A 71,787-nucleotide genomic window follows, 5' to 3' on the forward strand; every position below is an offset into this window, starting at 1 on the left:
CAACCTTATTATCATGTCGGACTAAGTCCACCTGCAGGTTTAACATGACAATCTTTATGAGCTCCTCTTGAGGACATTATCAACCTAGTATCACTAGGACACGGTTTCCTTCTATAATCAACAACACACTATGAGTGATACCATTTCCCAATTTATCGGGTTTATTGATTCATCGAACTAAATCTCACCCATTGATAAATTAAAGAAATAAATATCAAACATATGTGCTTGTTATTATATTAGGATTAAGAGCACACACTTCCATAATAACTGAGGTCTTTGTTCCTTTATAAAGTCAGTATAAAAGGAACGACCTCAAATGGTCATACTCAATACACTCTGAGTGTACTAGTGTAATTATATAGTCAAGATAAACTAATACCTAATCACACTACGACCTTCTAATGGTTTGTTCCTTTCCATTCTGGTCGTGAGCTACTGTTTATAATTTATAAGGTACTGATAACATCATCTTCTGTATGTGACACCACATACTATGTTATCTACAATATAAATTAAATGAACAACTACAAACAAATGTAGATAATTAGACCAAATGTGATTCTTTATTCATAATGAATGTTTACAAAGCTTAGGCTTTCAGTATACACTCCAACAATCTCCCACTTATACTAATGACTAAGCTACCATATCTTCTACCATACATCTGATTCCCATTCCCTCCACATGCAAAAGCTTTCGTAGGAAGGGCCTTAGTGAAAGGATCTCAGGGTTATCCATTGATGCAATCTTGGCGATGACAACTTCTCCTCGCTCACAATATCTCTTATCAAGTGGTACTGCGCTATATGTTTACTTGCCTTATGGGCTCGTGGTTCCTTCGAGTTTGCAATTGATCAGCTGTTATCACAATAAATTGTGATGATTTTGGGCAAACCAGAATCACATCTAAGTCCATTAGAAAGTTCCCGAGCCATATCGCTTCTTTAGCGCCTCGAGGTGCTACATACTCACTTCCATGGTTGAGTCGAAACGCATTTCGCTAACACTCCTCCATGAAATGGCTCCACCTCCTAAAGTAAACACATAGCCCGATGTAGACTTCATCGTTATCCCTATCGATTGGAAATCAACCAGTAACCCACGTGAGCAAATCATCCGCTTGGTAAACTAGCATATAATCCCTAGTCCTTCTCGGGTACTTTAATATATGCTTACCGCAGTCCAATGTCCTTGTCGAGGTTACCTCGATATTCACGACCATGACCTACCAAGAAATGGATATCGTGTCTCGCATATGCATTGCATACATTAGGCTTCCTACAGTTAAGCATAAGGAATCGCTTTCATGTCCTCTATCTCTTTGATGTCTTTGGAGACATCTCTTTAGATAGAGCTACTCCATGTCCAAAAGGTAAGAAACCTTTCGAGTCTTGCATGCTAAAACGAGCAAGGATTGTATCTATATATGAAGCTTGGGATAGACACAACATTCTTTTCTTGATCCCTTATAACTTTGATCCAAAGAATGTGTGCACATTCTCCTAAGTCCTTCATATCAAATTGTTTGGACAACCATACCCTTACGTCCGATAATACCTTGACATTGTTGCCAATTAACAAAATATCATCTACGATAGTACAAGAAATACCACCACGCTTTCATCACTTCTTATATACACAAGACTCATCCGGACTTTGAATAAATCCATATGACTGGATTACTTCATTAAACCGGATGTTCCAAGACTTGAAGTGCTTCAGTCCATAAATGGACCGATTGAGCTTGCATACTAGATGCTCTTTGCCTTTTCAATAAATCCTTCCGGTTGCTTCATATGGATGTTCTCTCAAGACTTCCATTAAGGAAAGTCGCTTGACATCCATTTGCCAAATCTCATAATCCATATGAAGGAATGGATAAGAGTATCCTGATAGACTTAAGCATGGCTACCGTGAAAAGGTTTCCTCATAATCGATTCTCTTTCTGAGTGTATCCTTTCGCAACAAGCCTAGCTTTGAAGGTTTCTACCTTCCGTCCGTCCTTTTTCCTTTGTAAATCCACTTGCATCCAACGGCTTTTACACCATCGGGTGGTTCTAGCCCGGACCTTATTAGAGTACATGGACTCTATTTCTAATTCATTGCCTTTTGCCAAGATCTGCATCTATATCTTGGAGTGCTTCATCATATGATCGGGGATCAGGTTCATGTTTACCCGGATCAAGTCCAAGACTCTCCCAAAACATGAATCTTTCAGTTGCATTACAACCCTCCCACTACGACGAGGCAATGTCTGTGTGGTTGTGTATCATGTGACACGTGTTGCAGTCTCTTGTGGTACTTCATCTTGTCTTGTTGGTAGACATGTCCTCTAAGTTCTTCTAAAACAACTTTACTACCGGGCTTGTGATCCATTATATAGTCTTCTTCTAAAAGCTGGGCATTGGTGCTAACAATGACCTTCCGATCTTTAGGACTATAAAATAAACCACCTTTCGTCCTTTGGGATATCCTACAAACACGCGAACTTCAGACAGATTCTAACTTATCAGATTCGGTTTCAGACATGTGCCGGGACTACCCATATCCGAATATGTCTTAGACGGTTTTCGCCCATTCCACAATTCTATGGGAGTAAGAAACCGATTTAGAAGGTACTAAGTTCGGAACAACTATTTCCAAAGCATATCCCCAAAACGAATTTGGTAATTCGAATAACTCATCATTGATCTAACCATCTCCATAAGAGTCCTATTCCTTCGCTCGCTACACCATTCTGGGGTGTTCCAGTGCGATAATTGGGATTGAATCCCTCCGATAAATAATTCCTAAACTCTCCTAAGAGGTATTCGCCACCACGATCTAACCGTAGTGTCTTGATACTTTTACCTAGTCGCTTCTCCACATCACCCTTGTATTCTTTGAACTTATCAAAGCACTTGGACTTCATGACGCATTAGGTAAATGTATCCATATCTTGAATAATCGTCCATGAAAGAGACAAAATATTCAAAACCTCCTCTTGCCGGCAGACATAGGACCACACAAATCTGAGTGAACCAACTCTAACACTTCTTTGGCTCTATACCCTTGGCCTTGAACGGCCTCTTGGTCATTTTACCTTCTAAGCAAGATTCACAAGTTGGAAAATTTTCCAACTCTAATGAACTTAAAAGTCCATCGGCTATAAGCCTCTGAATCCTACTTAAGTTAATATGACCAAGCCTTAGATGCCAAAGATATACTTGGTTCATTTCTGAAGGTTCTTTTCTCTTATTAGAATTAGAAGATGAATTATAAATTTCCATGTTTTGCTTTGTGGAAGAATTTGGATTTAAAATATACAAATTGCCAACTAATGAACCAGAACAGATAATCACTTTATTTCTTTTAATAACTACATCGTTACTGAAAGAAACTGAATATCCATCTAAAAACAGTTTAGAAACTGAAATTAAATTCTTTCTAAAACTGGGTACATAAAGACAATTTCTTAAAACCAAATTTCTATTTCTACTAAAAGATAAGTAGACGTCTCCCACTGCAACATACGCCACCTTAGTAGCATTGCCCATGTAGATGAATCTCCTTCAGATAGTCGTGGTTTCTGAACCCCGAAGGAATTGCGACATGATCGGGCTCCTTATCTACACACGTCTTGGTAGATAACACCGCTAAACATGTTTCAACAACTAGAGTATGAGATTTACCTTTGTTTTGGTTCTTACGAGGACTGCCCGCCTTCCTGCTTATAGATGAAGCACTTGCCCTTCTTCTTCATTCCAGCCTTTTAAACCGTGCTCTGAGATTTATTCACTTTCTTTCTTGAACCAGTTTGTTTCTTCTTCTTCTTACCTTCGGTTTAGAAGTAGAACCATTTTCAAACATAGTGAATTTGAGCATTGTGACGAAATAACCTTCTGCCGCTTGAAGTTCTGTCAATAGTTCCCCTAATGAATAAATCCTTTTATTCATATTATAGTTCAGAGGAACTGCTCAAAACTTAGGTAGGGTTTGGAGGATCATATCGATCCGGGTTTCCCATCAATTTCTCCTCCAAGGATCAGTATTTCGGATAAGCCATCATGTTTAGGATATGATCCTTTACGAGAGTACCTCTCATGGTGGTCGCATTATCTTTCTCATAGCTTCTTGTCTAGAAGCCCTATCCCGATGACCAAAGAGTTCCTTGAGATTGTTCATAATATCATAAGTGTTGGTAAATCTTTATCTCGATGTTGCAATACATTTGACATTGAAGCCAAATGTAACACCGCGCCATCTCATCCGCTTACCCATTTCCTATGATATTCAATCTCCTCTTGTGATTCAAGTGCATCAGGACAATGCTCAATCAATATAAATTTATAGCTTTCAGCAGTAAGAACAATATCCGGGTTTCTTTTCCAATCTATGTAATTTGGTCCAAGAAGTCTATTTTGTTAAGTATGATGGACAATGGGTTGAAAGTCATCCTAAGAATCACAAATAACTTTTGGTCGAACTCTAAATTTAGAATAATATTGATTCCTCAAACAATACTATTTTAAATTAACCAACACCTTAAAACACCGTGAATTTTGTATGCCACGTTAGTGTGGACGATACAAATTCAACATTTGTAAAAGGAGGGTTTTAACCCATTAATTTTATTATCTTGTCAACCTAACTTTTGACAAATAAAATTAATAGTTGGTATTATTGGTCACACAAATAATAGCAATGACTCCGCTGGGGAGGATACTATTAGATGTGTCTAAGTGGACACCATTACTTGACACTAAGTCCATTAATAAGATTATGCCCTTCCGTTGGGGAAGATCACACGCTCTTAATTAACTTCCTATAGTCATCCAAAATGGAAGTCTGTTTCTAGTGATCCGCAAACAAGCTCATCCGTTATGGAGGAAGGCACTCGAGCCAACGCAAGCTTGTTTGCATCACTTACAAACCAATATGGAGACCATGGGATTTACTTAAAAATCCCTCTCCCACTTAGTTATTTATAAATGAGGAATTTTAACTATGCTAGCCTACTAAACTTGTAAACTAACATGCACACACAGCACAATATAAAAGCAATAAATAGAAAATCTAATTTTCAACTATTATGGCTTTTATCTTTAATTGTCCTCCGTGTGTTGTCATCCGAAGCTGCTGCCATATTTGGCCACCGCCACCGGGTCTAACTGTCGCATCCATCTTGCTCCGAGTTCCGCTGCGCCTCTGGTCCTTAGAAGGTTCCACGCCTTGCAAGATTCGATCCGCGACATAAATAGAATTTTACATTTTGATCCTATATTCCATAAAAGGAATGTACATGTATCTAGATCAAAAATAAAATCCTAATAAAACTAAATACAGCTCCTGCTGTATTTTAATACAATCATGCACACACATATAAATTGCCCTTGACATGTCCAAGGGTCCAATCACACACATAATTAATTAAAAGCCATAATAGTTGGATCCTGCATCCATAGAGTTAGCACATCCTACTATTAACCTGCCTAAATTATGTATGACATGTGCATAATTAAACTAAATACCAAATACACAGAGGCAAAACCCTAGCTCTGATACCAATTGTTGGTTGCTACTCGGAAAGCCTATAGGTTCCACTGTACAAAAATTTTGTACAAAGATCTGAACCTTTTCCTAGCTACCATGTGTTCTTTTAAATTAAATTTTGGATCTCCTGCGGAACTTAACACGTTTGATCCAAAACTTAATCTATTTGTTCTTTTAGGTTTTGACTTGGATCTCCTGCGGAACTTAACACGTTCGACCCAAGTCTCCTTAAGTTATTAATTCCATTAAATATTAATTTCCATAAAAGGTTCCCAGTACTGACGTGACGAGGCACATGGCCTTCTTGGATATGGGAGCAACCACCACCGACTAGACAAAACCTTTTATAGAAAGCTAATATTTAATTTCCTAAAATAACTTTAGGTTAACCAAAGAGAACAATCAAATCACAAGGAAAAGAAAGAAACAAAAGAACACAACTTCGAAAAAACATATTCGAAATACTAGAACGTAAACCTCTTGTATTTGGTATTATTTCCATAAATAACTAGTATGATGCGGAAATAGAAATTACTAGTTATACCTTGTAGAAAAACCTCTTGATCTTCTACCCTATTCCTCTTCTAACCTCGGACGTTGTGTGGGCAACGATCTACCAAGATGAGAAACCACCAACCACCTTCTTCTTCTCCAAGCAAGGTTCGGCCACAAAGGAAGAACTTTACCAAAGAAGAAAATCAAAATACTAACCAAGCTCGAAGAGATGCTAGCTTTCTCTCCTTCTTCTTCTTCTTCTCCGAGTAGTATCCGGCCACCACAAGAACTCCAAGGGACAGGGAGAGGTTCGGCCACCACAAGAGGAAGAGAAGGAGATGATGGCCGGCCACACCAAGAAACAAAAGAGGGAGAGGAATAATAGATGTTGTGTCTCATGAAGGCACCCTCACCCCTTCTTTTATATTCCTTGGCCTAGGTAAATTAGGAAATTTAATTACAATAAATTTTCCTTAATTTCCTTGACATGATTTAATTGAGAAAAATAAAATAATATTTCCCCAATTAAACAATGATGGCCGGCCAAAACAATAGGAAACAAATTGGACAAGTTTCAATCAACAATTAAAACTTTCCTTATTTGTTTCCGGAAATTTTAAAAAATAAAATTTCTCTTTAAAATCTCTTCATGGTTAATAAAAGGAAATATCTATAATTTTAATTTTATTAACATGTGAATAATTTTAAAGAGAAAATAAAACATCTCTCCAATCTACAAATAAGGAAAGAGATCTAATCTCTTTCTTTAATCTTTTGTAGATCTTTTACAAGAGAGATATTTTAATTTTAATTCTCTTTTAAATTAAATCTTCCACATAATAATAAACATTAAAATTAAATTTTCTTTTTAATTAATTATGGCCGGCCCTACTAGCTTGGGTTCAAGCTAGGGCCGGCCACCTTAAACCCATGCTTAGGCCGGCCCTAGCTTGGTTCCCAAGCTAGCTTGGCCGGCCCCCTTTAGGTGGGTATATGTGGGTATAGTACTCTATAAATAAGAGGCTACGATAGGGACCGAGAGGAGGAATTGGTTTTTGGTCTCCCGATAAAATTAAGCATCCCGTGTTCGCCCCGAGCACGCAACTTAATTTTATCAATGATAATTCATTCCACTAGAGAACTATCATTGAACTACCGCACCAATCCCAAATTACATTTTTGGGCTCCTTCTTATTATGAGTGTGTTAGTCTCCCTGTGTTTAAGATATCGAATGTCCACTAATTAAGTGAGTTACTGACAACTCATTTAATTAATATCTAAGTCCAAGAGTAGTACCACTCAACCTTATTATCATGTCGGACTAAGTCCACCTGCAGGGTTTAACATGACAATCTTTATGAGCTCCTCTTGAGGACATTATCAACCTAGTATCACTAGGACACAGTTTCCTTCTATAATCAACAACACACACTATGAGTGATACCATTTCCCAATTTATCGGGTTTATTGATTCATCGAACTAAATCTCACCCATTGATAAATTAAAGAAATAAATATCAAACATATGTGCTTGTTATTATATTAGGATTAAGAGCACACACTTCCATAATAACTGAGGTCTTTGTTCCTTTATAAAGTCAGTATAAAAGGAACGACCTCAAATGGTCCTACTCAATACACTCTGAGTGTACTAGTGTAATTATATAGTCAAGATAAACTAATACCTAATCACACTACGACCTTCTAATGGTTTGTTCCTTTCCATTCTGGTCGTGAGCTACTGTTTATAATTTATAAGGTACTGATAACATCATCTTCTGTATGTGACACCACATACTATGTTATCTACAATATAAATTAAATGAACAACTACAAACAAATGTAGATAATTAGACCAAATGTGATTCTTTATTCATAATGAATGTTTACAAAGCTTAGGCTTTCAGTATACACTCCAACACAAAGGAGTAGAGGTCTAGCTCCTTAATAACATCCCTCTGGCTCGATCGACTGAGGGACATAAGGAAGTATCCATTGTACCCGAGTACCCAAATCATACCACTCGAATGACCATTGACCTCCCGCTCAAGTTGAAATAAAAGGTAATTATGTGCCTCTCTCACAACCAAAATGTCTTTGCTTGGCCGGTCAAGGAGGTCACAGGAATATCACCCTTAGTCATGGAATACCGATTAAACACTGACCCTAAGGTTGAACGGATCATATAGAAAAAAGTGACAATTCAGGGCAACACAAAACAAGATAATCAGAGTCAAGGTTATAAAGTTGTTGGAAGTTAGTCAGTCATATTTAGGAAGTTCATTTTCTAACATGGCTGGCGAATGTGGTGGTGGTTCCCAAGCCCGAAGACAAGTGGAGAGTCTGCGTGGACTTTCGGGATTTCAATAAAGCTTGTCCAAAGGACTACTATCTTCTATCTTGAATCGATCAGTTGGTGGACTCAACGTCAGGCTGTGAGCTCATATTGTTGGTTAGTCCTAGGAAAATCGTACCGGTTCCACTATATAAAAATTTTGTATAAGTGTCGAACCTTTCCTTAAATAACCTATTGTGTTCTTTAGAAGTTAAATTAGGAATCGCAGACGGAACTTAACATCATTGATTCCAAATTTAACTTATCTGTTCTTGATGGTTTAGATTTGGATCGCAAGCGGAACTTAACACTATTGATCCAAATCCACCTATGTTATTAATTTCATTAAATATTAATTTTCAAAATTGTCTTACAGGACTGCATGGTGAGGCACATGACCTTCTTAGATATGGGAGCAACCACCACCGCTTAGACAAAGTCTTTAAGGAAAGCTAAAATTTAATTTCCTTAAATAACTCTAGGTTAACCAAAAAGAACAATCGAATCATAAATTTGAAAAATAAAGAAAACATAAACTCGAAAAATAAATTCAAAAAACTAGATCTAATGTCTCTTGTGTTTGGAATTCTTACAAAGAAAAATAACTAGTATGATGCGGAAGAAAATTACTAGTTATACCTCTTCTTTGTAAGCTAACAACCTCGAGATCATCTGTCGTATTCCTCGCCTCGCCTTGGACGTCGTGTGGGCGACGATCCTCCAAGATAAACACCACCCAAAAGCTTTCTTCCTCTTCCTCTTCCTCTAAAAATCGGCCGCCACCACCACCAAGGAGAAGAGAGCAAAAGGGAAAAGAAGAGGGGAGAGGGAGGGTCGGCCACCTAGAGAGACACCACCAAGAGAATAAGAATTGATCTCTCATGAGGCCTCCTCACCCCTTCGTTTATATTACTTGCCCAAGGCAAATAAGGAAAGACTTTTTACAAAAGTTAAAATCTTCCTCTTGTTTTTCCTTTTCTTTCCTCTTGATTGAATCAATCACCAAACATTAATTGGGTGATGATTTTTTATTTTATTTTATTTTGGTCGGCCCCTTGTTTGGGCACCAAACAAGGTGGCTAGCCACCTCATCAAGGAAAGAAATAAATTTTTTTATAAAATTTTATAAGCTCTTATAAAATTTTACAAGCTCTCTTCTAATTTCCTAAAGTAGGAGTTAAAAAAAGGAAAGTTTTAAAAATTAAAACCATGTTTTAAAATTTAAAACTTCTCTTATAAAATTTCCTTTTTTAACATGGTGATAGAAAATTTAAATTTTAAAACTTCTCTTCCTTTTTTTCTTAAACCATGAGGATGGTTAAAAAAGGAAAGTTTTAAAAATTTTAAATTTTATTTTAAAACATGTGGCCTAATTCAAATAAGGAAAGTTTTTAAATTTAAAATCTCTCTTTTACAACTTGTAGATTTCTACAAAGAGAAGATTTTAAAAATTCAAAACACCCCTCCTTGTTTGAATTATTGTGGCCGACCCCTACATGCTTGGGCACCAAGCAAAGGGCCGGCCCTTTAAGAGGAGAAGTGGTCGACCATTGCTTGGTCACCAAGCAATGGACCGCCCCCCTTCTTGGACACCAAGATGGGTCTTTCTTTGGATGGACTTGAGGCTTTAATGAGGCTACGACAGGGACCTAGAGGAGAAATTGGTTTTGGCCTTCCGATGAGCTTGAATATCCCATGTTCGCCCCGAACACACAACTCAAGTTCATCGATAATAACTCATTCCACTAAAGAGTTATTATCGCACTACCGCACCAATCCCAAATTACATTATGGGCTCCTTCTTATCATGAGTGTGTTAATCTCCCTATGTTTAAGATTACGAATGTCCACTAATTAAGTAAGTTACTGACAACTCACTTAATTAATATCTAGCTCCAAGAGTAGTACCACTCAACCATTGTCATGTCGTACTAAGTCCACCTGCAGGGTTTAACATGACAATCCTTATGAGCTCTTCTTGGGGACATTCTCAACCTAGATGACTAGGACACAAATTCCTTCTATAATCAACAACACACACTATAAGTAATATCATTTCCCAACTTATCGGGCATATTGATTTATCGAGCTAAACCTCACCCTTTGATAAGTCAAAGAAATAAATATTAAATATATGTGCTTGTTATTATATTAGGATTAAGAGCACACACTTCCATAATAACTAAGGTCTAGTTCTTTTATTAAGTCAGTATAAAAAGAACTTATCTAAAATGGTCCTACTCAATACACTTAGAGTGTACCAGTGTAATTTATTAATCAAGATAAACTAATACTTAATTATACTACGACTATTCCGATGATTTGTTCCTTTCCATCTTAGTCGTGAGCAACTGTTTATAATTTATAAAGAACTGACAACATGATCTTCTGTGTGTGACACCACACACCATGTTGTCTACTATATAAATTAATTGAACAATTACATTTAACAAATAAATGTAGATATTGACCAATGTGATTCTTTTATTTCAAAAATAAATGTTTACAAAAGCTAGGCTTTTAGTATACACTCTAACACATATAATGCTAGATACATATCAGGGCTACCACTAGATTCCCTTGGCGGTTGAAAATCAGAAAAAGGTCAACTTCGTCATCTCGAACAAAATCTTCTGTTATATATATGCCCTTTAGACTAAAAAAATACAAAGGCAATTTATGAACAGTTAATGGATCATATATTCAATAAGAAAGTCGAGAGAAATATCAAAATTTATGTGGACAACATCCTCATCAAGAGTGCTTTGGTTGAGAAGTTGATTGGGGACATCGAGAAAACGTAGACACACTGTGTCAATATTATCTTAAACTGAATATGAGCAAGTACTTATTCAGAGTCAAGAGTGGTCATTTCCTTGGTTACATCATAACCAAGTGAGGAATTGAGGCCAACTCAAAGAAGGTTCAAGCATTACATGATATGCCTTCTCCAAAAAACCTTAGGAAGATGGAGAGGTTAGTTAGACAAATTACAGCACTTTTGTGATTCATATCAAGATTAGCAGACAAGAGTTCATCCTTCTTCAAGGTTCTTCGGAAGTCAACTCGATTTAAGTGGGATGGTAAATATGAACAAGTCTTCATTGAGCTCAAGATATACCTGAACAGTTTGCTCTTACTCTCTAAGCATATAGCAGAAGAGACGCTCTAGTTGTATTTGGCCACGACCGAAGGAACAGTCAACTCTATTCTACTTCGATAGGAGGGTAGCATACAACATCCAATTTATTTCGCTGCTCATCTTTTGAAGGATGCGGAGACTAGATATTCCACTCGTTTTGGAAAAGTTGGCGTTAGCTCTGTTGAAATCTAATTCAAAATTCAGATATCATGTTTCTATACTTCGATATGCAACGAAAATTTAAATTTTATTTTATAATTTAACAATTAAATCAAAGGAATGTTCGTATAGATTTACAAAATAAATATAAGCATAATCTTTAATCTAAGTGTGCATTACAACCTAACTATTCAAGTAAGATCCTAAAAGTATAATGAAGATAAATTATCATGTGATTGATTCGTCTAATGTCAATTTAATTATTTTATTTAGGCATATTAAACTATTTAAAATAAACATATTAGATCATTTAAGCATAATCTAAATAAAACTATTAATACATGTATCAATATACATATGAATCAAAGTACAAGCGAAAAATATACCTTTCAAACAGCTTGTATTTAGGCATGGCTCCAACTATTCTAGATTTAGCATCATAGCTCTTCGTTGTGGGTCACGAGCTCATACTTCCTCCGTCTAATCCGATCTACAATTGGAATACTTTTTCCAATACTTGATCGCAATAGAGATTAAGAGTCTTTTTTCACTGAGACGATCAAAAAATGTCTTCCTTGAAGATGAGGAAGAAACTGCCCAATTGCCCCTTCACAAGGAGCTATCAAATAGCCCTTGACAAGGGGTTGCACCTTCTAAAAATCTACAAGAAGGTAGGGGGCAACACTCCTACTTGGAGAAGGAAAAATAACAAGAAGGATTTGGTTCACTCTTGATGGAAGAAAAGGAGAAGATCTCTATTTCTTCCTTTAAGAGGGGACGACAACTTGGGAGAGGGGCTGCCAAAATTCTCCGAGGATGGCTTCCGAAACCTTCTCTCCAAGAATGTCTGTTGAAAACTCCAAGGAGAAGAGTGAAATACCTCTTGTTCGAATTCTCTAAAACCAAATGAATAGGTGGCTACCCAAATAATCATGGAGGAGTGGAGTTAGTGACTCACGTGTTCTCCAAGACAAGAAAACAAAAATGTGGCCAAAATTTCATGGATGAGTGGAGTTAGTGGAGGAGTGAAGAAAGTGGCCAATAGGGTGATGAGAAAAAGAGAACATAATATTTTTAATCAAGTCTTAATTTTCTTTTAATTCTTACTCTCTTCTCACAATTTTAGTTAAAATTAATGTGATTATAATGGGCTTGAGTTTTCCAGGCTCATTGTATCTCTTTCATCTTAACCCATTGGATGTAGAATCATTTTAGACTCCAATAATATGAGTTCATTATAATCATATCAATAATCTAAAATCGTTGGTGTGACGAGCACACTTGCTTACTATTATGACTACACAAATCTAATTTGTAGACTTGGTATGAAATTCTTCCACTCTCCTTGTTTCCATTGACTAGAAATCACTCATAAATTATATTTGATTATATCACACTTTATTTGTCAATACACTATTTGATCACATCAAACTTTATTCACCAAATTTAACTACTTGAATTTGACTTTCTCAATGAAAAATAGGAAAATTAATACTTGTGTAACACTTAATGGTTTAGAGATACAGCTAGCTAGAACAAGTAATGGAAGAGTCGAGGTGTGAAGGGGATTCATTACAAATAGGGGGGGAGGGGGGCATTTGTTGAACAGGAATGTGAAAGTATTGTGAGACCTCGGTAAAAAACCTTAGGATGGGAAATCAGAGGCCTCATAACAACTAACTCTTAAAAAAGGTGACAATCCTAGCAAGAGGGATAGAAGGTCGGTTTGTTGGTTGCTACTCGGAAAACCTATAGGTTCCACTGTACAAAAATTTTGTACAAAGGTCTGAACCTTTTCCTAGCTACCATGTGTTCTTTTAAATTAAATTTTGGATCGCCTGCGGAACTTAACACGTTTGATCCAAAACTTAATCTATTTGTTCTTTTAGGTTTTGACTTGGATCACCTGCGGAACTTAACACGTTCGACCCAAGTCTCCTTAAGTTATTAATTCCATTAAATATTAATTTCCATAATTAGTTCCCAGTACTGACGTAGCGAGGCACATGGCCTTCTTGGATATGGGAGCAACCACCACCGACTAGACAAAACCTTTTATAGAAAGCTAATATTTAATTTCCTAAAATAACTTTAGGTTAACCAAAGAGAACAATCAAATCACAAGGAAAAGAAAAAACAAAAGAACACAACATCGAAAAACATATTCGAAATTCTAGAACGTAAGCCTCTTGTATTTGGTATTATTTCCATAATAACTAGCATGATGCGGAAAGAAAAATTACTAGTTATACCTTGTAGAAAAACCTCTTGATCTTCTACCGTATTCCTCTTCTAACCTCGGACGTTGTGTGGGCAACGATCTTCCGAGATGAGAAACCACCAAGCACCTTCTTCTCCTCCAAGCTAGGTTCGGCCAAAACAAGAAAGCTTCACCAAGGAAGAAGAAAAACACCAACCAAGCTCTAAGAGATGCAAGCTTCCTCTCCTTCTTCTTCTTCTTCTTCTTCTTCTCCAAGTAGTATCCGGCCTCCACAAGAGCTCCAAGCAATAGAGAGTTTCTGCCACCACAAAGAGGAAGAAGAGAAGAGATGATGGCCGGCCACAACACCAAGGAAAAGAGGGAGAGAAAATAATAGAGGTTGTTACTCATGAAGGCACCCCTACCCCTTCTTTTATATTCCTTGGCCTAGGCAAATTAGGAAATTTAATTACAATAAAATTTCCTTAATTTCCTTGACATGATTTAATTGAGAAAAATAAAATAAAATTTCCCCAATTGAATTCAATGGCCGACCACATCAATGAAGGAAAAAATTAGACAAGTTTTAATCAACAATTAAAACTTCCTAATTTGTTTCCGGAAATTAAAAAAAAATAAAATTTCTCTTTAAAATCTCTTCATGGTTGATAAAAGGAAATTTCTATAATTTTAATTTATGTGGATAATTTTAAAAAGAAAATAAAATATCTCACCAATCTACAAATAAGGAAAGAGATCTAATCTCTTTCTTTAATCTTTTGTAGATCTTTTACAAGAGAGATATTTTAATTTTAATTCTCTTTAATAAATTATTTCTTCCACATAATAAAAATTAAAATTAAAATCCCTTTTTAATTTAATTTGGCCGGCCCCCACTAGCTTGGGTTCAAGCTAGGGTCGGCCCTAGCTTGGTTCCCAAGCTAGCTTGGCCGGCCCCCAATTGGTGGGTATAGAAGGTTGGTATAGTACTCTATAAATAAGAGGCTATGATAGGGACCGAGATGAGGAATTGGTTTTGGTCTCCCGATAAAATTAAGCATCCCGTGTTCGCCCCGAACACACAACTTAATTTTATCAATGATAATTCATTCCACCAGAGAACTATCATTGAACTACCGCACCAATCCCAAATTATATTTTTGGGCTCCTTCTTATTATGAGTGTGTTAGTCTCCCTGTGTTTAAGATATCGAATGTCCACTAATTAAGTGAGTTACTGACAACTCATTTAATTAATATCTAAGTCCAAGAGTAGTACTACTCAACCTTATTATCATGTCGGACTAAGTCCACCTGCAGGGTTTAACATGACAATCTTTATGAGATCCTCTTGAGGACATTATCAACCTAGTATCTCTAGGACACAGTTTCCTTCTATAATCAACAACACACACTATAAGTGATATCATTTCCCAACTTATCGGGTTTATTGATTCAACGAACTAAATCTCACTCATTGATAAATTAAAGAAATAAATATCAAATATACGTGCTTGTTATTACATTAGGATTAAGAGCACACACTTCCATAATAACTGAGGTTTTTGTTTCTTTATAAAGTCAGTATAAAAGAAACGACCTCAAATGGTCCTACTCAATACACTCTGAGTGTACTAGTGTAACTATACAATCAAGATAAACTGATACTTAATTACACTACGACCTTCTAATGGTTTGTTCCTTTCCATTTTGATCGTGAGCCACTGTTTATAATTTATAAGATACTAATAACATCATCTTCTGTATGTGACACCACATACTATGTTATCTACAATATAAATTAATTGAACAACTACAAACAAATGTAGATAATTTGACCAAATGTGATTCTAAATTCAAAACAAATGTTTACAAAAGCTTAGGCTTTCAGTATACACTCCAACAATCTCCCACTTATACTAATGACTAAGCTGCCATATCTTCTACCATACATCTGATTCCCATTCCCTCCACATGCCGATCGAAAGCTTTCGCCGGAAGGGCCTTAGTGAAAGGATCTGCCAGGTTATCCGCTGATGCAATCTTGGCGATGACAACTTCTCCTCGCTTCACGATATCTCGTATCAGGTGGTACTTGCGCTCTATATGTTTACTTGCCTTATGAGCTCGTGGTTCTTTCGAGTTTGCAACTGCACCGCTATTATCACAATAAATTGTGATGATTTTGGGCAAACCAGGAATCACATCTAAGTCCATTAGAAAGTTCCTGAGTCATACTGCTTCTTTAGCTGCCTCATAGGCTGCTACATACTCAGCTTCCATTTCGCTTAACACTCCTCCATGAAATGGCTCCACCTCCTAAAGTAAACACATAGCCTGATGTAGACTTATTGTTATCCCTATCTGATTGGAAATATGAATCCGTGTAACCCACAGGGAGCAGATCGTCTGCTTGGTAAACTAGCATATAATCTCTAGTCCTTCTCAGGTACTTTAATATATGCTTTACCGCAGTCCAATGTCCTTGTCCAGGGTTACTCTGATATCTGCTAACCATGCCCACGACAAAACAGATATCAGGTCTCGTACATAGCATTGCATACATTAGGCTTCCTACAGCCGAAGCATAAGGAACTGCTTTCATGTCCTCTATCTCCTTTGATGTCTTCGGAGACATCTCTTTAGATAGAGCTACTCCATGCCTAAAAGGTAAGAAACCTTTCTTGGAATCTTGCATACTAAAACGAGCAAGGATTGTATCTATATATGAAGCTTGGGACAGACACAACATTCTTTTCTTGCGATCCCTTATAACTTTAATCCCAAGAATGTGTTCACAATCTCCTAAGTCCTTCATATCAAATTGTTTGGACAACCATACTCTTACGTCCGATAATATCTTGACATTGTTGCCAATTAACAAAATATCATCTACGTATAGTACAAGAAATACCACCACGTTTCCGTTACATTTCTTGTATACACAAGACTCATCCGGACTTTGAATAAATCCATATGACTGGATTACTTCATTAAACCGGATGTTCCAAGACCTTGAAGCTTGCTTCAGTCCATAAATGGACCGATTGAGCTTGCACACTAGATGCTCTTTGCCTTTTTCAATGAACCCTTCTGGTTGCTTCATATGGATGTTCTCTTCAAGACTTCCCTTAAGGAAAGTTGTCTTGACATCCATTGGCCAAATCTCATAATCCATATGAGCGAATGGATAAGAGTATCCGGATAGACTTAAGCATGGCTACCGGTGAAAAGGTTTCATAATCGATTCCCTCTTTCCGAGTGTACCCTTTCGCAACAAGCCTAGCTTTGAAGGTTTCTACCTTCCCGTCTGTCCCTCTTTTCCTTTGTAGATCCACTTGCATCCAACGCCTTTTACACCATCGGTGGTTCTACAAGGTCCTGCACCTTATTAGAGTACATAGACTCTATTTCGAATTCATTGCCTTTTGCCAAGATGTCGCATCTATATCTTGGAGTGCTTCATATGTTCGTGGATCAGGTTCATGTTTACCCGGATCAAGTCCAAGACTCTCCCAAAAATATGAATCTTCAGTCTGCTTTACAACCCTCCCACTACGACGAGGCAATGTGTTGTGTATCATGTGTGACACGTGTTGCTCTTGTGGTACTTCATCTTGTCGTTGGTACTAAAGTAGACGTGTCCTCTCTAAGTTCTTCTAAAACAACTTTACATCGGGCTTGTGATCCATTATATAGTCTTCTTCTAAAACCGGGCATTGATGCTAACAATGACCTTCGATCTTTAGGACTATAAAATAAACCACCTTTTGTTCCTTTGGGATATCCTACAAACACGCGAACTTCTGTACGAGATTCTAACTTATCAACATCTGGTTTCAGACATGTGGACTACCCCAAATCCGAATATGTCTTAGACTGGGTTTTCGTCCATTCCACAATTCTATGGGAGTAGAAGAAACCGATTTAGAAGGTACTAAGTTCAGAACGTATACTGCTGTTTCCAGAGCATATCCCAAAACGAATTTGGTAATTCGAATAACTCATCATCGATCTAACCATCTCCATAATAGTCCTATTCCTTCGTTCTGCTACACCATTCTGTTGAGGTGTTCCAGGTGCGCACAATTGGGATCGACCTCCGATAAGTAATTCCTAAACTCTCCTAAGAGGTATTCGCAACCACGATCGGTCGCAGTGTCTTGATACTTTTACCTAATCGCTTCTCCACATCGACCTTGTATTCTTTGAACTTATCAAAGTACTTGGACTGCGCATTAGGTAAATGTATCCGTATCTTGAATAATCGCCCATGAAAGAGACAAAATATTCAAAACCTCCTCTTGCTTGGACAGACATAGGACCACACAAATCAGAGTGAACCAATTCTAACACTTCTTTGGCTCTATACCCCTTGGCCTTGAACGGCCTCTTGGTCATTTTTCCTTCTAAGCAGGATTCACAAGTTGGAAAATTTTCCAACTCTAATGAACTCAAAAGTCCATCGGCTATAAGTCTCTGAATCCTACTTAAGTTAATATGACCAAGCCTTAGATACCAAAGATATGCTTGGTTCATTTCCGAAGGTTCTTTTCTCTTATTAGAATTAGAAGATGAGTTATAAATTTCCATGTTTTGCTTTGTGGAAGAAATTGGATTTAAAGTATACAAATTGCCAACTAATGCACCAGAAAAGATAATCACTTTATTTCTTTTAATAACTACATCGTTACTGAAAGAAACTGAATATCCATCTAAAAACAGTTTAGAAACTGAAATTAAATTCTTTCTAAAACTGGGTACATAAAGATAATTTCTTAAAACCAAATTTCTATTTCTACTAAAAGATAAGTAGACGTCTCCCATTGCAACAGTCGCTACCAGACGGTAATCTCCCCTTCAGATAGTCGTCGGGTTTCCTGGAACCCCTGCAAGGAATTGCAGACATGATCAGTGGCTCCCGTATCTACACACCAGGTGCTAGTAGATAACACCGCTAAACATGTTTCAACAACTAGAGCATGAGATATACCTTTGTTTTGGTTCCTACGAGGACAGTCCGCCTTCTGCTTACCGATGAAGCACTTGCCCTTCTTCTTCACTCCAAATTTAAATCCTGCACTCGAGATTTATTCACTTTTTTCGAGATGTGTTTCTTCTTCTTCTTCCTCTCTTTAGAAGTAGAATCATTTTCAACAAAGTGAATTTGAGAATTGTGACGAAATAATCCTTCTTGTCAGTAGTTTCCCTAATGAATAAATCCTTTTATTCATATTATAGTTCAAACGGAACTGCTCAAAACTTATAGGTAGCGTTTGGAGGATCATATCGATCCGGGTTTCCCATCAATTTCTCCTCCAAGGATCAGTATCTCGTCTCGGATAAGCCATCATCTTTAGGATATGATCCTCAGGAGTACCCTCTTGCATGGTGGCTCATTATCTTTCTCATGGCTTCTTGCCTAGAAGCCCTATCCCGATGACCAAAGAGTTCCTTGAGATTGTTCATAATATCATAGGTCGTTGGTAAATCTTGATCTCGATGTTGCAATACATTTGACATTGAGCCAAAATGGCCATCTCATCTGCTTTTACCTATTTCCTATGAAATTCAATTTCCTCTTGGGTAGATTCACCAAAGGGGTATGATGGGCAGTCGGTTGAAATTTATCTTAAGAATAAGAACAATGTCCAGTGTTTCTTTTCCAATCTATGTAATTAGGTCCAATAAGTCTATTCTGAGTATGATGGACAGTGGGTTGAAAGTCATCCTAAGAATCACAAATAACTTTTGGTCGAACTCTAAATTTAGAATAATATTGATTCCTCAAACAATACTATTTTAAATTAACCAACACCTCATAACACTGTGAATTTTGTATGCCACGTTAGTGTGGACGTATACAAATTCAACATTTGTAAAAGGAGGGTTTTAACCCATTAATTTTATTATCTTGTCATCCTAACTTTTGACAAATAAAATTAATAGTTGGTATTATTTGGTCACACAAATAATAGCAGTGACTCCGATGGAGAGGATACTATTAGATGTGTCTAAGTGTATACCATTACTTGACACTAACTCCATTAATAAGATTATGCCCCTTCCGTTGGGGAAGATCACACGCTCTTAATTAACTTCCTATAGTCATCCAAAAATGGAAGTCTATTCTAGTGATCCGCAAACAAGCTCATCCGTTATGGAGGAAGGCACTCAGAGCCAACGCGCAAGCTTGTTTGCATCACTTACAAACCAGTAATGGAGACCATGTGATTTATTTAAAAATCTCTCTCCCACTTAGTTATTTATAAATGAGGAATTTTAACTATGCTAGCCTACTAAAACTTGTAAACTAACATGCACACACAGTATAATATAAAAGCAATAAAAAGAAAATTTAATTTTCAACTATTATGACTTTTATTTCTAATTGTCCTCCGTGTGTTGTCATCCCAAGCTGCTGCCATATTTGGCCACCGCTACCGGGTCTAGCTGTCGCATCCATCTTGCTCCTTGTTCCGCTGCGCCTCTGGTCCTTAGAAGGTTCCACGCTTTGCAAGATTCGATCCGCGACATAAATAGAATTTATATTTTGATCCTATATTCCATAAAAGGAATGTACATGTATCTAGATCAAAAATAAAATCCTAATAAAACTAAATACAGCTCCTGCTATATTTTAATACAATCATGCACACACATATAAATGCCCTTGACATGTCCAAGGGTCCAATCACACACATAATAACTAAAAGTCATAATAGTTGGATCCTGCATCCATAGAGTTAGCACATCCTACTATTAACCTGCCTAAATTATGTATGACATGTGCATAATTAACCTAATACCAAATACACAGAGGCAAAACCCTAGCTCTGATACCAATTGTTGGTTGCTACTCGGAAAACCTATAGGTTCCACTGTACAAAAATTTTGTACAAAGGTTTGAACCTTTTCCTAGCTACCATGTGTTCTTTTAAATTAAATTTTGGATCGCCTGCTTAACTTAACACGTTTGATCCAAAACTTAATCTATTTGTTCTTTTAGGTTTTGACTTGGATCTCCTGCAGAACTTAACACGTTCGACCCAAGTCTCCTTAAGTTATTAATTCCATTAAATATTAATTTCCATAATTGGTTCCCAGTACTGACGTGGCGAGGCACATGGCCTTCTTGGATATGGGAGCAACCACCACCGACTAGACAAAACCTTTTATAGAAAGCTAATATTTAATTTCCTAAAATAACTTTAGGTTAACCAAAGAGAACAATCAAATCACAAGGAAAAGAAAAAACAAAAGAACACAACATCGAAAAACATATTCGAAATACTAGAATCGTAAGCCTCTTGTATTTGGTATTATTTCCATAAATAACTAATATGATGCGGAAAGAAAAATTACTAGTTATACCTTTTAGAAAGACCTCTTGATCTTCTACCGTATTCCTCTTCTAACCTCGGACGTTGTGTGGGCAACAATCTTCCGAGATGTGAAATCACCAACCACCTTCTTCTCCTCCTAGCTAGGTTTGGCCAACAATAAGGAAGCTTCACCAAGGAAGAAGATCAAAACACCAACCAAGCTCCAAGAGATGCTAGCTTTCTCTCCTTCTTCTTCTTCTTCTCCAAGTAGTATCCGGCCACCACAAGAACTCCAAGAGGGATGAAGTATTCGGCCACCACAAGAGGAAGAGAAACCACCAAGCACCTTCTTCTCCTCCTAGCTAGGTTCGGCCAAAACAAGAAAGCTTCACCAAGGAAGAAGAAAAACACCAACCAAGCTCTAAGAGATGCAAGCTTCCTCTCCTTCTTCTTCTTCTTCTCCAAGTAGTATCCGGCCTCCACAAGAGCTCCAAGCAATAGAGAGTTTCGGCCACCACAAAGAAGAAGAAGAGAAGAGATGATGGCCGGCCACAACACCAAGGAAAAGAGGGAGAGAAAATAATAGAGGTTGTTACTCATGAAGGCACCTCTACCCCTTCTTTTATATTCCTTGGCCTAGGCAAATTAGGAAATTTAATTACAATAAAATTTCCTTAATTTCCTTGACATGATTTAATTGAGAAAAATAAAATAAAATTTCCCCAATTGAATTCAATGGTCGGCCACATCAATGAAGGAAAAAATTAGACAAGTTTTAATCAACAATTAAAACTTCCTAATTTGTTTCCAGAAATTTAAAAAAAATAAAATTTCTCTTTAAAATCTCTTCATGGTTGATAAAAGGAAATTTCTATAATTTTAATTTATGTGGATAATTTTAAAGAGAAAATAAAATATCTCACCAATCTACAAATAAGGAAAGAGATCTAATCTCTTTCTTTAATCTTTTGTAGATCTTTTACAAGAGAGATATTTTAATTTTAATTCTCTTTAATAAATTATTTCTTCCACATAATAAAAATTAAAATTAAAATCCCTTTTTAATTTAATTTGGCCGGCCCCCACTAGCTTGGGTTCAAGCTAGGGCCGGCCACCCAATTTTATACCTAGGCCGGCCCTAGCTTGGTTCCCAAGCTAGCTTGGCCGGCCCCCAATTGGTGGGTATAGAAGGTGGGTATAGGTGGGTATAGTACTCTATAAATAAGAGGCTACGATAGGGACCGAGATGAGGAATTGGTTTTGGTCTCCCGATAAAATTAAGCATCCCATGTTCGCCCCGAACACACAACTTAATTTTATCAATGATAATTCATTCCACTAGAGAACTATCATTGAACTACCGCACCAATCCCAAATTATATTTTTGGGCTCCTTCTTATTATGAGTGTGTTAGTCTCCCTGTGTTTAAGATATCGAATGTCCACTAATTAAGTGAGTTACTGACAACTCATTTAATTAATATCTAAGTCCAAGAGTAGTACCACTCAACCTTATTATCATGTCGGACTAAGTCCACCTGCAGGGTTTAACATGACAATCTTTATGAGCTCCTCTTGAGGACATTATCAACCTAGTATCTCTAGGACACAGTTTCCTTCTATAATCAACAACACACACTATAAGTGATACCATTTCCCAACTTATCGGGTTTATTGATTCAACGAACTAAATCTCACCCATTGATAAATTAAAGAAATAAATATCAAATATACGTGCTTGTTATTACATTAGGATTAAGAGCACACACTTCCATAATAACTGAGGTTTTTGTTTCTTTATAAAGTCAGTATAAAAGAAACGACCTCAAATGGTCCTACTCAATACACTCTGAGTGTACTAGTGTAACTATACAATCAAGATAAACTGATACTTAATTACACTACGACCTTCTAATGGTTTGTTCCTTTCAATTTTGATCGTGAGCCACTGTTTATAATTTATAAGATACTAATAACATCATCTTCTGTATGTGACACTACATACTATGTTATCTACAATATAAATTAATTGAACAACTACAAACAAATGTAGATAATTTGACCAAATGTGATTCTAAATTCAAAACAAATGTTTACAAAAGCTTAGGCTTTCAGTATACACTCCAACACGATTAAGAACATTAGAGATTATTATTCAGTGGTCAATAGAGATTTCATATTGCAATCACAACTAGTCCAAGTAGATCCCTTCCATTGAAAGCATACATAATCGAGGCGTACTAGAGACTGGAGATGCTTTCAATCACTATGGACGGCGTAGAAGGTTGGGGAGAATGGAGAAGAAAGACATATCGCGACCCAAAGCGCAAGGAGGGTGAAGGAACTTATAGGAAAAAGGAGTTCACCGTGCTACAAAAAATCACCGCTACTGGAACTCATAGAAGATGATGAAAAAAGTGACGAGATTCTACCCTCGTTAAACCTAATAAAACTAAAGCACTCAAATCTCGGCTGTCGGATCTCGAAGGGAAAAATGGCAAGCTGTTGTGTTGAACCATCAGATCACACGCTCGAATCTGCAAGATCTCAACAGTCACTTTAATTTGTGATGGTCCCGGTAGCGGCCGACTAGAGGGGGGAGAATAGCCTTGTAATTCAAAATGGATCTTCCTCGATCTTTTATAGCATAATTAAATCTAACACTTGTATAAACAGAATTAAGAAATTAAATAAATAAAAAGAGACACAATCGATTTACTTAGTTACAATCGGAGAAGTTGTTAATCCAAGGAAGTTAAAAGTGTACTAAAACTCTCCTTCAGACGGAGAAGCCTCTTTATAACAATTTTCACACTCAATTATAGAATAGAACTCAAGAAGATTCCATTACAAGTATTGTGTTCTATTTTCTATGTCCAGGGGTCATTTTATAACCCATGGAAAATCTTATCCTGGTCTAGAAAGCTCCTTTCATAGGGATGGAAGGCGCCTCCAGCAAGGCGCCAATGGATAAAAGTTTATCCATTGCCAACAACAAAATCTACCTAGTTGAAGGTGCCTTCATACTGTTCATAGAAGGCGCCTTCCAGCCATGGAAGACGACTGGAAGGCGCCTTCCACAGAAGGCGCGGAGGCGCCTTCAACTTCCTTTGAAGGTGCCTCCAGCAACGCTTACAGTCACGTTATACTCTTTTGCCGCTCCGATCGCTTGGCTGATTTCGACCAACCGGAATAGGGTTCACTAAAACCCTTTTTCCGGCCTTCTCCTCGAACAGGCTTCCGCTCCGACTTCTCGTCCCTCTGACCACCGCGCGCGTCCTTCTCGTCCACCAGTGTACTCTTCCGTAGCACCTCGTCCCTAAAACGCACCAAGCCAGTCGGCTCTCTCCCGTGCCATCCTTCTCACTAGCCGCATCTTCCGCTCGACTTCTTATGCTCCTAAGCTCCTGCACACTTAGATACAGGATTAAACACCAACATGACCTAACCTGATTTTGTTGATCACATCAAAACTACCACGAGATACCAACACTTTGCATTGATTCCTCGGCATGGTGTTGCCACGTGTCAACCTCGGACCGACTCGCATTGATGGCTGATATGATCAATCATGACTCTGATACGCAATCACACGTATCTCCCTCATTAATGGTGCCTGACTTGCTTATTACCAAGGCGTATGGAAGGTAAGGCAATAAAGTGGGGCTACTACAGCAATCCCGAGTACCAGATGAGGGTCGAGTCACTCACCCGACATTCAAATCAGTTAGACTCAAGCCTCTTTTGACTAGACTTGAGAGGGAGGCTTATGATGTGGCGGATATCAGATCCTACACGTGGCAAAGTTTGGTCAAGAGTCAAGTTGTTGAGTCAATAGTCAAACCTGGTGTAAATCAGATATATCAAATCAGGTCAGAAATATAGTCAGTCTCTCAACTCCAACAGCTCATCCATTAGCTCAGGAACCCGACTCCCTCAAATCGGTTGTCCGACTCCAATATTTTGGTCACCTGACTCCCTTAAATCGATTGTCCAACTCCAATATTTTGGTCACCCGACTCCATCTGTTCAAGAACCCAACTCCCTTAGATTAGCCATCCGACTCCAGTGGTTCATACACCTGACTCCATTAGCTCAAGAAGACAGGAACACAACTCCCTTAGATTAGCCATCTAACTCGAATGATTCAGTCACCTGACTCATTCGGACGGGACTTACGCATTACGTTGTTAGTACATTTAGCATTAATAATCAAGCTCAGATTTTGATGTATGACAAAAGGTTAAAATTATATATTGTGTTCTAATCTATTTGGCAAGTGTGCAAGATTGAAAGACTTAATGAAACCTGACACCAGGATGAAGTCCAATTAAGTCTGGAGGACATGATAATTGACAACAAGTCCAGATAGGTTGATATCTGATAGGAAGTATAGTTGGATCTGTGAGACCTAACAACTGGTTGAAGTTTAGATGGGGCATCTGGCAGGAAGACTTGGTGGCTCAAGAGATTAGAGTTAAGAAAAACAACAAATGGTAAGTGAAGGTAAGCAATGGAGGAGAGACATCCAGTGAGGATACATTCCCTGCTAAGGGAACAATAGGTCTCGGTCCGACCAAGGATTTCAGCGAAATCTAATGTCAGGACCGGATAATCCCGAAATTGTCAAATTCATTTTAAATGCTATCTTGTGTCTGATGTACTAACTTTGTGGCGCAGAAAATCGATGTTGAAAGTTGACCAGAAAAGGACTTCCAAGCGCCCCTGAAGAGTCCAGGCGCCTAGGTCTGGGTGCCCAGAGTGAGTCCAGGTGCCTGGATGGACCCAAACCTAGTCATGAGTGCAACTGAGTTGACACACTCTGATTAGCTTCTACACAACAACTTCTTGGCTCCCGGACTGGTCCAGACACCTGGATTAGGATAAACTTTGATGGATAGAGTTTCGACGAGGTCACACCAAGTCAACTTGACGGGGGCGCCCGAAACCGGTCCAGACGCCTAGATGAAGATATAAAAGGACGAAGACTCGACCAGTATCTGAAAACATCATTCGCTATAACTTTTGTACTCATCCGTTGTCCGTGCTGTTTCGATGACCGAAGCGTTGTTTCAACGACTGAAGCTCAAGTTTACTATATTCCTCAAGTTGTCAGTATCATTTTTATTTGTGTACTTTATTTTCAATTCATTTGTATTATCATCTACCTTATAGTGAATTGTCTAACTAAAATACTCAACAAATACAGGCCTTGGACTCACAGTCTTCGGGCTGTAAATCAAGTAATATCATCTGTGTACATTAATTACATGCATGTAATGCATGCATTCTAATTGGAGGATAAAAAATTCTAGCTGACCAGATTCTGGCCAACAAGAATTACTGAAAGAAAAAATATTAGTATTATTTTTTTTTCCTTTTCTGCTATGTATTCTTTATTTTCTGAAAAAGTGAAAAAAATAATGCATGTTATTCACCCCTCCTAACCCTTTTCGATCTTACACGAGGAACGCAATTATTATCTTCTGAAGGACATGGGAAATATAGCCATTTAATACCGAAGGACATGGATAACATAGCGTTTATTCCAGAAGACATGGGCATCGTAAACATCCATCTCGGAGCACAGGGAAACAAGAGGGTATAACTACAACTTTATAAAAGGACACTCACTCCCACAGGTGCAAATATGCGCACACAATCATGGGAACCCTTGATTATTCTATTGTTTTCATCTTCTCCTAATTCCTGTGTTAAGTTGAGGTCGGAGTGCTTGCGCCAAATTCAATTTTGACACCCGTTCTTCTAGCCCCTTCGTTGAGTATGTCGCCTTCTCACCATCGTGTCACCTACGATCTTCTGACATTTGCTCTTCGCTACTCACCGAATCATGATCTCACACAAAAACAATAGGTATCGAAATGGATTGTGAGGAGAAAAAACAGCTTCAATCAAACCCATCTTCTAGAAAACCCTTCCTTCCAGAATGAGGAATAATCTCTCGATCGATCGGGATGCAATTCTTTAATTCCTAAAGAAGACCAGAACGATGACTTGGGTTTGTGGCTGGTTCAAAAGATAATTGTGAGTCGGTGTAGAACGGTGGTCAAGGGCTCGCCCCGCGGAAGACGATCGATGACCAACGAAGTCCACAGATTCATCCTTTCAATCCACATATCTAATTCGCTGTCCATCAACCACTATTTTCAAACAGAGAAGACAAACCATTACAGAACAACATCGAGATGTACATCAATATAATTTCATGCAGCAGTTGCGTCTTTATTCCATCGTCGACGTATGGTAATAACAATTCGACGATAATTTACACGATTACGGTGTGTGTTTGGTATCGCGTCCTTTTCTCTCCAGAAGACAAAAGAAATCGACGTGCCAAAAAGAAACAAAGTAATTTTTCCTTGGCTTGATCTGTACGTTGCTACTTCTGGCCAGCGTTGACGTCGTCGCCGCCGTCGCCGGAGGCCTGATTATTACCGCTGATGATGGACCTGACTGCGGCGGTCAGGGCAGCGGTGAAGTTTGGATCCTTAGTTATCGCAGCGGTGGCCGCCGTTACAGTCTCCGGCGACACCTGTAGCCCGGAGAACGTCGACTGGTTGTTGTAGCACTGCATCTGGCCGCCGAAGACTGATGCGAAGGTGGCAGGGGCGGCGCTGGGGAAGGCAACGGCCGGCGGCCGTAACTGGTACTGCAGCAGAGGATTAGCACTTGGTGGCTGAGTGAGGTCCAACGTGACGGTGGGGAAAGGCGCGGAGGCCGATATGGTGGCCATGTTCGACGAACAGGGAAGGAGATTTCTGGCGAGCATCATTCCGTCGGCGCTGGACGTCGAGCCGGAGAGGAGCATGGAGACGGCCGAGGAGGTGGTCGACGCCATGGCCATCGCCGGCGGCGGCAGGGGATGGTTGTGAGTGCCTTCGTAGGTTGTTATCAACACGGAACGATCATCCGCGCACCTTTGCACCTAAATCATCAACAATTCAGCGAATCAAACAAAGAAACAACCTCCATCATGAACTAGAACAATTAAACCAATTAAACAGTACTCATAATTACTTGTTTGCGAACAGGACAACCGGCGGCCATGGTGCACCGGTAGTAAGCTCGAGGGCATGGGTTTCCCTTCGCCATCTTCTGCCCATACTTCCTCCATTGACATCCATCAGTGATCTACAAGCAATAGATCACAATTAATTGAGAATTTATCGCAGGCTGTTTAAAATATGCAAAAAAAAATTAATCGTAAATCTACCATGGGAGCTTCGGACCGAGCTCGGACAGAAACACGAGTCTTCCTCAATGTGGCTTCTTGTGCCTGCTGATCACCGTACGACGAGGCTTTGCTGGGATCCAAACCCACCGATCCTACTTCCGGAGGCGAGAAGGACCGATCAGGGCTCGCCGTCGATGAGCTCGACCGAGAATTAACCGGAGCCAGATCCATGAATTGCCTGGGGACGAGCTCTCCTCCACCATCATTAATCGTCTTTTCTTTCATAGCCTGGAACACGTATGTCAATTCCATCAGTCAGATAAAGTTATCGATCTAATCTTAATGGGCGTTTTACCTCTTTCCGTGGCGAATAGTTATTGCTTCGTTGTTGTATGAGTGTGGCGAGATGCAGCTGAAGGGCTTTGTAATCGTTGCTCACTTGGCTCAGAATTCCTCGCAGCTTCTCGTTCTCTTCGTTCATTCGTGCAAGCTCCGCTTGGATGGCCACCAGCTGGAAATCATCATGCATACATGCACATACTCATGAAAATAAAGTTCTTGATCATATATACATAATTCGAATCGATAAGAAGAAGATAATTACTAACCTCGTTACGATCTTCTTTAGACATGCCATCATCGACCATTGAAGCATCACTAGATCCCGTGTTGCCAAGGTGCAAATCAGTCTAAATCGGTAAATAGATTCGCTGATCAGGAGTACGTACGTAGTTTAATGGAGAAAGAAAGAATTAACAAAGTAAACGACTGATGCATAACCTGAATGGTAAGGTCTTCCTTCTTGACCTTGAGTGGATGATCCACACTTGCCGTAGTGGCCGTCGTCGTCTTCTTCTCGTTTGCGAAGAAATCCATCTCGCTTCCGGAGGTCAGCGACGTCGAAGGCGGTTTGCGGTTGAGAACTCCACGGCCGCGGCCGCCGGCGGCGGTTAAAGAAGAGGCGAGGAAAAGCGGAGCAGAGGTGTCCAAGGTGAGCACTGCCGGGCCTCCGCCGCTTGTGTCCATGTAAGAACAGGGCCGTCTCCGCGGGTTGCCTCGCCGGAATTAGAGCAGTCAATGGTCGCCGGAGCCGGGTGTTGAACGGAGTTGAAAAAGGAGGACCCGAGAGAGAGGGGCTTGAAGAAGTGGCCAAGTCTTTGAATGGGAGATGGAGATGGCATTAAATAGAGGAGTGAGGGACGAGACGTTCGAGAGAAGTTCACTCGATTTTATACCTGTTTTCCCATTGGAAATTCAGGTCGTCGTAGAGATCGGCGAGAGGAAAATCGAAATCTATTTATGAGGTAGATTCGGAGATGGTTCGGGAATCTAGGCTCGATCCGACCGGTTCCGGTCGGGTCGGCGGATTCCACGTGAGAGAGATCGCCCTCATTAGGTACCGTAAATAGCTAGTCAAATCTAGGAACAGAGTCCGTCCACTGCCCGGTTCAGGGAACACCAAACTCCCCGCCTCCTGATTCGAGCGGCCCACCATACGGCTGGCTAAAACCGCGTCTATGACGCACGCTTACATCACTTATGACGGGAGAAGACAGGAAAGGGCATGGAAACCGGTTCGAGAAGCTCAATGGGAACAGGGGCGATTCGACGGATTTGACCCTGTTTATTATGCGCGGTCACGTCGCGATGGGTCGTGGCGCGACCAGCGACAGCTGCGGCGGGAACGTGAACATAATTTAACCATTTGCTTATTTTAATTTTAAATTTATTTTCCTAATCATTTTATTTCAACAAGTTGGAGGAAATTAAATTTTAAAAACATATTAAATTTTATTCTATATTTCAATAATACACTACCATGTTTTTATGTGATAATAGATTCTTTATTTAATTTGATTTTTCAAAAATATCTTGCAGCGTGATTAATAGACTCTAAACAAATAAAACAGCTATTTTAAAATTAAAATCAAAATCAAAATCAAAATCAAAATAAAATTTATTTATTTTCTCCTTCTTCATCGATCGTTTTTGTTGACCGAAGAAGGACACTCATTTACTCCAAGCTGCCCAAAGTCAACGGTGAAAGATCATGAAGGTTGAATTCTTTGGCTTTCGTCTCATATTCCAGTTCAATTTCTGAGGATGCCTTTCTTCCAAATTAAAGAAGATTAATAATTCCGGTTCCTCTTAAATGAATTCCAGCTGCTCCACCATTGGTGGATCTGGTCAACGAGCAGTCGTTCGTTCCTGTTTAAAATAATAGATTTGAAATCAAATAATTTTTTTTATTTATCTCATTAATTGCTGTTAAAACGCTAATTAATGATGAAATTAAACCCGAAAAATAAGAGTGGCGTGTAGGATGCATCTTCATGCACGTGGTTTTTCTAGATGATTGTTGGGAATTAAATTCACATTAATTTCATAATTAATCAACGCAGATTCTTGTGCGAGTTGGGCTGACAAATGACAATATATATATATTTATACAAGGAGCTTATTGTTTAGCTGGAAGAAGAAGAATATGACTTGAATTGGACCACTAGATGCTGGTCCAAGCCTAGCTATGGTGTGTTAATTAATAGCTGTGAAACGTTAAGAATAGTTTTTGTCAAGTTAAAATATGTTTTGAGGGTGTTAATTTAATTATGATCGAAATTTCGTGTTGCATATTGGTAAAGGATTTTATAAGTTGTTATTAAAGTTTTAGATTTGAAATTAGATTTTTCTTAATTGGGATTTAATGTGACAATAGGCTTTATCAATTAAGGATAATGATAAATAGTTAGAATCTGGTCAGCCAAAATATATTTTATAAATTATTATCAAAAATATTTTAATAATATTATATTTATATATTAATTACATGAATGTAATACAATTCATTTCTAGTTTGTCGGATTCTGATCAATCAGATTCATTGTATTAGTTAATTGTTGTTATGTTTTCCTTGCGATGATGCACTCCATCTACCTTCATTAATTGTTCTCTTCCAAAGGTGTGGAATGCATTTATTTCATCGTTTGACTTAAAGTTTAGGTCCTTTTATGTCTCTCTATTTAATAGTTAATGGTTGTTATTTGGAGTAGTTTAGTAGATTTGGACTAAGCAAGTGGTCTCCACTGTCACAAATTTTTAATGTCTATTTTTCTTGTGTATATATTAAGATTTTTGACGTTCAATGCAATCTATAATTCTTCTTTTGTTTTATTGCATTTCTTGCTTCAGTTGTAAATCTATATAATAATAATAATTCATATTGAGTTGTCGTATCATAGCAGGGATGTGAAATAATCAGTTTAATTTTTTTTTGTTAATAAAAAAAATCTGTATGATGGAAATTAGCATACACTAATTTTGTTATTAATTTATATAATTTATTTACTAACTTCAAAGGTAATTAAATAATAATAATAATAATAAAAAGAAATTATATATAAATGCCTGGTCGTGATAAATTGGCGAGTTGTTGGTGGTTGACGTAGACATTGATTAGCATGTCACACGAGGGCTAAGTCAAGTATTTTCGTCTGAGTTTTAAATAAATAAATAAATAGTTGCTCATTGACACGTCAGCATTCAGGAAAATTAGGATGTAAAAGTGAATTAGTGATGACCGACAGTTAATTTGATGTCATTTGAATGCATAATATTTTAGCAAGTTATGTTAGAATATTTTTATGCTATATGTTTATTTTTTTTTAAAAAAAAAACTTTAAAACTATAATGAGTTTTGAAAATCAATTCAGAGACAACAACTAAAAAGTTCAAACTATATTAAATCGACTTTTTTTCATCAATATTAGTCGTATATGAATAATAACTGAAGAATAAATAATTCCAAATGCAACTTGATTGACTTCTACAATTACAAGCGAAGCTCACGCTTACAGAGCAGAATAATAAATAAAAATTTAATCTGAACTACCGTATAAGAAATAGAGAAGAAAAACATATCACGTAAAATAGTTATCCATTTTTCCATGTTCATATTGAGTGGAAGATTATGTAAATTTTGAGGAATTTGATCCTCATCCAACATCCTCCTTCAATTCCAAATCCATAAAGAAAGTCAAAACGAGCAAAATCTAAACCAGACAAGTCAAAACTAGCAAAAGGTCGCTCTGTCTATACGGCAAAATTCATATAACTTTTAAACTCCATCGGAAATGCAAAATTCACGTTCATGGTTGAAAGAAATCTGATGTTTAAACATTAATCAAATCTCATAAATACAACTCAGTATCTTTCTTTCACACTATAATATAAGACACTGCGAAGTTAATGCATAAGAATAGAACACATGAAAGTTATACATACACAACGGTGCGCTCAGTGCATGATGTCAAATATACACTTTGAAAACGGTTGTGGAATTTACCAGAACACATGAAAGTTGAAGGCATTCAGAAGCAGAGATAGAATAGTCAGGCCAGCCTGCGAAAATAAGAATAGCACCACTAAGACTTGCAGCTGTTCAAAGTGAAAGTACTTGAAAATAAGGAAGCGAACTGTTCTTATAATATGAGATAAATAATTCTTGTAATATGTTTAAATAAGAGATACATAAACAAGACGATACTGTAAATACATCCTGAGCAAAAGAATTGGCTTTGCGATGTTTATCTGATTGTGGCAAATGTCATGGATATCCATAGTTATTTTATACGATCTCTATCCATTGAAGTCCCCATTTTCATCATCATATGTGACTCAAGATAGACTAACAACAAATCACAGAACTTCACCACCACTAAGTGGCGTCAAGTTCATGAAATCTGAATATATAAGAAAAATATGTTCTCTTTTAAAAATAAAATCTCAGCAAAAAAGTAATTAGGTTTACCATCCCAAGACTTGAAATTTGGTTATTTCACATGGAGACTTCAAATTACAGAAGGTTTTAAAAATAGCCTACAAATGCTTCTAATATGATGTGAGGTGAAACAAGAAAATTTAGAAACATTTGAAAAACACAAATAACTATTATAATTCCAGATTCATAACGTAACATACTTACAGCAATTGAACATGCAATTAATCCCGGTTTCTCCCTATGGTCTTGAGCAACAAATAGCAAGATGAACGCTCCAACATACCATGGAATTGAAGCAAAGAGAAATCCTACTACAAACCTTTTAAGAAAAAAGGAGTGTCAATCATAATAAACAAAGATTAAGTAAATAATAAATGCAGTAAAGATAGAAAAAGAAGCCAAAAAATCAAAAAGAGATTCCACAATTTCCTCCCAAATAACCCCATAATTCTTAATCAAAATTATCTTATTATATCGTTTATGTATCTCTAAGTTGGCTTTTTGTTAAGGCGGCAAGAAGTGTAATTTCTAAATTTTCAAAGTTGAAACATTTTTACAACCTAAGAAGCAAAGCGGAGCAAACCCCATGTCAACATGGACAACAACGGGATCCTAGAATACCCATATCGGACTAACATGGCTTCCCATACAAACTTATATAAAGGTGGTTTAAGAATTTATCCAAAACTAAGCTCGTCTGCAAACTTCTAAATGAAGTTTATGTGTTGTTTTGTTGCATAAGTTCCTGATACAAGGGCGGTAGACTAGTTTTTTTTCTAACAAAAAGTAATCATGAACAAAGAAAAGTTTACTTTTCCAGTAAATAGATTCGATCTACATTTTGTTTAAAATGATATTTTCTACAGGGTAACAACACAGGTATGAGCATCCGGAAATTCTAGTTACAAAAATTATCATAACTGCACATAATTCGCATACATGTATAATAACTTATCAATCATCTAATCTCAACTTCAAATATTGTGCTATGGTCATAAAAGACCCAGCCTCAATGGAAGAATGCAAAAACTAGACTATTGGCGGCAGATGAACTAAGTAATTATATGACCAAGTCATAATTTGGACCCAGCAATGATGTATGTGCATCATGTACTACTATAGAAGTTAAGCAATAATAAATTATAATTTCCTCTTTCTCTGTCCGTCTCTGATATCTCTCTATCTCACAGCATCTTCTCTGATTTTGGCACTCCGATCATGAAAAAGACATCCATTCGACCGCCATAATGCATCAAAGACAACAAAATATTAAAGAAGGAAAGAGAAAACGACTTACAAGGCCCAGCCGACGCCAATGCCGCAAAAGGGGAGAGGAGGCACCCTCGCGTTCATGGGGATCCCATCCACTACGTTAGGGAAAGGCTGAAATTGGTACCCAACTGAAACAGAAATTACGAAACAAAAGTGAAAGAGGGGGAAATTGAGAATTAGGGTTGGCTTTCACGGATGTACGAAAGATGGAAGATTTAAGCACACAGAAAACAAACAAACAGGTGATTTCGAATGATCCGCCAACCTGGAATGGCGTGGTAGCCTCCGGCTGGTTGAGGAGTCGATTGGTACTGCAGCGGTGCTTTCGGGGGGTAGTGAAGAAGAGGAGCCGTCGGCAGCGTCGCCTTCTGAAGGCTAGGAAGAGGAGGAGCTGTCGGCAGCGGCGATGAATGAGGTATAAAGGTACCATAGGGAGTGGAAGGAGGATGGCCGGCGGGGACGTTCTCGCTGCTGCACCCCGCCATCGACGTCTCGGTGGAGATGGCCCCGATGCCCGGGGAGTCCAATTGAAAGCCGAAGCCGGCGACTTTCCCATGGAAGAAATTAGATCACATATACGGGGCCAAGACACCAGACAAGTAACTACGGCCTTCTATTGGCTCTCATTCTCACAGATTGTGAAAGTTAAGAGGGAACCTCTTACAAACCAATAGAAGAGGAATTTGCTGGTCGTCTCCCGTAACTGCGATCGATCCCACTTTACTTCACGATCCACCTCGAGTGTGGCTGGCGAACTATGTGGGCCCGAACTAGTAAATTGGGCTCCTCACAGGCCGTTCCAATTCAGCCCACTACCTCCAGCGATAAACGGTATCGACCAAGACCCATCGGCCCGGTATCCCCATGGCCCATAAGATAACCGACGTCATGCCGACCTCATCCGTCCTATCAGGTTGACGCGGTATTTCCATGGGGCAAAAAAGCTGGGGACACAACGGGAGACGGCATCGTCTGCGAAGCACAAGGACGAGGCTACGATGATAGTGGCGAGAGAGGGCGAGATCATGCTGGGGAACCGCGACATTGATGACCGTCACAGTCCTCAGCTGCCCGATACGGTCTGCCATAAACGGCAACTCCTCGCGCGTGCTCCTCTCCCTCCTTCCAATTCCACCTCCCCTCGCCCGACCCAGCGACCGCATCATGACGCCCCCAACAGTCGCGGCCGCGGCCCATCATGGCGCCCCCCCACCGCACCATCATGACTCCCCCCCACCACCCGCCCATCCGACGGTCCCCGCCTCCGCCCCCGACGATCCCACGGCGGACGCGCAAAAAGGCTTCGTCTTTTATGCGTGTCGTGCAGCGGCACGCGCAAGGGCGGAGATGGAGAACCCTCGCGTTCGGGCGCACGCACACGCCGACAGCTTCGCTAATGGCTGCCTCCCTCCCTCCACGCCGTAGTCATTGCCTCTGCTTCTGCCTCAATTTTAATGAAAGCGGGCCAATGATATCTTCTCGTCTTCGGAGGCTCTCATCATAAAGGGCGGACGAGATATGTATATATAGTGCGCCCACGGCAGTGCTTCCCAATAGGCACCTCGTAGGGAGGGGCATCGAGCACCTCCTTCAACCTGCCACTTTCCCTGCTTCTTGTACTTTGCGATCTACCTATACACTGTAGGGTCCCCTCATATATATCTTATTCCTGTCTCTAATCCGTGGATCGCACCGCTTTCAGCATGCCGTGGTTGTCGTCCGGTGGATGATCAACACCAGGCGTGTTCTCGAGTGCAGTCCGGTAAGGTTCTCCAGCTCTCCGTGTTGGCCGATCTGAGGAAAGCAGAGAATGCACATTGAGGTCACAGGGAATAGAGATCGACCGGTGGGGAAGGTTGGGGGCTCTATAATGAATGAAAGGATCATTGCTTATTGTCAATTCTCGCAGGTATGCCAGGTACAGTCTATCAGCGATCTTCTCGTTATGCGATTTCTGCTTCTCAAGTTCTTCTGATGGTGTATAGGCAGAGTACTTCCGTCAGTTGCTTAAGCCCGTCACGTAGTTTGAGCGCCAGTTGATCTGCAATCTCCGTTCTATCCCTTTTTATCAGTTTCGATTCGACAGCCTCAGTTTCTTTCTGAATATCCGGCGACATCAAGTTATTCTTCCCACCCACAGAGCTCACGATGCAGAGGAACCCAAGATATTACGGCGACGCGCCGCCCGACGACGCATATGAGTACGGAGGCTATGCTTATGATTCCGAGGGCGGTGGTGGGGGTGGCGGCTACTACAACTACGGCGCTACGCCGCCACAAGCTTACGGCGCCGCCCCTGTTTCCGGTTACGAGTGTCATGACTTCCCGGCCCCGCTCAACAACGTTGAGTTCCGGCCGTCGGAGACCTGCCCCAGGAACTTCGTCATCTTCGACCAGACCTACCACAGAAGTCAGGTGATGTTCCACCCCTCGCTCGCCCACAAGTTCGGGTCGCCAGGCTTCGACGCCTGCGGCGGAGGAGCTCCTCGCGCCGATGAGGCAGGCAAAAGTGCGTACAGGGACAATGACGAAGAGACGGAAGACATCGACGCGCTGCTGAGCTCGGAAGAGGAGGAGGAGGAGGAGGACGAGGAGGACGACGACGTGGTAAGCACGGGGAGAACTCTTGGTCGCTGGGCCGGCGTCAGTTCGCAGGACACCGCTTGTTCGTCGCAGTCCGACTCCAAGTCTAAGAATAAGCAGGTTTCTTCGATTACTGCCGGAGGTGGCAGTGGGAAAAGGCAGAAGATGAAGAAGATGGTGAAGACGCTGAAAGGAATCATCCCCGGCGGCGATCGCATGGATACTCCTGCTGTTCTTGATGAAGCCGTCAAGTACCTGAAATCGCTGAAAGTGGAAGCGAAGAAGCTAGGAATCAAGCACAGATGAGCACAGTCAACTTTCATCTCAATCAACTTCCATGAATTTTGTAGGTAAATGGTAACATCAATTCTTGAGACCAGAATTTTAATGCGAAAGAAGATGGATTTGGAACAAGTTTGCAAGACGATCGAGGCGCGCGCGCACACACGTTCATGATGTTCAGACCAGTGCTGTAAATCCATGCTTTGCTTTATTCCCTTTTTGTTTTTAATGTCCAATGTTCCTCGTCTGAACTTTCTTTAATTTCAGTATATATCCTGCAGCAATTAAACCGTGGATTGTGGTTCTGGAGTACATCCATCCACTTGGTGCCCACTCGATTATTGGAACTACAAACTATAATTAAATTGTTTGCCTTGTGGAATTTCTTCTCGTCGCAATGTTGCTTATTCTATCATGATATATATAACATGGTTGGATTTGTTGGGGCATCACTTTCATTTTTGACAAAACCTCTCAGGAAGAAAGCAACTGATCAGGGATAATTAAAACGGCACCATAAGATTCAAGTTGACTATTAAAGTAGTCGATCGTTCAATATTCTGTTAGATCCATTTTGTCAAGAGAACATCACAAATAGGCATGTTATCTTGGAAGACTCCTCAACTACTACTCGACGGCAATTACACTGCCCATGTAGAAGTAGGTGCGTACTTAATGATTGAATTGGTTGCGCCGTCTCCCTCCACTCGCTCGCTATCCTCTATCTTTAAGAACTCATTTCTACAATCATACACACCGACAGCATTCGTGCAATCATGCAAACACAGTATATTTATTATGGTACATATCATGAGTAATTACATTGATGCACATGAACTAATACATTTTTTTAATGAAAAAAGGAACGAGTTCAATCAATTGATCATTGACAGAATTTCACAAGATGCGAGCGAAACCAATATTGGAAAATAAACTACTTATTTAACAGCCAAAAGCACAACCCCGATAAGCCAATGTTCATGCAATTATCACCAGAGAATCAAATTCCCAATTACGAGCACCGCCGCAGCCAAAACCCATTCCAATCTCACCACCGTCGAACTACCTGCAGAATCAGGAGCGGAATCGGCTTCCGCCGCCGGTCCTTTGGCCTCCAACGGAGAACTCTTTCCTGGCCTCTTCCCCGGCGTCGGCGCAGGCGCTTTCGGCCCGAAGAGCTGGGACGGCAGCAGCACCTTGTCCACCGAGTACAATGCCAACGGAAACGTCAAGTAGATGTGGTCCCTGACCGGCGTCTTATTGACCCCGGTCGACACGTTGACTCCATCGCCGCTGTCGGTGCTGGTGACGTTGATGGTGTAGACGCCGCCGTGGCCGGAGGCCTGCGTGTTGACGGGGTTGCTGGTGGTCTCGAAGGAGGAGAGGGTGTAGAAGCGGGGGAGGACGTGGTAGAGCACGAGGGCAACCTGCTCCTGCGTAGCGAGCCTGTTGAGGGTGCCCTGCTTCAGCCCGGCGAAGGCAGCGTCGGTGGGGGCGAAGACGGTAAGGCCGTTGTAGGAGTTGTTGAGCTGGCTCTCGATCTGCTCACCTACGCGAGTATCCCGGAGGAGGCGGAGGAAGGTCGTGTAGTGAGCTCCCTTTTCGAGAATGGAGGTGAGGTTGAGGCCACCGCCGCCCGACGAGGACGGGGTGGTGGCGACAGTAGTACTGGGGGCCGGTGCTGCGGCGGAGGCGGCAATGGCAGAGGTTGCTCGGCCTAGGAGGGTAGAGATGGAAAGGATAGCAAGTGCGGGGAGGAGAATTGAGGAGATCATTGTGATGCGGCCGGAGTTGGAGCTTGGAAGCTAGTGTTGTCCCTGTGAAAGGTGCGTCAATGGTGAGCTAATTTGTAGTAGTGGAGTGAAGGACAAGGTTGGGAATCCATGAGCTGTCGGTTTGGATTTGCTCGAAGGAGAGTATTGATCGCAGTTGAATCGATTACTTCATCAAAGATAAAAACTAATGGAAAGTATAAATTATGTAAATTCCCTTTCAAATGATTCAATCTGTGTTCATCAGAGCCACGTTTAACCAGCTGGTCTGAGAAGGCACTGATGAGTGTGCTCAATCCTATCGCTTTCTCTTTTGAATATCTGTGTGGGTTCAAGCCAATCAATGTGCGATGGCCTAATAAGGTCGTTGCTGTAACACATCAGACAGGGCAGAACGTGAGAGCAGGGACACCGACTAACAGGAAATGCCAGAGTGACAGCGGATCAGCCAATCGATGTTGTCATCCAATGCCTTGTCGCCAGAAGAATAATCATTGTGGCACTCAAAACAACTATAGTCATTTTGCAGCTGGTTCAAAGTTAAGAGATGGATTGGATTTTCAGATTGTCTCATATTTAGACTGTTCTTCAAGCTCTAGAATATTGGAAGCTTCAGTATATCTTTTCAGCAAAACGTAGTTTAGTAATTCAGTGATTGCTAGTCAAATTGTGAAGTCGAGAATTCTTAGTATGGAACCAGTTGATCATCATCGTTATGCAGATGGAATAACAAATTTGAAGTTTATTTGCACGCAACGACTCTAACATGATTGTTCAGCTATATATGAACTACTCACTGTTCTATTCTCTCTCCATTAATCAACCTAAGGATCTATTGTAGGCCTAAAGAAAGATGGTGGATGCTGTCAGCATTCCTCTCCCTCGCATTGCAGGCCACGGTCCTTGCCCACGACCTGAGCTGCTGCTTCATCTCCGCCCCCGTTATTGTTTCTGCCCACACCAGCTTCGGCGGCGCATGAGCTACTCTCTCCTCGAACCACCATGCTTCGGAGAGGTACGGCCGGGTAGCAAGACCTTTTCCGTACTCTCTGTGACCGTCAGAAGGTTTCTTGTCTCTCAGTCCCGGAATCACATTTGCTAGGCTTCCAGTACTTGACATCACCCCGTCGAAGACAAACCCCAAGTCCTTGAATCCTTGCACCTCGAAGGACTCTAGGTCGCTGTAGCTCCGCCACTTCTTCCCCTGGATCGCTGGTCGATCTCTCGGCGGCGGCCGGAATCTTGGAATGCTCGGATTCAAGGTGGCCCACTGATAATTAAAGAGCACCGATATCAAAAATAAAAATATGTAAATTGATTGCATACAATCAAATTCTATCTTCAATCAATGGCACGCCTAAGTCGAGATACAAATTAATGTGTAATTTTGTGGCTCAAATCTCAATCAGTATCATTACCCCCGAAGAAGAAGAACGTTGGAGCTTGGACTTCTTCGCCAACATCGACCTCGATCGATCTCTGTTTTGTTGCATGGAGTCGTCGTCGTCGTTGCAGTAAACTGGCAACGACGGAGCGCGAGCCAGAGTACTGACGGCTAGTATTTTCCTCGAACAGGTGGCCGTTGATGATTCCTCAGGCCGAGTCCGGGTCGGATTCGGCATGGATGGCTCCCGGAGAAGCTTACGAGTCGCGGCTTTGACATGACACGGCGTGCCGACGACTCCTAATGCCTTGGTCTTGTCCGGCGAAGAAGGGAGAGTTGGTCGCAATGATGGCGGCGCCTGTGTTGGGTGGTTGCTTTTTAGCACGTTGAGGAAGAACCAGTGGCGATCGAGAAGGTCGACCACCTCCTCTGTTCCCATCCTGATCCAGGTCAAGCAACAAAACAAAGAAAGAACAAGAAGAGAGGAGATTGAAGAACCAACTGGAGATCTGCTGGATCTCGAAGAGCATATTCCTCCAGTTCTCTGCGCCATTTTCGGGCGAGAGATGGGAGGATTTGCATCCGTGGCGATCAACGATGCGCTGGTGTCACTGTACGGTAGTTGGGCTTACTTGGAGAGGGAATCAGTGGGGAAGGTGACAGCATGTGCCGGGGACGGTGTGGATATGTTTAAAATATCAGTTGCATGGACTGGGGCGAGTGAACCGGTTCGTTCGTATCTCATTCCGGCGCACTGAATTAGGAGCCACATGATCACATGCAGGTTGCAATAATTGATTGCGCAATGATTACAGATCGGATCATACAATTGACTGAATAATCTTACAGTTGACCTCCCCAATTTATTGGCTTTTACAGTTTGGCCTCTCTTGATCGCACGATATGTGAATAAGATTAATTTTTACTTTAGTTTATAGGCCCGACGTGAAAGGAACGCCAGTGGCCGGTATCCATGAGTCGCCGGACAAGAAGGTTCCGACCGTGAATTTTCCGGCCTCAGACGAGCTATCGATCACACGATAACCACTCCAATTCACCCTCCTACTCGTGTCGGCGCCGGCGCCAGTGTTCATGTACTCCCCGTAGTACAACGTGCTCAGTGCGAAGCTACCACTCCACTCCAACCACCCCGCCGGGTCAATCAAGCCCCCTAGCGCCGTCTTCATCACCACCGTCCTCGAATACTTCTGCCACGGCCGACCGAGGTAGGTGCTGAACGACCCCTGCACCATTGAGAGGTCCGATGCAGCGGCCACGACGGAGTCGTGGATCGATATGCCGGTGTTCTCGTTGGGGTCAGTCCTACCCTGAGCCGTCACGGTGTTTTTCTGGCCGCTCATAGGCCGCCTCACGTTGAGGTTGCAGTTCTGGAAGACAACGGCGGCGTCGCCAAAGATGAAGTCGACAGTGCCATAAACGTCACAGTTGCGATAGAACTGGCGCTGGGAGTAGACGTAGAGGGTGTCCTGGTAGCCCTTGAAACTGCATCTGTAGAAGACGGAGAGGTCGGAGCCGGAGCGAAGCGCCACCGCTTGGTGCTTCGCCGGGCCGGCCGTGTTTTGGAACGTCATGTCGCGGGCGATGAATCCGCTGCCGGATACGGCTGATCAATTACATTGAATTACAAACATTAAACGAATCCGGACCAAAACGAACAAATAATAAATAGATCGATACGTTAGATTGATGAAAAATTGAATGAAACTAAAACAGCATGTTGACTTTGTAAGATCAAATTAAGGGTCGACCAATGATTGCTTGCCTAATCTAATTCTGAAAGAGTTTGTGCATCTTGTCGCGCGAAGTGGTTACTGGCCTAGTCGTCCTTGACATTGACATGATCAGTTGACCAGAAAAAGTAAAATCAAATAGTTCTAGAAATTATTGATTAGTTGATAAGGGAGAACAAAACATTCAAATAGTTCTAGAAATGGTTGATTAGTTTGATTAGAAAAATAAAATCAAGGCAGTGTGAAAACCTATTTCTTTTAAGATTCTTTTAATTTTGAATTAATTAATTAAACAAGTTTATATCGTTGGAAAAAATCAATCGATTAATTATAACTAACCGAAGGTGGCCGATCTGAAGGTGGTGGAGCCATCTTGGACGTTCCTGCTCCCCGTCACGACGGTGGCATCCATTCCGTCACCGGTCATCATTAAATTCTTCATTGAGTTAGGAATCTCCACGTTCTCTTGGTAGACGCCGGCCTTCACGTGAATCACGAACCTCGCCGTGCTTCCTCCCCTCACCTTCGCCGAAGCCGCCACGGCTTCGGCGATGGTTTTGTAGTCGCCGGAGCCATCTTTCGCCACCACGAGATCCGCTTTCATGTCCGACGCCTCCAGCAACTTCCGGTCAGCCGCCGCCACCCACTTTGGGAATAACCCCTGCGACATCAAACGGCGGCGCCGTTTATGCTGCCCGCCGCCGGCGGTCAGCATCTCGTTGTTAACGGCAAGCAAGTTACTGATCGACTCCGTCAGGTTTCCGCCGTCCAAATCCATCACCGGCGCCGTCGAACCGAGCTCGAGGAAACCGTCACGGCACGTGCGCTGGTTCGCCATGGCGGCGCTGAGCCACGTCTGCGCGTCATCACCCGGGCGAATCAGCGACCGGTTCACGTGACCGACCGTATCAGCCAGCAGCTCGACGCAGTCGGCCCAAGCCCCCTGCCCCGGCTCGTCAAACTGGCTCGGGTTCCTCGCCACGGCCCGCTGGTGGGCGAGGACGGTCCACTCGAGCGTGGCTCGGAGGAGGAGGTCACGGAATCCGTTCCGAGTCAGCGATTGCTCAAACACCGAGTCGGACCGAGTCACCATGGAGCGGCACACGTCAGGGTACGGGGTCTGAGAACATGACGCGATCGGCTCGCACATTGCTGTGTGTTCTAGCAGCAGCAACGTGAAAGCTACCAAACAAGCCAAGAAATTCGCCATGCATGCAACTTAATGCAGAATTCGCAGACAACTTGATGAATTAAACGGCTGCATGCTCCTCATTTATATATACAAGGTTCGTAGTCGCAAAGGACAAATTTGTGATCAATATATATCTAACTTGTCTTAATTAACCCGTATATATTTTTCATTGCTTTGGGGGAATACACCACTACACGTAGAGTAGTATACGGTCTAGTCATGCATTCAAAGCTGAGAGTAACGCGGATATATACGTAGAAAAATTTGCTGGAAGGGTTCGATTCAAATGTCCATTTCAGTGCATGGTTAGGAAAGCATTGCATCCTGCTAAAAACAAAACCCACCTAATTCACTTTGACTCTGTACATGTTTATATATTTATATATATGTATATATTGTACTTGGATGAATTAAAAGTACTACGTAATTCTTGTTTGGCGATTAAACGTTAACTTGTAGGTGAGTTTTTGTCAATTTAGTGGGAGACTTTAGCTTAATGAAGCAGGGGTCCCGTACCAGTTTTACGGTTCGGTGTTATTTTCATGCATGTCCGTATCAGCTCGTGTGACGTGGAGAACACTGGGCTAGTGTGCACGCAGACAGTTGGAAGTCAAGGATAGATAATTAATACGTGATGAGAATTGCACGCAATGGGCATGCAACTTGATAATATGAGGCATCGAGGAGATAAATATACTCTCTTTTTTTTTCTTCTTGCATCCTCATCGTCTTATCATCCTTCTACTTCCTACCTAACGCTCTCATCCACATCTTATCTGGTGTTTCACTTACACACACAAGACACTTAAACACGCAAGACAAAAGAGAGAGGGAGAGCCATTATATTGCTGTCTACTGTTGGTCAACTGTTTCCCTGCGGTTTTCATTTCGGGCATAAAATGGTTAATTTGGTTTGTCATGAAAGATCAGTGGATTCGAGAATTTAATTAGTGACCTCCCCGGTTGTTTCGACCGCTGCCGGATGAGTCATCAGAGAACAATTATTAGGGAGAGAATCCCTAATCATTGGTATTGATTGAAGCCTTTTTCCCGCTCGTAAATAATTTAGCTAGCTAAGGACGCCTGACTACCTATATTATTAAACAGTTGTGACTTATTATTATTCTGTAGATCTGGGTTCATGGATCTCATGTCGACAGGAATGATGAATCAGTCTAGAGAACTGGTGAATACAATACTGAATTTTGTCGCTGTATTTTCCTACCTTTATTCCATTAATTTCATTGTTGCCAGACTACAGAATGAGGAAGCCGGATAGGTAAAAATATTTTAGTTTTACAGAGGCTCTGCATCCTTTGTGATTGAGCACCAAGCGGTTCCAACCACATCAGATTATATATAGTCTCCTACAACTCCCACAAGACATATAGAATTTTCATCAGATTTGATGGATTAAGGCCACTTTAATTAATTGGTGCCCTTTAGACAGGCCTTCTGCTAGTACTGCGTCGACACATATTCTTCACATCTCTAATTTGGTACTTGTAGAGTCACCATTATTCATAGTGTTCTTGCAGTACCCAGACACCATAGGATCATCTTGATTTCTTGAAAGATTGATATCAGGTGACAAAGAGATCGTCAATGCATTAGCACTCTCGTCGTTTCTTGGAGGTGGATAGGACAAGACCTCATTCACCCTGTAAAGCAGTCAGTAATCAGTAAGCCATGGAAATGTAATCTGCAACAGGAATGCCAGCACAAGATTGCTTGATCCAATTTATCCTACTTATCCAAATGTTACAAGTCCTTCATTCATAGATGGTAAACAATGTCTCATGTGGCCTACTCGATTTAATGACTTATCTACTATGGGTCCAACCATGTTGGGCGCCCAACGTCAATGTATGACCTTTTGCAGTAAATAGACGATAACAATGTACATGATTAACCTGCCTTTCCTTCCGTTTTTCAAGGAATCGTGCCGATGATGCTTTCAGAGCTTGAGGCACCATTGGAGACATATTTCCAATCTAATTAGTCACTTAAAAACCATTAACAAACTAATGAAGGTACAAGCTTGACAAAGTAAAACTTTGATGATTTGTGTTCTTGTGGGTGTGGAATTAATTAGATATCTGATGCAGGGGTATTTCCTATATGTCACGTGGCCAAGGGGGTTAACAATCAAGCCAAGATGTACTACAAAAAATGTCACATTTTGGGTCAAATTCTAGGATGAATTTGTAAAATATTTTCGTCGTAAAAAGTTTTGGGACGAATTATGCAACGAACTATTTTTTGTCCCAAAATTGTCATTGCAAAAATTCAAAATCATCGTTAAATTTGGTGACGAATTAGATTTTCGTCATAAAATTCATCGCCAATTCTACAATAAAAATAAAATTCATCGCAAAATTCTCATAGGTAACTCTGTGACAAAATTTAGATTTCATCCCAATTTTGGTGACGCAAACTATTTTACTCAAAGATCTGCCAACAAAAATATATTTGTCATCAAATGCGGGACGATCAAATTTGACGACAAATAATAATTTAATCGGTAAATCTGTATCAAATACGGATTTGTTGCTAATTTGCTAATGACTGGTCTGCAATGAATCAATTTGGCCCTAGAATCTAGAACGAAACGAATCAATTTCATCCTAGAATGTAGGACAAATTTTTGGATTCGTCCTAGAATATGGGACGAATTCTTGGATTCGTCCTATAATCTGAGATGAATTTTTAGATTCGTCCTAGATTCTAGGATGAATTTGTGGATTCGTCCCAAATTCTAGGACAAAATTTGAGATGATTCGTAAAATTATCGATACACTGTACAGTAATTTACGATAATTTGGCGATAAATTATTTTTGTCACCAAATTTGCCCCTAAATAAAAAAAATTGGATAGAACCAATTCATTTCGGTAATTTATCGTGTTAATACAATCCTATCCAATATATTTATAAACCAGTTTACAACAAATTCAAATAACACATCATGTACCTCCAACACATACTATTTAATATTATCATATCTTATTACACACCCTAATTAACATTATCACACATTTTATTACACATCCTATTTAACATATTGATGTGGGCACCGAGGTGGACACCTTTGTTGAACATCGCTATAGTTGGAAGCAAATTAATTACTACCTAATTAGCTATTAGAAATAAATTAGTTATTGTCTAATTAGTAGAAAATAAATAATAGCCTAATTTAACTACTGATATAGTAGAAAACAAATAATGGCCTAATTAACTTTTCTATTTTTGATTCCTTGTTTTCCTTTATGGTTGGTCTTTCCTAATCTTGTCATGTTTGACTCCTTATATAAGGAGTGTCATTATTAATAAAGGAGTGGAGAAAAATTAAACAATTAGGACTCTGTCTAGGACGAGTTTTCCCCTTGAGTGATTTGGACTCTGTTTAGGCTGAGTCTTTTTTCCTCCTCCCTTTCCCTCTTACGTGTTGCATGACCAAGTATGGATCCGGATCTCGACCTATGACTCGATCCTATACTCGGGACCATATCAACTTGGTATCAAAGCCGATCATAGGTGACACGGATCCTATCACAAAAACTCGAGGCCTTCATGGAAAGATTGATGTCACAACAACAAGTTTTCATGGAGCATATCACTTCCCGCCAGCAAAGACTAGAGGAGCAGATTGCCGAGATTTCCCGTACTTTTCAAGATGCTAGACGACGACCTTTGCACACTACAGACAGCCCTACCAGCGTAGAGTATGGCCCTTCTAGAAGCTCAGAGGTCAGACCTGAACTACCAACCAGCGGCACCATGGCTCCGCGATACTCAAAGATGGAGTTCCCCACCTATTCTGGAGAAGGGGATCCGCTGAGCTGGGTTAAAAGGTGCAAAAAAATTCTTTACTAACCAAAGGACCACAAAGGCTGGCAAGGTTGGCCATACTTCCTTCCACTTGGTAGGGGAAGCCCAACTTTGGTTTGATCAAGTAGAGCTAGAAGAGCCAAAGATGACTTGGAAGCAGTTCAGAGACCACTGTCATATTCGTTTTGGCCCGCCCCTAAGCAACAATCCTTTGGGAGAGCTAGCAAATCTGAAGCAGGCAGACTCTGTAGAAGACTACCAGCGCCAATTTCAATCTCACCTCGCTCGGACCTCGGACCTCCGACCACATCAATAAGTTGACTTATTCATTGCAAGGCTAGTCGAAGATCTCCGTATCGACATCGAACTGCAAAAGTCTGAAAACCTAGGCATTGCAATGTGTTAGCTAGAGTCCTAGAGCCAATCATTTGATGATTGTATTTTGGACTTATTATATCATATTCTATATAAATAAAGGCATTTAGATTTTGGTTATTATACTTACTTGTATTGGTGCCAAATAAACTAAGTATAATAATGTCCTTGAGTAGACGGTTCTCACCTATATCAATCGGTTAGTTGAACCGATAGTGAGATGATATAGGGAACACTACTCTTAATCATTCCTAGTCGAGTATTAACATTCAGGGACAATGTTAATGCAATAAGACTAGCATGTAGGTCAACTCGATGACTTGATCTCACAAGTCATGGATATAGAGATATCAAGTTGACACATGGGTATACATTAGAAAATGTATACTGAATGACCCGCCATGAGAAAGTATCATGGATCGTTATATGAGTGTCATATACTTTCTCATGTGGCTATTAGTATGACTACTAGTCCTTAGACCTGAAGTCACCATAGATCCCTACATAAGGAGTTATGTACTTTGGTTTCGTCAAATGTCACCCGTAACTGGGTGGACTATAAAGACGATTACTGGGTATATAACAAATTATGCAGAGGGATGTGAGTGATGTAGATGTGATCTATCCCTCCTATATGACGGGAGAGACATCGGTATTCTTGATAGAGTGAGACAACGAAGTGCATGGCCATGCCCAAATGAGTCAATATAGGATATTGAGCTCATTTGATTTAGTGAGTCTACTTGGAGTTCAAGATTTAGATTGGTCAGAGGATGACACGGTCTATGCCTCACATTGATCAATCTAGATGTCTAGGATAGAAGGACACTTGTCATATTTTGTGAGGAGTCACAATTAGTAGTCACAAGGTGATGTTGGATCTCGACATTCTTGTAACTTGGGTAGTAATGATGTGTTGCTAGATACCGCTCATTACTTATGCTCCTAAATGGGTTTAGGGCATTGCCAACATTACAAGAACCTATAGGGTCACACACTAAGGACAATTAGATGGAGATTAGGTTCATATGATGAACCAAGAGGATTAGATTCATTTGATGAATCAAATTGGATGAAGAGTAATCCTAATTGGGCTAACTTGAGTTCGACTCAAGTTGATTCATGTGTTCAATGAGTCTAATTTAGATTTTGACTCATTGAATCAATTTAATTAAATGAATTAGATTCATTATATTAAGTTGGCTTGAATCAAATGGTTGGATTCGATCAACTATGGAAGAGATTTGGTCAAGTTTGACTTGACTAGAGAGGAAGATTAAAAGTCAAGTTTGACTTGACTTTATGCCACCTCATTGGTGAGTTGGTAATGATATGGACTAATGATGTTACTCCACATCATCATAGGTGCCACCTCATGGAAGTTACAAAGCCATTTTCTTTAATGACTTCACATTAATGACACTTAATGCATTAATGTGGAGAGTTACACACATGATGGTGGAGTTCAGCAAGTTTGACTTGCATTAATGCTTTATGGCTTACAGGGTTGGTCAAAGAACTGGGTGTTCAGCAAGGTGAAGTCAAGTTGTTATGTGATAGTCAGAGTGCTATCTATTTGGCGAAGAATCAGGTGTATCATGCGAGAACCAAACACATTGATGTGAGATTTCACAAGATCAGAGAGTTGATTGCTTCCGGGGAAATTCAACTTGAGAAGGTTCACACTGCAGACAATGCATCAGATATGCTGACAAAGCCAGTGACCACAGAGAAGTTTAAGCATTGCTTGAACTTGATCCATATCTCTAGATGCTAGAGGAAGGAAGCCCAGACCCAGAGATCCAGAGATCCAGATGGAGTTTTGTCCAGATATTCGTATTCTTCGAAGGGGTGAATATTCGCCAAGGTGGAGATTGTTGTCGAGTGGCTCATATTTGGATGAAGGTTAATATGAGGGATGTCATGGAAGAAATAAAATTCTGTTAAGATTTTATATAACAGAATTTTGTTATATTTTTCAAAACAAATTCTGTTACGTTTTTACCAGGTCTGGGGTTTAGCAATATTTATAGGGATCATTGTAAACCTATTGTATAACAACAAAACACAAGAATCATTAGACGTGATTCTCTTGTGTAGAGAGAATTTTAATAAAGCTTCGGCCTTTTTATGGAGTAGGCACGTCGCCGAACCACGGTAACTCTTCTTCTTTCTCTTCTTCTTCTTCTTCTTCCATGTGTTTGCTCCTTTTGTGCGTCTTTGTCTTGTTACTCCGTGCGATCTCTTTTCTCTCTTCCTCTTCTTCCGCGATTTAGAGGTTGAGAGGTGTTGCCCCTCTCTTTGCGCAACATATAACAATGATGTATGAAGATATTTATATGATTAGAAGAATAATACAAACACATAGAAACTAGTTTCATAAATTTCGAGATCTCTAGGTCCATATTTAGGGTTTACGATTATTTTTTCTTTTTCTTTTTTAATTCTGGAATGAATCCTGGATTGGTCCCAGAATTGGAGGCGAATCTAAGGATTCGCCCCCAAATCTAGGATGAATTCATGGATTTGTCACCAATTTAGGGACGAATCTATGAATTCGTCCGAAATTTGACAAAAAAATATAATGAAAAATAATAAATAATCGAAAACCCTAAATATGAACCTAAAGATATTAGAATTTCATGAAACAAGTTCTCATGTGTTCGTATTGTTCTCCTGATCATAAAAATGCTCTCAGCCATAACTTTGATCCAATATATTGAGTGTAGTGATGTTTTATAATAAATTATATTTATTTATAATAAAAAAATCATATTTGATTATCATATTTATATGGTAATATTTAATATTAAGATAATAATTTTTTAATATTAGGTCAAATTGGCTATATTCGTATTAAAAAAATCACTACTCTCAATTAGGTCAAAATGATGCATGCGACATTTATATAATTAGGAGAACAAAATAAACACATGGAAACTTATTTCATGTCATTCGGAAATCTCTAAATCAATATTTAGAGTTTCGGGCTCATTTCTATTAAATTTCAATTTTTTTTCATTCTGGGACAAATTCTGGATTCATCACAGATTTAGCTTCCTTAAAATATTAAGCTCATGCGACGAATTATTAATTCGTCGTAGAATATGCAATGAATTATTAATTCGTCAAAGAATTTGCAACAAATTTAATTTTTGTTGCAAAAGTGGCAACGAATATTTTATTTATCATAGAATTTGGAATGGAAATTAAATTTTGTTGCTATTTGACAACGAATTTTGCGATAAAATATTATTTGTTGCTAATTTATGACGAAAATATTTGGTTGCAAATTTCATTACTAAGTTGGGACAATTGTTTTCGCTAAATTTGTTGTAGATTTTTTGGGATGAAAATATTTGTCCCTAAATTCCGTCCCTAATTCATTGGTTTTTTGTAGTGATGGCATGCGAGGTCAACAAGGGATGACTCCCTGCTACTTTGAGTCTCGACTTCGGGCTACGCCTAGTTCCCAACTCCCAGCTACTCCCGATACTCAGGTACGCCTGGTCCCCGACTCCTAGTTATTCCCGACTCCCAACTACTCTAAGTCCCAACTCCCGATTACACTCGGTCCCCGACTCTCAACTCCCAACTATTCTGAGTCCCGACTCCCGGCTATGTCTGGTCTCCGACTCTCAACTACTCGCAACTCCTTAGAGCGAAGAAGTTACGTTATTCCCAGAGGATAATGAATAGTACAACCTACCGTGAGAAAGACGGAAAACTTAGCTATTAACGTTGACATAAATGGGTCATAATGAGCATTTATTTCAGGAAACATGACCACGTTAGCTAGAAATAAGGGGGCGTGGGGAGATCATGCTGGGGAGGTCCGATCCTATAAAAGGTATTCGACTCTCATGAGCAAAGATACGCAGATACACATACTTTCAAGACCCTAATTTTCAGTAACTACTTTCTTCTTTATAAAAAGTTGATTTGAATGTCGGAGTAGCTTAGTCGGAGATATATGTTGGAACCCCAAAGGTTGTTTTGATGTGATCAACAAGTTAAGTTAGGTCCTGTGGTGTTTTATCCTTGTGTCTAAGTGTGCAGGAGCTTAGGAGCACAGGGAGTCGAGTAGAAGACGTAGCTATCGAGAAGGACGGCATGGGAGAGTGCGTTTGAGGGACGAAGCGCTGCGGAAGAGTACACCGGTGGACGAGAAGGAAGCATGCTGTGTTTCCGAGGGACAAGAAGCTGAAGCGAAAGATTATTCGAGGAGCAAGAGACGCAGCTAGCAAGAATGTCAGCACAAGATAGTGCGTTCGATGGACAAAGAGATGCGGATGAGTACGCTGGCGGACGAGAAGGAAGCACGCGACGATTCTGAGGGACGAGAAGCCGGAGCGGAAGCCTGCTCGAGAAAGCCGAAAGTTGGGTTCGGGTGAGCCCTATTCCAGACATGCGAAGCCGGAGCGGAAGACCCGAACCAAAACGAGATGAACCAGAGAAGAGGGTCCGGACCGAAAAAAAGTCAACTCTGTTGACTTTCTTGGTTCGGGTATCCGGACCAGTCCGAGGCGCCCGGAACCCTTCCGGGCACCCAGACTTGGATGGTATCCAGATCGCAGTCAAACGCAATCTATGCAAGAAGGGATAAAGTTTTATCCCCTCCCAGGCGCCTGGAACCCTTTCAGGCACCCCGACCAAGGCTATAAATATAGCCTTGGTCCAAGAAGTTCTACAAGACAAGCAATTCTGATTACAACACTTGTATGCTTTCATTGTTAGTTTAGCTTCTTATTTTTCTGTGCTTAAATGCTGTAAGAAGCTTCTCCACCCAGAAGAGATATCTATTGCGCTTCATTCTTCTTGGATTAATAACCTCCCCAGTTGTAACCAAATAAACTCCCTTGCCTCTACTCTTTTAGTTTATTACTTTTAAATTAATGAATGTGTTCTTTTAAAAGTCTGCGAAGGGTAGTTTTCTTTTTGTGAAGGCTATTCAACCCCCCTTCTAGTCGGCCAACACGGTCCTACAAGTGGTATCAGAGCGAGGATGCCTCAGGAGGACTAACCGCCGACTGAAGCAACGAGATGGCCGGAACGAACATCTACCCACCAACTTTCGAGGCGGAGTTCACTTTTTGGAAGCGACGAATGTAGGTTTATTTTAAAACTGATTTTAATATGTTATTAATAATGACGTATGGTTTTGAAACTCCAAAGGATACAAAAGAAGAAGAACTTGAGGAGCATTAATAGACTGACGAGCAGCGCGATAAATTCATGACAAATGGTAAGGTTGAATCCCGCCTTCTAAGTGTACTACCTACCCAGTATCTCGAAAGAGTCATAAATACAGAAGTACAAAAGAACTTTGGGAAAAGTTCTTGAACCTCTATGAAGAACCATTTGAAGTAGTCTCCTCGATGGGCACCGAGCCGTCGTCAGAAGAATCCGAGACGGAGGAAACTGTCGAGACAACCCTAACAACCGAATTCCATCCTGAGGACACAAAAAACTCATCCCAGATAAGCATCGATGAAGGGGGAGAGTCTTCGGAAGAAAGCAGCTCAACAGGGGGAGCATCAAAAGTCGACAAGGTAAGTCAGGTACGGTCTCCACCTCCTGACCAATTGCTTAATTCAGTTAAAATACTGTCGAGAGATTTTTTCGAGTTAAAAATTATATTATTGAAACATTTTTTTGAATTATAAATTAAAAATAAAACAAAGAATAGTGGGTTTAAAGAAACTCTAGCAACAGATTGTCGATTAAAGAATCTCGACAAACTAACAAGAGAAAATGACATGTTAAATGAACAAATACAATTTTCTGCATGTTCAAAATTCCCTGCTTTAAATTCGAGAAATTATGACAAACTAAAATGAAATTTAAACATCACTAACCTAAACTATGAATTAGACTTAGCGCTTTCAGCAAGAAAATTAAACAACAAATTTCTTTATGAGGCTTTGTCTAATAAAGTGGTTGTTGCTCTAATAACCTAGAAGGCCTAGTGCCTCGCCACTGCCTGGAAGTCAAAATATTGAAATACAATGTTTAATTAACTTACTGATAAAGTATTAAAAGTAAATAATGCTTTAAAATATTTTTTAAACATTGTTTTAGAAAAATTTCTCAAAATTGTCTAAAAATTACCTAAATTAGAATTTTCTTTTACTTAGAAATTTCTTTGAAAATTATTGCAAATCTTTAATAATATCACAATAATTTTTTAAAGTTTTTTTTCAAAATTATTACCATTAGATTTTTTTTAATCCCATTTTTTATGTGATCAAAGAGGGAGAAGGATAAATATAAGTCTAGGGGGAGGTAGACTACAAATTTTTCTATCTTTTGCACTTTATTGCAACATTCGTTATTTTACTCTTATGTCTATTTAGCCTATCTTAACTTGGGTTGCTCAGATCAAAAAGGGAGAGATTGTTGGAACCCCAAAGGTTGTTTTGATGTGATCAACAAGTTAAGTTAGATCCTATGGTGTTTTAACCTTCTGTCTAAATGTGTAGGAGCTAAGGAGCACAGTGAGTAGAGCAGAAGACGTAGCTAGCGAGAAGGACGGCACGAGAGAGTGCGTATGAGGGTCGAGGCGCTGCGAAAGAGTACACCGACGGATGAGAATGAAGTGTACGGCGTTTCCGAGGGACGAGAAGTCAGAGCAGAAGATTGCTCGGGGAGCAAGAGACGCAGCTAGCAAGAAGGTCGGCATGGGAGCGTGTGTCCGAGAGACAAAGAGCTACGGATGAGTACGCTGGCGGATGAGAAGGAAGCACACAACTATTCCGAGGGACGAGAAGCTGGATGTTGGGTTCAGGTGAGCCCTATTCAGGATGACCGAGATCACCCAAGCAAGCGGAGCTGGAGCGGAAGACCCGGACCGAGACGAGCTGAACTGGAGCAGAGGGTCCGAACTGAAAAAAGCCAACTCTATTGACTTTCTTGGTCCGGGTGCCCGAAACCATTTCGAGCGCCCAAACTTGGATGCTACCCAGATCACGGTCAAACGCAATTTATGAGAGAAGGGATAAAGTTTTATACCCTCCCAGGCACCTGGAATCCTTCCAGGCGCCCCGACCAAGGCTATAAATATAGCCTTGATCCAAGAAGCTCTACAAGACAAGCAATTTTGATTACAATACTTGTATACTTTCATTGTTAGTTTAGCTTCTTATTTTTCTGTGCTTGAATGTTGTAAGAGGCTTCTTCGCCCAAAAGGAGATATCTATCGTGCTTCATTCTTCTTAGATTAACAACTTTTCCGGCTATAACCAAGTAAACTCCCTTGCCTCTACTATTTTAGTTTATTGCTTTTAAATTAATGCAAGTGTTCTTTTAAAAGTCTGCAAAGAGTAGTTTTCTTTTTGTGCAGACTATTCAACCCCCCTTATAGCCAGCCAACGCGGTCCTACAATATATTCCTTGGCCGTCATTTTAACTCCTTTTCTGTGAGTCTTCTTCTTCACAGAGCGGAAGTCACACCACCCCCTAGTCAGCAATAACAACGTCATATTACCGGCGAGTCAAACGTCTTTGTTCCTGTCGGGAATCTAAGAAGACGGAACTGTCGGAACGACGTGTCTGGAATGTTGACCGTATTTCCATGACCCAGATGGTGAGCTGTCTTCTATGGTGACCAAGTCGTTAGAAATCCTCTGGTCGGCAATACCTGTAGCCAGCGACCGGGTTACCCTGGTCTCTGGTACCCCGATGCTCGAGGCGGGTCCCATGAATATATAAGCAGTCAAATAATAGCAGAACAATGAAATAAATACGTAATAAGTATAATGATGTACCCTGGTCCCGGGGGGCGCCCTCGGATGGATTGATAAGCTGGTTGCTATGCTGATTGAGTCGTCGCGACCATCACCAAGCAAAGAAGCTTTTTGGCTTTCCCATTTTTTATCATAGCGCCTCAATAACTGAAGATGCGTACCAGCAATGAGCCTTGTATACATGTAAGTTTCCCATGGTATATCACTCTTGAGAACCTCCTCTGTTATCAGCTCAGCACGAGCCATTATGAACAATGAATTACACCACAATATAGAGCAGTGTCTTCAACTAGACTCCAACAATAACAGATCTATATAAAACCTCTCGAGGAGACGAGAACTTCCGCATAGGTGACCTCCTCTTACAGTATTATCACTAGATGGAAGGATTGAAGAAGAGGAGCCTACACTGCAATTCGTCAGGATGCAGGCGAACCAGCTGACGAGAGGGTGACGACGGTGGCGATGAATCAGGCGGAAGGGGTGGAGTTTGTCTGAGAAAGGTGCTGGGCTACGGTGATCCTCCTCCGTGGTGTCAGCGTCGGCGAGAGGCTAGCTTGGCCAATGACGGAGGCGACGTAAGTGGCGTCCTCCTCTCCTGGATAGGCTGGAGGCAGAGAAAACCAGGAGGAGAGGAGGAGATTGTTGGTTGCTACTCGGAAAACCTATAGGTTCCACTGTACAAAAATTTTGTACAAAGATCTGAACCTTTTCCTAGCTACCATGTGTTCTTTTAAATTAAATTTTGGATCGCCTGCGGAACTTAACACGTTTGATCCAAAACTTAATCTATTTGTTCTTTTAGGTTTTGACTTGGATCTCCTGCGGAACTTAACACGTTCGACCCAAGTCTCCTTAAGTTATTAATTCCATTAAATATTAATTTCCATAAAAGGTTCCCAGTACTGACGTGGCGAGGCACATGGCCTTCTTGGATATGGGAGCAACCACCACCGACTAGACAAAACCTTTAATAGAAAGCTAATATTTAATTTCCTAAAATAACTTTAGGTTAACCAAAGAGAACAATCAAATCACAAGGAAAAGAAAGAAACAAAAGAACACAACATCGAAAACCATATACGAAATACTAGAACGTAAGCCTCTTGTATTTGGTATTATTTCCATAAATAACTAGCATGATGCGGAAAAGGAAAAACTACTAGTTATACCTTCTAGAAAGACCTCTTGATCTTCTACCGTATTCCTCTTCTAACCTTGGACGTTGTGTGGGCAACGATCTACCAAGATGAGAAAACACCAACCACCTTCTTCTCCTCCAAGCAAGGTTCGGCCACAAAGGAAAAACTTCACCAAGGAGGAAAACCAAAATACTAACCAAGCTCCAAGAGATGCTAGCTTTCTCTCCTTTTTCTTCTTCTTCTCCGAGTAGTATCCGGCCACCACAAGAGCTCCAATGGAAGAGGGAGATTCGGCCACCACAAGAGGAAGAGAGGGAGAGATTGGCCGGCCACACCAAGGAACAAAAGAGGGAGAGAAATAATAGATGTTATTTCTCTTGAAGGCACCCTCACCCCTTCTTTTATATTCCTTGGCCTAGGCAAATTAGGAAATTTAATTACAATAAAATTTCCTCAATTTCCTTGATATGATTTAATTGAGAAAAATAAAATAAAATTTCCCCAATTACAATCACATGGCCGGCCACATCATTGGAGAACAAATTGGACAAGTTTTAATCAACAATTAAAACTTCCTAATTTGTTTCCGGAAATTTTAAAAATAAAATTTCTCTTTAAAATCTCTTCATGGTTGATAAAAGGAAATTTCTATAATTTTAATTTTATCAACATGTGAATAATTTTTTAAAGAGAAAATAAAACATCTCTCCAATCTACAAATAAGGAAAGAGATCTAATCTTTTTCTTTAATCTTTTGTAGATCTTTTACAAGAGAGATATTTTAATTTTAATTCTTTTTAAATTATATCTTCCACATAATAATAAAAATTAAAATTAAATTTCTTTTTTTAATTTAATTTGGCCGGCCCTACTAGCTTGGGTTCAAGCTAGGGCCGGCCACCCAATTTTATACCTAGGCCGGCCCTAGCTTGTTCCCAAGCTAGCTTGGCCGGCCCCTATTGGGTGGGTATAGAAGGTGGGTATAGGTGGGTATAGAACTCTATAAATAAGAGGCTACGATAGGGACCGAGAGGAGGAATTGGTTTTGGTCTCCCGATAAAATTAAGCATCCCGTGTTCGCCCCGAACACACAACTTAATTTTATCAATGATAATTCATTCCACTAGAGAACTATCATTGAACTACCGCACCAATCCCAAATTACATTTTTGGGCTCCTTCTTATTATGAGTGTGTTAGTCTCCCTGTGTTTAAGACATCGAATGTCCACTAATTAAGTGAGTTACTGACAACTCATTTAATTAATATCTAAATCCAAGAGTAGTACCACTCAACCTTATTATCATGTCGGACTAAGTCCACCTGCAGGGATTAACATGACAATCTTTATGAGCTCCTCTTGAGGACATTATCAACCTAGTATCTCTAGGACACAGTTTCCTTCTATAATCAACAACACACACTATAAGTGATACCATTTCCCAACTTATCGGGTTTATTGATTCATCGAACTAAATCTCACCCATTGATAAATTAAAGAAATAAATATCAAACATATGTGCTTGTTATTATATTAGGATTAGGAGCACACACTTCCATAATAACTGAGGTCTTTGTTCCTTTACAAAGTCAGTATAAAAGAAACGACCTCTAATGGTCCTACTCAATACACTCTGAGTGTACTAGTGTAATTATATAGTCAAGATAAACTAATACCTAATTACACTACGACCTTTTAATGGTTTGTTCCTTTCCATTTTAGTCGTGAGCGTCTGTTTATAATTTATAAGGTACTGATAACATCATCTTCTGTATGTGACACCACATACTGTGTTATCTACAATATAAATTAAATGAACAACTACAAACAAATGTAGACAATTAGACCAAATGTGATTCTTTATTCATAATGAATGTTTACAAAGCTTAGGCTTTCAGTATACACTCCAACAGAGATGGCGTCGAAGAGAAGGAAAGGAGAGGAACAACTATCGACGCCGGCGAGGGGCGGAGTGCGATGGAGCCTCCTTCATGAAGTCTCTTGGCGGCGGCCTCCTCCCAAAAAACGAACCCCTTGCCTCCGTGAACAGTGCTCTCTATAAGCACTAAAACCCTAAATGCCAAAGGACCCAAATGCCCCTCCCCTTTTCCATAATCCCATTTGTACCCCATAAATATATATGCATCATTCTTCATTCTCAAGATCAATCTCCTTGCGACTTCAAGAGGTGAAATAGTTCTACACGCAATCTGTAACAATCAAGTGATCAAAAGTTTCGGATCAGGAAAGCAAGTATACCTTAAGGGGCAGTAGATGTACGTAGTGCCAAATGCAAAAGGCAAAGTTATGAAAGACTCTTGCTTTATTGAAGGAGACAATGAGTCAACATTCTTAGCACCAATTGTTTTTGTACAACATTGTGTTCCAGGACTACTTGAGTTAGCCCTTACAATAGAAGCCACCGATATAGGGTTGTTCAAGAAGCCTGAGCAAGGTGATGCCACCAGAAATAAAGTAGGACATTGGATTTGTTTTGTGTTGTATTCTAAAGGCATGAAAACAAGAGGCATAAATGGTAAATGCTTACAGTGATCTCCCACAGATCTGCAATTGGTGATGACAAGACTCATTGTCGGAAGAACGATCACAGGATCGAAAAGCTCTCCATAATTCCACAAACCAAATCTCACCGCCTCAGATGTTCTCCTTCCTCTCTCTATGTCTCTTTCCATTGTCGTGTGAAAATCTCTCTCTTTTCCTTACCTAATGATCCGTGGACGCATCCCTTATAAAGGGAAATAATCCAGGGGTATAATGGACTTTTCCATTAAGAGTAGTGGGGAACGTGGGTATGTTCCCACGTTCCCATTTCCTACATTTCCCACTTGTCCAAGGTAAGTCACTAAGACTAGTTCATTCAGGTAAGTCACAAAAACTAGTTAGTTACAAAGACCTAATAAGTCATATAGACTATTTGAGAGTTCGGTCACAAATACCATATTAGAACATTCAATCCATACTTAGAGAAAATGATTCGTGCAATAGTAAGCACACTGTGTGATAGTTGTTAAGAAGATTATTACACCTTACATAGCTACTTTCTGAGCAATGAATGTTAACAAAGTTGTTACACTTTACTTAGCCGCTCAAATGAATTAAAGATATACTCTGCATGACACATAGCCTCTTTCCTGGCGGTACATATCTTTATCCAAGATCTATCCAATCTTCCAATGACACATAGTCATTATCTTAGAGATATTCATGTCTTGCTATTTACCCAGATTAAATAATTTTCATTTACATCAATATGAAGATCTCTAATCCCTTATAATGACCATTGTGTCAAGAGCATGTTCCTGGGCGAGCTGGTCTAAGTGCCCGAACTAGCTCTGGGCTCCCAGAGTCCGAACACCCGGATCCCTTCTTCGTGCTTACACCCTCCTTTTTTGCACTTCTCCTTCCTGCATAAATGAGTTAGTTCAAGCAAATAAAAATATATTTATGTTATAAAATAGAGTTAGCACAACATTAATAAGATAGAAGTACTAATTAGATACTATCTTCCCAAGACCAGGATCTAGTCAAGGTCTCAACTTAGGTTTCCTAAATGGACATAAGTTGGACCAACGCTTACAGCTCCCTTAACCGGGAACATGTCCTCACTTGATATTTCCTCCAGTTATTTACTTCTGCTTACCAACTATAGTCACTTGACTTATCTTTGACCCATAAGTGTAGGATATTGGTGGCCGGCTAGAAGGGGGGTTGGATAATTAGGTCACCCCCAATTCCCTTACTTCTCTACACGGTTAGTTTGTGCAAGTAAAAATGAAACTAAAACAATGAAAGATCACAAACGCTAACATGATTCCTTTACGTGGTTCGGAGATTGCTTGCTTCTACTCCACGATGTGTCCTTAAGGTGAACGAACCCTTGATCCTTCGGTGGATCAGTCCCCGACAATCTCTGACTAGAACTTTCTCCTCTTGGTGGAGCAAACCTCTCACAAAGGATCTCTTCCTCATTACAAGATGAAGTTTAGGTTTTGGGAGAAAGGGAGTAGACATGGAAGCTTTGGGCAAAGACTAGTAGTTATTCAACAAGCATGAGTGACCTCCTTCTCGCCCCTAAAGCTTCCTATAAATAAGAGGAGAGAGTTGATCATCATATCAAATCAACCCCGATGTCAGTCGACTGGTCCATGCACCAGTCGACTGATGTAGCCATTAGACACAGCCAACTGCTCTTTGCAGATACCAGTCATTTTCTACCAACGCCATATACCAGTCAACTGGTCATGGGACCAGTCAACCAGTCCCCTTAGCCGACGAGCACAGAAGTATTCTGTGCTTTCTGTGAAATTGGATCAGTCGACTGGTCCTATAACCAGTCGACTGGTCCATTACATTCTCACACACTCATCCTTTTCGGAATCGCCTTTGAAGTCCTCTTCCTCGGTCTTCGTCTCTCAGATGCACCCGAGCCCGCGGCTCCTCTCCGTGCCATCCTTCACGTTGCCTTGTGTTAGAGTGTATACTAAAAGCCTAGCTTTTGATATAAACATTTATATAGAAATAAGAATCACATTGGTCAAATGTTTACATTTATGATAAATGTAGTTGTTCAATTAATTTATATTGTAGATAACATGGTGTGTGGTGTTACACACAGAGGATCATGTTATCAGTACCTTATAAATTATAAACAGTAGCTCACGACCATAATGGAAAGGAACAAACCATTGGAAGGTCGTAGTGTAATTAGGTATTAGTTTATCTTAACTATATAATTACACTAGTACACTTAGAGTGTATTGAGTAGGACCATTAGAGGTCGTTTCTTTTATACTGACTTTATAAAGAAACAAAGACCTCAGTTATTATGGAAGTGTGTGCTCTTAATCCTAATATAATAACAAGCACATATATTTGATATTTATTTCTTTAATTTATCAATGGGTGAGATTTAGTTCGATGAATCAATAAGCCCGATAAGTTGGGAAATGATATCACTTATAGTGTGTGTTGTTGATTATAGAAGGAAACGTCCTAGTGATCTAGGTTGAGAATGTCCCCAAGAGGAGCTCATAAGGATTGTCATGTTAAACCCTGCAGGTGGACATAGTCCGACATGACAATGAAGTTGAGTGGTACTACTCTTGGAGCTAGATATTAATTAAGTGAGTTGTCAGTAACTTACTTAATTAGTGGACATTTGTTATCTTAAACACAGGGAGACTAACACACTCATAATAAGAAGGAGCCCAAAATGTAATTTGGGATTGGTGCGGTAGTTCAATAATAGTTCTTTAGTGGAATGAATTATTATTGATGGAATTAAGTTGTGTGTTCGGGGCGAACACGGGAAGCTTAATTTCATCGGGAGACCAAAACCAATTCCTCCTCTCGGTCCCTATCGTAGCCTCTTGTATATAGAGATTTATACCCACCACATACCCACCTTCTTACCCAACCAATAGGGGCCGGCCAAGCTAAGCTTGAAGCTCAAGCTTAGGGCCGGCCAAGCCTAAAGGTGGCCGGCCAATAGCTTGGAGCCCAAGTTTAGGTGGCCGGCCACATCATATTAAAAAGGATTTTTTATTAAAATTATTTCTTATGTGGATATCATAGTTTTAAAAGAGAGTTTAAAAATTAAAAATTTCCTTTTATAACTTTCTACAAAAGATTAAGAGAAGAGATTAATCTCTTCCCTTATTTGTAGATTAAAAGGATGGCTTTAATTTTTTGGTAAAAACTTTCCTTATTTGTAAATCATCTACATGTTTAAAAGAGAGTTTAAAATTTGAAATCTTTCCTTATTTGTTGATTAAAGGAGGATTTTAAATTTTAAGAAAACTTTCCTTTTTAACCATGTTCATGATTTAAAAGAAAGTTTAAAAATTAATAATTCTCTTTTATTAGTTTCTACAAAAGATTGAGAAAAGATTTGATATCTTTCCTTGTTTGTAGATTAAAAGAGATTTTAATTTTTAGAGATAACTTTATTTTTATCCACATGTTTAAAAGAAAGATTTTAATTTATTAAATTTCCTTTTTATAAACCAATCATGAAGGGATTAAATTATTGAAGAAATTTTATAAATTTCTGGAGACAAATTAGGAAGTTTTAATTAATTAAAACTCTCCTTGTTTGTAGCTTTGGTGTGTAAATTGAGAAAAGGAAAATTGTTTTTAATTAAATAAAATTTTCCTTTTCATGGCAAAAGAATTAAGGAAGTTTTTAATTAAATTTCCTTATTTGCCAAGACCAAGGATTATAAAAGAGGGGGTAGAGAAGGCTTCATAGAGAACAACCTCTATTATTTCTCTCCCTCTTTTCCTTGGTGTTGTGGCCGGACAACCTCTCTCCCTCTCTTCCTCTTGGTGGTGGCCGAACCTTCTCTATTGGCTTGGAGCTCTTGTGGTGGCCGGATACTACTTGGAGAAGAAGAAGAAGAAGGAGAGAAAGCTTGTATCCCTTGGAGCTTGGTTGGTGTTTTGTTCTTCGTCCTTGGTGAAGCTTCTTTGTGTTGGCCGAAACTAGCTAGGAGGAGAAGAAGGTGCTTGGTTGTTTCTCATCTCGGAAGATCGTTGCCCACACAACGTCCGAGGTTAGAAGAGGAATACGGTAGAAGATCAAGAGGTCTTTCTAAAAGGTATAACTAGTAATTTTTCTTTCCGCATCATGCTAGTTATTTATGGAAATAATACCAAATACAAGAGGCTTACGATTCTAGTATTTCAAATATGTTTTTCGAAGTTGTGTTCTTTTGTTTTATTTTTCCTTGTGATTTGATTGTTCTTTTCGGTTAACCTAAAGTTATTTTAGGAAATTAAATATTAGATTTCTATAAAAGGTTTTGTCTAGTCGGTGGTGGTTGCTCCCATATCCAAGAAGGCCATGTGCCTCGCCACGTCAGTACTGGGAACCAATTATGGAAATTAATATTTAATGGAATTAATAACTTAAGGTGATTTGGGTCGAACGTGTTAAGTTCCGCAGGAGATCCAAGTCAAAACCTAAAAGAACAAATAGATTAAGTTTTGGATCAAACGTGTTAAGTTCCGCAGGCGATCCAAAATTTAATTTAAAAGAACACATGGTAGCTAGGAAAAGGTTCAGACCTTTTTACAAAATTTTTGTACAGTGGAACCTCTAGGCTTTCCGAGTAGCAACCAACACCTTGAAGTCCACTTCCCTCGGCTCCACTCCATTGCTCCTCGTCCGACGGTCCCTCGGATGTCTTCCATACCATCCTTCACCAACTCAAGGATCTGAGCCCTTGGATGAGGTTTCCAATCCTGGCCGCACCAAGTTCCTCATGTGTTTCATCAAGTCCTGCAAGACTCAAACACATATCAAAGCATAACTTAAACTCTTTGACACACACATCAAAACCATGATCATACCGATCAAACTTGGGTCGATTACACCAACAATCTCTCCCTTTTTGATGTGTGGGCAATATGTTTAAATTAGACACAAATAATAACTTTGAAAATTACAAGCTATATCTAAACATGAAGCATAAAGCCAAACTCCCCCTAAACATATGCTCTCTTCCTTAATTTTCAAGTTTTGTACACAAGTATGGGAATAAAGGTTTTAACTTAAACCCACCCATTTCTCCCCCTTTGACACTATCAAAAATATTATACCAAACAATCATACACTATATGACATCAAGTATGACCAAATTTTGACAAAAAATTTGATTTCAAAAAACAATAGTATGCTGGATAGTTGGTACCAATCGACTGGTAACTACTGCAGTCAATTGGTACATTTTGAAATCGAATTTTCAGCCTTTTGTAGCCAACTTCAGAAATGCATAAAAAATTTCAAAAAAATAAAAAAATCATGAAATTTTGACATTATATTTTTTGAAATATCTTTTAACTAGGAAAATATATTTTCCATAAAAGTCAAAGTATTTTTGAAATTTTGACCGAATCTCAAAAATCACAAAACATTCAAGTTATGTATCAATTTTAACCCCAGTTTTGCAATCATATGTTTCAAAATAACTATTCACTGTAAATAAAACATAGAATTATTTTCAAAACATTTGAAATATCCAACTATGATCTATGGGCAAGTTGTCCATTAATTAAACATTTGCTTTCCCCATGGTTGGTCTATGATTATTAAAAAATTTGATACATTTCATAACTCATCAAAATGTCATAAGCATAAGTGAATTATAAATATCATCCTATCATCTCACATTTATATTTGGAAAATAATGCAAGTCATTCTGAGATGAGATAAAGGTAACCTCTACTTACCCCTCTTGATCATGAATCTCTATCAAGGCTAAGTGCTCCCCCTTAAAGTCTCAAGTCAACCAAAAAAAATTGGGTTTATGACTATCATGGTTGACTTGACCCAAAATCCTCTAACCCTTGAGGATTGATTTTGGTACCCAATAGAGGTTCTTCTTAATTGGGTTTACGAAATACTCCTTTGGAATCCATTTCCTATCTATGATCTTTGTCTTGGGTTGCCCTCTAGCAATTAGACAATGATAGGTTTTTTCATTGTTGGATTCCCTATACCCTAAATCCTTTTTGTTGAAACTTGCCCTTTGTCTCCCAATTATCATGTTTAGGGTTTTTGAGCCAATTCAAATTTTCTAAGGGCTTCGCTAAGGTATTCTACCTTTTCCCTTAGTTTCCTATTTTCCTCTTCTAGACATGAAACATTTGAACTTGAAGAAAAAGAAATATGCATATCATCTTCCTTAAGAGTCATGGATTCTAATTTTTCTTCAAGACAAACAATATCATTTTTCAAAGACTTATTTTTCCTTTTTGCCTTGAACAAATCCTCATTAGTACTTTTAATAATCTTAATTAAAACATGGGAAGGAAGATTATATACCTCACTTATCGAGAAGTCCGAATCCAAAGTTTGACCTCCCCCTTCACTTGAGCTCTCTTCTTCATCTTCACTTGAGCTCTTTCCTTCTTCATTTTCGGATGAGGTGGAGGCTACATCTGTTGGTTGCTACTCGGAAAACCTAACGGTTCCACTGTACAAAAATTTTGTACAAAGGTCTGAACCTTTTCCTAGCTACCATGTGTTCTTTTAAATTAAACTTGGATCGCCTGCGGAACTTTACACGTTTAATCCTAAGTTTAATTTATTTGTTCTTTTAGGTTTAGACTTGGATCTCCTGTGGAACTTAACACGTTCGATCCAAATCACCTAGGTTATTAATTTCATTAAATATTAATTTCCAAAATTGGCTTCCAGGACTGCATGGCGAGGCACATGGCCTTCTTGGATATGGGAACAACCACCACCGCCTAGACAAAGCCTTTTAAGGAAAGTTAATATTTAATTTCCTTAAATAACTTTAGGTCAACCAAAAAGAACAATCAAATCACAAGGAAAAGAAAAATAGAAGAACACAACATCGAAAACTAATTCGAAATACTAGAATCGCATGCCTCTTGTATTTGGTATTTTTACAAAGAAATAAAACTAGTATGATGCGGAAATTAAATATTAGTATACCTTTTCTTTTGCAAACAACCGTATTCCTCTTCTAATCCCGGACGTTGTGTGGGCAACGATCTTCCGAGACGAGAACCACCAAGGCACCTTCTTCTTCCTTCCTTCAAGTTTCGGCCAAGCATATCTTCTAAAGGATGAAGAACTTTTTTTCACCAACCAAGCTCCAAGGGATGCAAGCTTTCTCTCCTTCTTCCTCAAGCTAGATCTGGCCACCTCCTCCAAGCTCCAAGAGATAAAGGATTTCGGCCACACAAGAGGAAGAGAGAAAAGGAGAAGGGCCGGCCACACCAAGGAAGAAAAGAGGGAGAAAATAGAATAGAGTCGTTCGCCATGAAGCCTCCTCTACCCCCTCTTTTATAATCCTTGGTCTTGGCAAATAAGGAAATTTAAATAAAAACTTCCTTAATTCTTTTTCCATGAAAAGGAAAATTTATTAATTAAAAATAATTTTCTCTTCTCCAATTTATTTGGTCGGCCACTCTTCTCCCCAAAACAAGGAAAGTTTTAATTAATTAAAACTTCCTAATTTGTCTCCAGAAATTTATAAAAAATTTCTCCAATAATTTTTTATCCCTTCATGATTGGTTAATAAAAAGGAAATTTTATAAATTAAAATCTTTCTTTTAACATGTGGATAAAAAGAAAGTTATCTCTAAAAATTAAAATCTCTTTTAATCTACAAATAAGGAAAGATATCAAATCTTTTCTTAATCTTTTGTAGAAACTTATAAAAGAGAATATTTAATTTTTAAACTCTCTTTTAAATCATGAACATGGTTAAAAAGGAAAATTTTCTTAAAATTTAAAATCCACCTTTTAATCAACAAATAAGGAAAGATTTCAAATTTTAAACTCTCTTTTAAACATGTAGATGATTTACAAATAAGGAAAGTTTTTACCAAAAATTAAAACAATCCTTTTAATCTACAAATAAGGAAAGAGATTAATCTCTTCTCTTAATCTTTTGTAGAAAGCTATAAAAGGAAATTTTTAATTTTTTAAACTCTCTTTTAAAACCATGATATCCACATAAGAAATAATTTTAATAAAAATTCATTTTAATATTCTAGTGGCCGACCACCTAAGCTTGGGACCCAAGCTTTGGCCGGCCACCAACTTGGCTCATCCACTTGGCCTTGGCCGGCCCTAGCTTGGGTTCCAAGCTAGCTTGACCGGCCCCATTGGATGGGTAAGAAGGTGGGCATGTGGTGGGTATAAATCTCTATATACAAGAGGCTATGATAGGGACCGAGAGGAAGAATTAGTTTTGGTCTCCCGATAAAATTAAGCATCCCATGTTCGCCCTGAACACACAACTTAATTTTATCAATAATAATTCATTCCACTAGAGAACTATTATTGAACTACCGCATCAATCCCAAATTACATTTTGGGCTCCTTCTTATTATGAGTGTGTTAGTCTCCCTGTGTTTAAGATGTCGAATGTCCACTAATTAAATGAGTTACTGACAACTCATTTAATTAATATCTTAGTCCAAGAGTAGTACCACTCAACCTTATCGTCATGTCGGACTAAGTCCACCTGCAGGGTTTAACATGACAATCCTTATGAGCTCCTCTTGGGGGCATTATCAACCTAGATCACTAGGACACAGTTTCCTTCTATAATCAACAACACACACTATAAGTGATATCATTTCCCAACTTATCGGGCTTATTGATTTATCGAACTAAATCTCACCCATTGATAAACTAAAGAAATAAATATCAAATATATGTGCTTGTTATTATATTAGGATTAAGAGCACACACTTCTATAATAATTGAGGTCTTTGTTCCTTTATAAAGTCAGTATAAAAGAAACGACCTCTGATGGTCCTACTCAATACACTCTAAGTGTACTAGTGTAATTATATAGTTAAGATAAACTAATACCTAATTACACTACGACCTTCCAATGGTTTGTTCCTTTCCATCTTGGTCGTGAGCTACTGTTTATAATTTATAAGGTACTGATAACATGATCTTCTGTGTGTGACACCACACACCATGTTATCTACAATATAAATTAATTGAACAACTACATTTATCATAAATGTAGACATTTGACCAATGTGATTCTTATTTCTAGATAAATGTTTATACCAAAAGCTAGGCTTTTAGTATACATCCTAACAACATCATCAATTCCCATTAGAGCAAAATGGGACACATAGTGTTCTTTTTCCTTCGATGAAGATGGATCATCCCATGTTGCTTTTAGATTGTGAGCCTTCTTCCCCTTTTCTTTTGTCTTCTTCTCCTCCTTCTTCTTTCCTTCTTCTTCAAGAGAGGGCAATCATCTCTTATGTGTCCTTCTCTTTGGCAATTGTAGCAAATGATCTTCCTTGTCCTACTTTTGCTTCTTGAACTTTTCCTAGCATGGGATTTATTAGATGAAAATTTTTTAAATGCACATCTCATTTTTCTTACCATATACGTCTCTTGGTCGCTATCCATTGAGGTGCTTGATTCTTTGAAGTCAGAGGATGGTGGGAATGAAGACTTCTTTTTCTTATCCTTTCCCTTATTTTCCACAAGGGCTACTCCTTTTAATCTATGGGCTTCTCCATCTAGCCCTTCAACTTTAGTTTCGTGGAGCTCCATTGTTGAGAAGAATTCATCTAGAGAAGATTTCTCTAGATCCTTTGAAATGTAGAATGAATCTACAATTGAGCTCCATGTTGAGGTTCTTGGGAAAGCATTGATGGCTTTCATTATGATGTCTCGATTTGTAAGTGTCTCACCTACACTTGTTAGTCCATTTAAAATTTTCTTAATTCTAGAATGTAAAATTGATACCTTTTCTCCTTTTTCAAGATTGATATTGGTGAGTTGAGTTCGAAGGAGGTCTCTTCTTGCTAATTTCGCTTTCGATGTCCCTTCATGAAGCTCCACTAGCTTTTTCCACAAGTCTTTGGTGCTTGTGTAGTTTCCAATCCTAGTCACCTAGGGAAGAACACTTAGGAGGTGATGCATTGCTCTTGAGTTTGCTACATGCTCTTCCCTTTGCTTCTTGCTCCACCTTACTTTCTCAATTAACTTATTGTCTTGGTCCCTAGACATCTCAAAATCATTTTCTATAATTAGTAGTATATCGAAATCGATTTTGAAGAATATCTCCATCTTCTTCTTCTACCAAGAGAAGTCTCTTTCGAATTTGGGGGGATGGATGCTTGAGTCGACCATTTTGATAAGTGCTCTTTTCGACGATTAGTCCGTTGAAGGACATCCTTGCTCTGATACCACTTGTAGGATATCGGTGGTCGACTAGAAGGGGGGTTGGATAGCGAGGTCACCCCCAATGCCCTTACTTCTCTACACGGTTAGTTTGCGCAAGTAAAAATGAAACTAAAACAATGAAAGATCACAAACGCTAACACGATTCCTTTACGTGGTTCGGAGATTGCTTGCTCATACTCCACGGCGTATCCTTAAGGTGAACGAACCCTTGATTCTTCGGTGGATCAGTCCCCGACAATCTCCGGCTAGAACTTTCTCCTTCTCGGTGGAGCAAACCTCTCACAAAGGATCTCTTCCTCTTTACAAGATGATGTTTAGATTTTGGGAGGAAGAGAGTAGACTTGGAAGCTTTGGGCAAAGACTAGTAGTTATTCAATAAGCATGAGTGACCTCCTTCTCGCCCCCAAAGCTTCCTATAACCCCGACATCAATCGATTGGTCCATGCACCAGTCGACTGATGTAGCCGTTAGACACAGCCAACGGCTCTATGTAGAAGTCATCTTCTGCCAATGGTCATATACCAGTTGACTGGTCATGGGACTAGTCGATTGGTCCCCTTAGCCGACGAGCACAGAAGCATTCTGTGCTTTCTGTGAAATTGGATCAGTCGAATGGTCCTATAACCAGTCGATTGGTCCATTACATTCTCACACACTCATCCTTTCCGAAGTCGCCTTTGAAGTCTTTTTCCTCGACCTTCGTCCCTCAGATGCACTCGAACCCGAGGCTCCTCTCCGTGCCATCCTTCATGTTGCCTTGAAGTCCACTTCCCTCGGCTTCACTCCATTGCTCCTCGTCCAACAGTCCCTCGGATGTTTTCTACACCATCTTTCACCGACTCAAGGATTTGAGCCCTTGGATGAGCTTTCCAATCTTGGCTGCACCAAGTATCTTGTTCAAAATACTTGTATGCCTCAGGAGCATTAATACTGTAGGATCGTTACGCTAGAGGGAGGGCCAATATCGCTCGTGACTTTTTGCGTTTTTCAGAAAATGTTTGAGAGTAATAATAGGTAGCGGAAATAGAAAGTAAAAGCAAATAAACGCTAACACAACTATGTTTTGTTGGTGCAGTAAGCATCCGACGATTGAACCTCAGTTTTGATAATGGCAAAGGGATTCAAAGTTAAGATTCCGTGTTATCTAACGTGGTTAAATAAGGTTTCAGGAAAGTCCTAACTACGGTTAGGCAATGGAAAATCCTAAGGGGGGGTAACCTTAGGTCCTAGGGGGTGGTAACTCTAGGTGAAGGAAAATCCTAAGGGGGGGTAACCTTAGGTCTTAGGGGGCGGTAACCCTAGGTGAAGGAAAATCCTAAGGGGGGGCAACCTTAGGTCCTAGGGAGCGGTAACCCTAGGTGGAGGAAAACCCTAAGGGGCGGCAACCTTAGGTCCTAGGGGGCGGTAACCCTAGGTGGAGGAAAACCCTAAGGGGCGGCAACCTTAGGTCCTAGGGGGTGGTAACCCTAGGTGGAGAAAAACCCTAGGGGCGGTAACCCTAGGTCCTAGGGAGTGGTAACCCTAGGCAGAAAGTCCAGTCGGTTTGGAGGACCGGACTGGCATCAGGTAATCTCTCCTGAGGGGAGTAGGTGAGGACGCGTTCCCCATAGAGGGAACAGTAGGCGTCGGGTCGACATAGGGTTTCCGGTTGGAAATCCGAAGTCAGACTCGGACAGTCCGGAGACTGTCTATACTTCATTTATCATATTTATTGTGCTAACTTTGTGTTACAGGATAGTGTTTGGGACTAACGTATCTTGCAGGTGCAAAGGAGCAACCTAAAGCCTCTGATGAACAGTGTCCGAGGTGCCTCCATGGAGCTTGGAGGCGCCTCGGGTGCAAAGGATGAGCTGGTTGCGAAGCACCATTGGAGGCGTCTTGAAGAAGGTAGAAGGCACCTTGGAAGGCGCCTTGAGTGAGGTTTAAGGCGCCTTGAATGGATGACATTCGACCAGGTCAGATTTGATCCACGCAGAAGACCAGGCAGCATGGAGGCGCCTTGAATAGCCTTCAAGGCGCCTTGAACACCCTTTATAAGGGGGTTTCGACCAGCACTTCTATACAACGAATATCAAGTGATCTCTCATCACCGTGCTGCTCCAAAAGACACTCCGAAGTGCTGCTACCAGAGCTTCAGATTTAGCATTTCTTGTTGTCGGTATAATACTTATAGCTTTTAATTGTACTCATAATTGTAATCTTTTAACGAGCTTATAGTTGTTGCCCACCGGAAGCGATCAAGGATCGCGGGCCTTCGAGTAGGAGTCGTCACAGGCTCCGAACGAAGTAAATCTCTGTGTCCTTCTGTTTGTGTTTGTTCGTTTTTAATTCCGCTGCTTTAATTACTCTAACGCTGTTTTCGATTCCGATACGTACAAAATAGCCACGAGCGCTATTCACCCCCCCTCTAGCGCGTCTCGATCCAACATGTTTTACTTACTTTGGAGCCTGTGACGACTCCTACTCTAAGGCCCACACGTGAGAGTGGTTTCATTAGGAAATCACTAATTAATCAGAAAGATTACAGATACAATATCAATTTAAGTACAAGTAATTTGAAATGTAAA

General features: G+C 39.9%; 6 protein-coding genes across 8 annotated transcripts; 1 reads left to right on the top strand and 5 right to left on the bottom strand.

Annotated features, from left to right (window-relative positions):
• Nucleotides 1-27,326: 27,326 nt before the first annotated feature.
• LOC121985499 (WRKY transcription factor 6-like) lies at nt 27,327-29,559 on the bottom strand. Its single transcript, XM_042538997.1, has 6 exons — nt 29,166-29,559; nt 28,994-29,074; nt 28,741-28,896; nt 28,425-28,673; nt 28,229-28,342; nt 27,327-28,136 (listed from the first exon to the last, which is right to left on the bottom strand). The coding sequence occupies exons 1-6, from the start codon at nt 29,409-29,411 to the stop codon at nt 27,591-27,593; spliced, it is 1,392 nt and encodes a 463-aa protein (XP_042394931.1). The 5' UTR covers nt 29,412-29,559; the 3' UTR covers nt 27,327-27,590.
• Nucleotides 29,560-32,536: 2,977 nt separating this feature from the next.
• On the bottom strand, nt 32,537-35,118 carry LOC121985501 (60S ribosomal protein L18a-like protein). Its single transcript, XM_042539001.1, has 4 exons — nt 34,700-35,118; nt 34,460-34,562; nt 33,367-33,481; nt 32,537-32,783 (listed from the first exon to the last, which is right to left on the bottom strand). Exons 1-4 carry the CDS (start codon nt 34,917-34,919, stop codon nt 32,724-32,726), a joined length of 498 nt encoding a protein of 165 aa, XP_042394935.1. The 5' UTR covers nt 34,920-35,118; the 3' UTR covers nt 32,537-32,723.
• Nucleotides 35,119-35,692: 574 nt separating this feature from the next.
• On the top strand, nt 35,693-37,705 carry LOC121985500 (transcription factor bHLH144-like). Of its 3 annotated transcripts, none has more exons than XM_042538999.1 (2): nt 35,693-36,352; nt 36,420-37,705. In XM_042538999.1, exon 2 carries the CDS (start codon nt 36,583-36,585, stop codon nt 37,321-37,323), a length of 741 nt encoding a protein of 246 aa, XP_042394933.1. In that variant the 5' UTR covers nt 35,693-36,352; nt 36,420-36,582; the 3' UTR covers nt 37,324-37,705. The 3 variants fall into 3 exon arrangements, with proteins under 3 accessions (XP_042394933.1, XP_042394934.1, XP_042394932.1); XM_042539000.1 differs by having other exon boundaries at nt 35,913-36,050; nt 36,137-37,705; XM_042538998.1 differs by having other exon boundaries at nt 35,996-36,343.
• A 359-nt stretch (nt 37,706-38,064) lies between these two features.
• Nucleotides 38,065-39,282, bottom strand: LOC121985505 (fasciclin-like arabinogalactan protein 6). The gene has a single exon (XM_042539005.1). It carries the CDS (start codon nt 39,072-39,074, stop codon nt 38,289-38,291), a length of 786 nt encoding a protein of 261 aa, XP_042394939.1. The 5' UTR covers nt 39,075-39,282; the 3' UTR covers nt 38,065-38,288.
• Nucleotides 39,283-39,738: 456 nt separating this feature from the next.
• LOC121985504 lies at nt 39,739-41,098 on the bottom strand. The gene is made up of 2 exons (XM_042539004.1): nt 40,490-41,098; nt 39,739-40,341 (listed from the first exon to the last, which is right to left on the bottom strand). The coding sequence occupies exons 1-2, from the start codon at nt 41,006-41,008 to the stop codon at nt 39,904-39,906; spliced, it is 957 nt and encodes a 318-aa protein (XP_042394938.1). The 5' UTR covers nt 41,009-41,098; the 3' UTR covers nt 39,739-39,903.
• A 122-nt stretch (nt 41,099-41,220) lies between these two features.
• Nucleotides 41,221-43,459, bottom strand: LOC121985502 (pectinesterase-like). Its single transcript, XM_042539002.1, has 2 exons — nt 42,546-43,459; nt 41,221-42,079 (listed from the first exon to the last, which is right to left on the bottom strand). Exons 1-2 carry the CDS (start codon nt 43,414-43,416, stop codon nt 41,388-41,390), a joined length of 1,563 nt encoding a protein of 520 aa, XP_042394936.1. The 5' UTR covers nt 43,417-43,459; the 3' UTR covers nt 41,221-41,387.
• Nucleotides 43,460-71,787: the final 28,328 nt, after the last annotated feature.

The sequence above is a fragment of the Zingiber officinale genome, chromosome 5B (assembly GCF_018446385.1).
Source record: "Zingiber officinale cultivar Zhangliang chromosome 5B, Zo_v1.1, whole genome shotgun sequence".
NCBI lineage: Eukaryota > Viridiplantae > Streptophyta > Magnoliopsida > Zingiberales > Zingiberaceae > Zingiber > Zingiber officinale.

Coding starts and splice junctions, on each gene's coding strand:
- LOC121985502 (XM_042539002.1), bottom strand. CDS start 43,416: ATGGCGAATTTCTTGGCTTGTTTGGTAGCTTTCACGTTGCTGCTGCTA. Junction 42,080..42,545: donor CTTCAGATCGGCCACCTTCG/GTTAGTTATAAT, acceptor GTAATTGATCAG/CCGTATCCGGCAGCGGATTC.
- LOC121985505 (XM_042539005.1), bottom strand. CDS start 39,074: ATGATCTCCTCAATTCTCCTCCCCGCACTTGCTATCCTTTCCATCTCT.
- LOC121985504 (XM_042539004.1), bottom strand. CDS start 41,008: ATGGCGCAGAGAACTGGAGGAATATGCTCTTCGAGATCCAGCAGATCT. Junction 40,342..40,489: donor AACGTTCTTCTTCTTCGGGG/GTAATGATACTG, acceptor TTTAATTATCAG/TGGGCCACCTTGAATCCGAG.
- LOC121985500 (XM_042538999.1), top strand. CDS start 36,583: ATGCAGAGGAACCCAAGATATTACGGCGACGCGCCGCCCGACGACGCA.
- LOC121985499 (XM_042538997.1), bottom strand. CDS start 29,411: ATGGACACAAGCGGCGGAGGCCCGGCAGTGCTCACCTTGGACACCTCT. Junction 29,075..29,165: donor AGGAAGACCTTACCATTCAG/GTTATGCATCAG, acceptor TTACCGATTTAG/ACTGATTTGCACCTTGGCAA. Junction 28,343..28,424: donor CTCGGTCCGAAGCTCCCATG/GTAGATTTACGA, acceptor TATTGCTTGTAG/ATCACTGATGGATGTCAATG.
- LOC121985501 (XM_042539001.1), bottom strand. CDS start 34,919: ATGGCGGGGTGCAGCAGCGAGAACGTCCCCGCCGGCCATCCTCCTTCC. Junction 33,482..34,459: donor ATTGGCGTCGGCTGGGCCTT/GTAAGTCGTTTT, acceptor TTTTCTTAAAAG/GTTTGTAGTAGGATTTCTCT. Junction 32,784..33,366: donor TAATTGCATGTTCAATTGCT/GTAAGTATGTTA, acceptor TTATTTTCGCAG/GCTGGCCTGACTATTCTATC.